General features: G+C 45.9%; 1 protein-coding gene across 1 annotated transcript; it reads right to left on the bottom strand.

Moving 5' to 3' along the window:
• Positions 1–15531: 15531 nt before the first annotated feature.
• On the bottom strand, positions 15532–68884 carry ASS1 (argininosuccinate synthase 1). The gene is made up of 15 exons (XM_058159316.1): positions 68311–68884; positions 66307–66419; positions 64039–64107; positions 63484–63672; positions 59538–59594; positions 56790–56864; positions 51341–51411; positions 51099–51129; positions 41013–41103; positions 36886–36970; positions 36024–36088; positions 32542–32673; positions 23886–24042; positions 17980–18045; positions 15532–15759 (listed from the first exon to the last, which is right to left on the bottom strand). The coding sequence occupies exons 2-15, from the start codon at positions 66412–66414 to the stop codon at positions 15708–15710; spliced, it is 1248 nt and encodes a 415-aa protein (XP_058015299.1). The 5' UTR covers positions 66415–66419; positions 68311–68884; the 3' UTR covers positions 15532–15707.
• Between the last annotated feature and the right edge of the window lie 2163 nt (positions 68885–71047).

The raw sequence follows: 71047 nt of genomic DNA, 5'->3' as shown, positions 1-71047 counted from the left end.
ATCGAGGTGCCGCACAGCTTTAACGCTGGGGGAGGATGGGGGGTGGGTGGCAGGGCCGTGGGGGGATTTAAAGTGATACCAGACGCATAATTCAACCCTTCTTCTGTTGCTAAGGCTCGGCTTACCTAAAGGGGCAGCCTGCCCTATTTTTATCTAAATGGCTCAATTACCTCCAAGTCCCACAGAGAAAATTACGATGGAGGGATTTATCGTTGTTGGTTTTTTTCCGTTCTTCTTTTCTCTCTCTCTCTCTCTCTCCATCTTGTCTCCGCTGTATGTAGTTTGTTTGGTTTCTGATTTTTTTTTCTTTTTTGGGTGATGGGGGTGGGGGTGGAAAAAACTCATCCCCCCACCCCCAAGAGGGGCAGCTATTATCATCCGCACCTCCATAACGGTCTGGTTTGGTTCTGCAACCCAACAAGACAGACACGGACTTCAGAGGATCATTAGAACTGCAGAAAAAATAATTGCTACCAACCTGCCTTCCATTGAGGACCTGTATACTGCACGAGTCAAAAAGAGGACTGAGAAAATATTTACAGATCCCTCACATCCAAGACATAAACTGTTTCAACTCCTACCCTCAAAATGACACTACAGAGCACTGCACACCAGAATAACTAGACACAAGGACAGTTTCTTCCCGAACGCCATCACTCTGCTAAACAAAGAATTCCCTCAACACTGTCAAACTATTTACCAAATCTGCACTACTATTAATCTTCTCATAGTTCCCATCACCAATCTCTTTCCACTTATGACTGTATGACTATAACTTGTTGCTGGCAATCCTTATGATTTATATTGATATATTGACCATCAATTGTGTTGTAAATGTTGTACCTTGATGAACGTGTCTTTTCTTTTATGTACACTGAGAGCATCTGCACCAAGACAAATTCCTTGTGTGTTCAATGACACTTGGCCAATAAAAAAATCTATTCTATTCTATTCTACAATACTACCAGAGAAGAAGCTATACAAGATTAGTTAACAACTCTTACTGCCTTTTTGGCAATGTTGTTACAGTGGGCTCTGGCACTTGGATCGTTTGAGATGAGTACTCCCAAAGTCCTTGACAGAGTGAGGGTCATCTACGAGGTCATGTCCACCCAGCTTGTATTTGGTGTTCTGATTTATTTTTTTACAATGCATAAGGCAGAGCATTTGCTGGTTGAGATTTGGAGTTGCCAATTTCTCTTCTCCGCACCTCATCCACGTTTCCTTCTCTGCCTTTTAAACCTCCTGTAATAGTAGCTTGTTTTGCTCTTCGCTCTTGCCTCAATGAGAAAATATCCCCCTTTTTTCCCCGCCGCCTTGCCTTCTTGATTTCCAAACCCTGCAATCGCTCCTTTTGCAAAGGGCGGCGGGAAGTATCTATTTTTCGGCATTTTGCTTTGCTTTATGTTTGTCATTCTTCCAATTACCGCGCCGGGGGGTTTTTTTGCTTGGACCAAGCTTGGGCCTGGCTATTGACGCCTCTCTTGGTCCTTGAGATCACGCAGGGAGAAATTAGTTATTTGTTTGGAGTTGCCTGCTGTAACTTAGCCCTCCACCCAAGGGTTTGTTTTGATTTAGCGACGGGGAGGGGGTGGAAAGACAAGCGGGCTCAAAGGGGGGGGCTGCTTTATAAATGTTGAACCCAAATAGCCATGGGGCCACATCAGAGCGAGAAAACACAGGCGGCGTTAAGAGAGAGAGAGAGATAAAACAAAAATACTCGCTGAAGAAAGGATATGTGCCAGGCAGTCCTCGACATATGACCACAGTTCAGCTCCGACTCTTCCCGTGCTAAGCAAGACAGCGAAAGAGTTTTAGCCCCAGGTTACGACCGTCCTTGACACCCTGGTTAAGGGAACCCCTGCAGTGGTTAAACTTAGCCACATGGTCATTCAGTGAATCCGGCGTCCCCGTCAACTTGACTGGCCAGAAGGTCGCAAAAGGGGATCACGCCACACACACACACAAGCGCACACACACCCGGGACACTGCAACCATCATAAATGCGAGTCAGTGGCCAAGCATCTGAATTTTGATTGCGTGACCACGGGGGGGGGGCTGCAATGGTCGTAAGTGTGAAAAATGGACATAAGTCACTTTTTTCAGTGTCATTGTAACTCTGAACAGTCACAGAATAGAAAAGAATTAAGAGAAGAGAAGAGAACATGGAATGGAACAGAACGGAATAGAATAGAATATGGAAAGAAGAGAAGAGAAGAGAAGAGAAGAGAAGAGAAGAGAAGAGAAGAGAAGAGAAGAGAAGAGAAGAGAAGAGTGGAACGGAACAGAACATGGAATGGAATGGAATGGAATGGAACAGAACAGGACAGAATAGAATAAAATAGAAAATAGAGTAGAGTACAGTAGAGCAGAGCAGAGCAGAATAGAATTAGAAATAATAGGAATAGAACAGAAATAGGAATAGGAATAGGAATAGGAATAGAATAGAATAGAGTAGAGTAGAAAATAGAGTAGAGTAGAGTAGAGTAGAGTAGAGTAGAGTAGAGTAGAGTAGAGTAGAGCAGAGTAGAATAGAATTAGAAATAATAGGAGTAGAGTAGAGTAGAGTAGAATGGAGTGGAGCGGAACGGAACGGAACGGAACGGAACGGAACGGAACAGAACAGAACAGAACAGAACAGAATAGAATAACAGAGTTGAATTAGAAATAATAGGAGTAGAGTAGAGTAAAGTGGAGTGGAGCGGAGCGGAACGGAACGGAACGGAACGGAACAGAACAGAACAGAACAGAATAGAATAACAGAGTTGAATTAGAAATAATAGGAGTAGAGTAGAGTAGAGTGGAGTGGAGCGGAGCAGAGCGGAGCGGAACAGAACGGAACAGAACAGAACAGAACAGAATAACAGAGTTGGAAGAGACCTTGAAGGTCTTCTAGTCCAACCCCCTGCCTAGGCAGGAAACCTTATACCATTTCAGACAAATGGCCATCCAATCTCATCTTAAAAACCTCTTCTTAAAAATGAACAAGGGCTACTACCCGTATTAGCTTTTCCTAAGTGCCAGAGGGGACCTTGGGCAGCCCACTTAAACGCCTCAAGCATCTTCAACCAATACCTTCCACTTTGAGCATCGTGCGATGCCCATTTAACGGTGCAAACCAGTGAAAAGATTACAGTGGCTCTCTAATCTTTTGGCAGTTCAATTTATGTTTCGGAGCAATTAGGGTTTTTCCTTCGGCCAACCCTTGTGGTGTAACTATTCTACACAAAGCACAGTTGGGTCCATATTAAAAAAAACAACACACACACATACAAAATATCCATCTGGACTCCCGTTCAACCAAAGCTCTTAAGAGCCGCGTCCTTTTCTTGGCTTTAAATGCAGCTCTCCACCTTGATGTGGGATTAACCGAATGTTGGGGCCGATCAACAGGTAGGAAGTGTTGATCTTTGGCTAGGATTAACATCTTAGCTACCGGATTTAAGCCGCTCTGATTTTGGGAAGATCAATTCTTTTTTGTTTGGGAGTCTCTATCGGGGAAGATATCACTCCAAAGCCTTTTAGATGATACGATCACAGCAAAGTGGACTTTGATCGGTCCAATAAACTAGATTAATCTGGGAGGGATAATGCTTAAAGAGCCGGGTCTTCAAAGACCAGCGAGTCTCTCAAATCAAAATAATCATGCAATAATGGGTTTGTTTTGCTACAATCCCCTGCTTCTATTCGGCAGACTTCCAAGCAAGCCGTGCAAATGTTCTACCATGTTTTCCCGAAAATAAGACCCTGTCTTATATTGTTTTGAACCCCAAAATAAGCGCTTGGCCTTATTTTCGGGGAGGTCTTATTATTTTGGGGCGTGTGGAGCAAGACGGGGCTCCTCTTACTGTCTTACCCGATTTCCAGCTCTGTCTCCCTAACCCTAACCAGAGGAAACGGTGGGGAGTGACTGTGCATGCATTTACATATTTTTTGGGGGGTGGGCTTATTATCAGGGGAGGTCTTATTTTTGGGGAAACCCGGTATATTCAGAAATGTCCCATTTATGGGCAGTTAAAACAACGCTCCATAATCTTATTTGGACTGTGATTCCTGTAGAGGAGGGGAGGGGAGGGGAGGGGAAGGGAGGGGAGGGGAGAAAAGAAGAGAAGAGAAGAGAAGAGAAGGGAAGGGAAGGGAAGGGAAGGGAAGGGAAGGGAAGAGAGTAAGGAATAGAATAGAATAGAATAGAATAGAATAGAATAGAATAGAATAGAATAGAATAGAATAGAATAGAATAGAATAGAATAGAATAAGGACTAGACTAGACTAGACTAGACTAGACTAGACTAGAATTTATGAATGGAATGGAATGGATTGGAATAGAAATAGAAATATGGAATGGAATGGAATAGAATAGAATAGAATAGAATAGAATAGAATAGAATAGAATAGAATAGAATAGAATAGAATAGAATTCTTTATTGGCCAGGTGTGATTGGACACACAAGGAATTTGTCTTGGGTGCATATGGTACTACTCCCTCCCCCCAAAAAAGAGGCGTTATTAGCTAGTTTTAGAAAATACACTTTTCCCAAAAGGTTTCCACAATTTTGGCCACTCCTGTATCTGAAAATCCCTTAGCCAGTTCATTTGAACTCGTCGAGCAATTCCAGTGGGCTATAGGCCAAAAGGAAGCCGAGACCCCAGAGAGGGGAAAAAATAAATAGTTTTTATTGAGAGTGCTCTAAGGGGCAGAATGAGAAAGAAAGAAAGAAAAGAAAGAAAGAAAGAAAGAAAAAGAAAGAAAGAAAGAAAGAAAGAAAGAAAGAAAGAAAGAAAGAAAGAAAGAAAGAAAGAAAGAAAGAAAGAAAGAAAGGGAATGGAGGCTCAGAAGCGAAGATTCCATCCTTGAAATTCACATGTTGCCCACTTGATGTAGGGAAAGAAAGAGAGAGAGGCGAAAAGCCGTTGACCGCTGGATGTTTTCTCCTAATGGAGTTCTAATGGAGTTCTAAAGTAGTGGCCATTCCATTGACAATTAACCAGAAGAGCACCGAGGTTAGAGGGCTCTGACAGATGGGCCTGTCCAGGCCCCCCGAACATAAAACCCTTTGATTCCGCCTGGGGGCTGAGTGGGGTGAACTTTTCTTCCTTTGGAAATGAGGGACAAGTAATCTCTCGGAGAATCAGTGTTAGGGAGGGGAAGGAAGGAAAAGGGAAGGGAAGGGAAGGGAAGGGAAGGGAAGGGAAGGAAGGAAGGAAGGAAGGAAGGAAGGAAGGAAGGAAGGAAGGAAATGGGAAGGAAAGAAGGAAAGAGAGAAGGAAATAGGAAGGAAGGAAGGAAGGAAGGAAGGAAGGAAGGAAGGAAGGAAGGAAGGAAGGAAAGAAGGCAGGAAGGAATGAAATGCAAATGAGGGAAGGAGTGGGCAGAAGGAAGGAGAGAAAAAAGGAGAGAAAGAAGAACGGAAATGGGAATGAGGGAGGGAAGGAAGGAAGGAAGGAAGGAAGGAAGGAAATGGGAAGGAAAGAAGGAGAGAAGGGAGGAAGGAAATGGGAAGAAAGGAAGGAAATGGGAAGGAGAGAAGGAAGGAGAGAAGGAAATAGGAAGGAAGGAAGGAAAGAAGGCAGGAAGGAATGAAATGCGAATGAGGGAAGGAGTGGGCAGAGGGAAGGAGAGAAAAAAGGAGAGAAAGAAGAACGGAAATGGGAAGGAAGGAAGGAAGGAAGGAAGGAAGGAAGGAAGGAAGGAAGGAAGGCACTAAGAAGAAGGGATTTTCTCCAAGCCAAACCCTCTAAGAAGACCATCTTCGACTACGGGAAAAGAAAAAAAAAACCCCGCTGCTTTCAAAAAGCACCAGAAGGCGAGACAAGAAACAACGGATGGAAACTAATCAAGGAGAGAAGCAACCTGGAACTGAGGAGAAACTTCCTAATAGGGAGGACAATTAACCAGTGGAACGGCTTGCCACTAGAAGTTGTGGGTGCTCCATCACTGGAGGTTTTTAAGAAGACAATGGACAGCCACCTTCTGAAATAGTGTAGGGTGTCTCCTGCTTGAGCAGGGGGTTGGACTAGAAGACCTCCAGGGTCCCTCCATTTCTTTTCTGATTGATTGATTGATTGATTGATTGATTGATGGCACTCAGTCCCCTTCCCCTCCATGTGGGGCCTGAGCGGGGTTTCGCTTGGTGGTTTTGATAATTTTTGCAAATCTCTGCAGGGCTGGCTCGTCCCCTTCCTCCCTCCCTCCCTCCCACCATCTGCCATGGCCTTCCCCCTTATCCAAGTATCCTCATTCCCATCCTCTTTTTCGCTGCACCCACACGCTCTCGCTCCCTCGATTTGGGGCTCAGGATTTACGGCCCCCGTCCTTAAAAACCACGTTATTAGCCCCATGTTGTTGAGCAGGGGTCAATGTGTCATGGCAGGGCCTCCATCGATTGGAGGAAGAAGTGGGGGGGGGAAAGAGAATATTTTGGCCCCGAAGCAAAAACAGCTTGGCCTCAAATGGTCTTTAGCATCCTTTGCCTGACCCGACTGTCTCTCAGTTTCTTAATGGAGAAAGAAAAAACTTGTTAAAACTTGGCTTCCCAGGTGAAAAAAACCCAACTGTGGGGCTGAACTGGCAACTTTCATGACAAGGCGGAGCTCCGGTTTCTTTTTGGTTCTGGCTAATCAATACAGTTCGTAAAATGCGGCAAAACTCACCTAACTATTATAAATCGAGAACTACCTGTAATTGGTTGGCCTTACCGCCTCGTAGGTTCATCCCCATCGTCCATGTTTCCATCTTCAGGGAGGGCCATTCCTAGATATATGAATTATTATTTGAACCGAGATTAGTAGCACATATTGATGATCCGTTGAGTGATAGGGCGTTAGAGGAACTGGAGCTCACCTGCGGAGTCTTGCAAGCAAAGTCAATGGGGGAGCCTGCGGGAAGTCGAAAGTCATTTCTATTCACGATCACGCTGTTTGTCCCTGTAGATAAATAGCTATTGACCAGGGTTGACCTTAGTTCGTCTTAGATTTGTCAAAATCCAACCCAGGAAGGCAAAGTACCGGCAGTCCTCAACTTACGACCGCGATTTAGCCCAAATTTTCTGTGGCTTGGTGAGATATTTGTTACGTGGGTTTTGACACCATTTTACGGACTTTCTTGGCCACAATGGTTGAATGTATCACTGCAGTTGTTAAAGCGAGCCCCGCGGTATGTTTCCCCGTCGATTTGACCTATCAGAAGGTCGCAAAAGGGGAAGCCCCAAGCCGCAACCGTCATAAACTTGAGTCGGTTTGCCAAGCGTATGAATTTTGACGATGTGACCCAGGAGATGCTGCAATGGTTGTAAGTCACCTTTTTCCCACAGCCCCGTTTAACTCCAAAATGGTCACTAAACGAACCGTCGTAAAGTCGAGGACTACCTGAAGTTGGGAAAGTGTGTGAAATCGACGGTTTGCGTCCTCTTCAACCGGTCGGGAAGACCCACTGTTCATTTGGAGCGATTTCTTTCTTCTTTTTTTCTTCTTCTTCTCCGAAACGCTTTCTGAGTTGTGCGAGCGCCTCGGTCACTCCCCCCTGTGTCTTTGTGTGTGTGTGTGTGTGTGTGTGTGGTTTTTTTTGCGCAGCTCTCTTTCCGCGCTCTTTGCTGGTGACTTCTGTCCTTGATATGCTCAGCCCGTGAATGAGATATTATTATAGCGCATAGAGAGAGCTATTAAATAGAAGAATCACCTACTTTCTCTGCCAAACAATGCCGGGGTTTTGTGGGTTTTTTTTGCTAATTCTCAGCAACGTTTGGATCCCATCTGGCTGGCACAGTGCGCTCCAATGTCTCCAGTCCATTATGCGGCTGCTTGCCTGTTTCAACCATTTTCCCCCCTCTTTGCTTTCTCTGCCTCCCCTCCTCGGCTTCCCATTCTTCTCCCGTTTAATAGGTTGAACATAGACTTGCTTAATCGAGTAATGTCAAATATGCACAAAACAGACCAATAAAAAAAAAAAAAACTAATGCATTTCCCTGCCTTTGTCCGCCTGTCTCTCAAGTGCCTAACATTTTCCACTGGAAAGCCCACTTAAAACACATCACCAACAATTCGGCACAAAACCGCTACTTGTTGGATCAATCCGGGAGTCTCGCTAACCCTGTTTTCTCCCCGGCGTCTTTTCTGATTTTTCGTTTGCCTTCCGAGACGCAACCAGGGTGGTGGTGGGGGATGATTAGCTCTCCCCCACAGGACCTTGAGGGATGGGGGGGGGCGGGTGCTGAGCGCAGGGAAGGATGGGTCCCCCTTGTTTTTAACTCTTGCCCGATTTACTGCAACAGCCTTGAGCTTAAATGGGCGTTTTTATTGAGGCAAAACAAAATATGGGCCCGGGGATGGGGGGAGGAATAACAGCGGTAAAAGGACTTTTGTGGCTACGAAAGAGCTGTCGATCGGAACGTATCTCAGAAGAGGATGACCCAGAGAACTATGGTCGTCCTCGACTTACAACGTAGTTTGGTCAAGGACTTCCCGTCCTTGTGAAAGTGCGTGAAACCAACGGGTAGCACCCTACTCGACTTGACGGGTCAGGAAGCACCATTGCTCTTTTATAGCTAAATTCTTTTTTTTCCTCCGAAACCCTTTCTGAGTCGTGCGGGCGACTCAATCACTTGTGTGTGTGTGTGTGTTGTGCAGGTCTCATTCCGTGCTCTTTGCTGGTCTTTTTCCACATTTCAGTCGCCATGTGAATGGCCCTGAGTCATGGGCTACCTGCGAACAGCCCCATGTTCTGTACGTAGAAGCCTTGGTGGAAAACCTCTGAATGGTTTAACCACACCGTAATGCGGTTGTTGTGGCCCGCCAGCGGATCTGGCAGCACATTTGGACAGTGAGGAGGTTGGGGAGGAACATGGGCCAGTCCTGGAGTCTGGGGAAGGCTCTGATGAGGGCTCTGCGCCGGAGGCAGAGAGGGGGCCAGGGCCGTCTGACAGTTATCAGCTGCCTTCGGAGTCAGACATCAGTGAGGCAGAAGAAGAACAGCTGGAGCCTGTTCCCAGTGTGCTCATGTGCACAGTTGCCAGACAAATGGAACAGCTAAAGAACAAGGGTCGACTTGGGAGTAAAGATCCAGGTAGACAATGAATGGTCCCTCCCAGAGGGAATAAAAGAGGAGCGAAAGTGGAGTGGAGTTTGCAATGAGACAATTAGTTCATTCTTGCCAAGTATTGCGGCGTCTGAAAGATATCAGCCTGGCCACTCTCCAAGCCTGATAAAGGTCAGTAATTGTGAGCTATTTTGAAAGATTGCGGGAGAGGAAAGACTTCGCTGGAGAGGAATTCACTGTGCATTAAATAAAAGGAGTTTATCGGGACGAGGACTCGGCTTCGTGCTGCTGGGGGAAGCCTAGATCAGAACACCAGTGATGGGTCTCCATCAAAGGAAAAACCACCAGGACTGTCCATCTCTCTGGGCCCACAGAGAGCTCCACAGGCTGACGACATGCGCTCTGAGCCGGCTCTCCCGTAACCCCAGAGGTCGACCCATTGACCTTCCCTCGTCACCTTTCCCCAAAACCGCCAAAGGGGGAAACAGAGGCCAGCAGCGACGGCTACGGTTACCCGAACCCAATAAAACTTTACCTGTCGGGTCAGGGGCCTCTCGGGATATTTAAGCCCATCCTCAATTAGGACTAGGGAGGGAGAGGGGGGGTCGGGCTGGAAAAAGCCCGGCCAGCCCCCACCCCCAACTGACCACGGCGCTTGAGTGACCAGATGCCATCAAGGGTGTCTTCTGTAGGGCCTCTCTCGGCCTGGCTTTCTTCGTGGGGAGGGACGGTCCCTCGGGACGGCCCCGGGCGATGGCCTCTCTGCCCTCGCTGGCTTGGGTTCCCCATCCTGCCTCTCCCTCAGGTGGTTTCCCAGGACAAGGGGAGAAGAAAAAAGAATAGCGGCTTTCAAACAGGCCCAGGGACCGCTTTGACAGGAGGCGATGTCAGCCAGGTCCTCCACAAAGCCATCTTGTTAAGGGATTTTTACAAAGGAGGATTTTGCCGACCGACCGACCGTTCCTAGAAGCTTCGGGCAAAACGGCCTCCATCCCCCTCTCCAAAATGACTAAATTCACAAACTGGCTTTGTGAGGGTCCTTTTTTTAAAAAAAAACCCTTCAGGGGCAGTTTTTATTTTTATTTTTTTATTTATTTTCCCTTTCCCCAACTGGAATAGATCTTTTTTTTTTTTTTCAGGCTAAAGTTATCCAAAGGGCCTCTCATGGGAGGGGAGTGGGAACCTAGAGGTCATCTATCCCAACCCCGGGGGTTGTACAGCAGCGGGAAAGCTAAGGCAGGGGTCTGATCCAGGGGTGAAATCTAGCAGGTTCTGACAGATTCTGGAGAAAAGAATAGATTCTGGTAGCGGAAATTTTGAGAAATTCAGAGAACTGGCAGATATCGCCTCTGGCTGGCCCCAGGAGTGGGGATGGAATGGGGATTTTGCAGTATCCTTCCGCCAGGAGTGGGGATGGAATGGGGATTTTGCAGTATCCTTCCGCCAGGAGTGGGGAGGGAATGGGGATTTTGCAGTATCTTTCCGCCAGGAGTGGGGGGGAATGGGGATTTTGCAGTATCCTTCCCCTGGAGTGGGGAGGGAATGGGGGTTTTGCAGTATCCTTCCCCCAGGAGCGGGGAGGGAATGGGGATTTTGCAGTATCCTTCCCCTGGAGTGGGGTGGGAATGGAGATTTTGTAGTATCCTTCCCCTGCCACCCCCACCAAGCCACGCCCACCAAGCCATGCCCACAGAACCGGTAGTAAAAAAAATTGGATTTCACCACTGGTCCGATTTCTTGAAAGAGAGGGCTTGGAGAAGCCCCAGCAGCAAGCCTCTCCCCTCCCTCTGGAGAAGGGGAGAAAATCTTAGAAAAGAACACCCCCCCTCCGGTCCCGGCACTGATTCGGGATCGTTTTAAGATGCGGCAAGGAGAAACTCCGAACGGCTTTTGAGCTGGTGAGTCCTCGGTTTACGCCCACCGTTTCCATGGCTTCAGCAAGGCGGTTGTTCAATGAGTCGCACCCAATGGCATGACTCCCCTCCTTTTTTGCGGGGAGCACGGTTGTCCAGTCACTAAGTGAACCAGGGGTCCCCCCATTGGCTCCGCTTGTCAGAACCTTTCCGGGAAAAAGGGGGGAAGCCCCTTTTCTCCGTTGCCGTTGCAACGCTGAACGGTCACTAAATGAACTGTCGCCTGTCAAGGACTGTCTGTAACGCGCCCGATTCGTCAGGGCGGCCTCGGCTCGTGGAATCTCTGCTTCTCCACTCTGGAGAAACAGGGGGAAAAAAAACCCAGGGGGAGAAAAATAAAAATTTTGAGCGAGCTTTTAAGAGGCCATGAGCTCGAGGTAAGAATCTTGGAGAGTTTCTTTTCTTTTTTTTCCCCCCCCCAAAGGAGTTTGGTCCCCCATGATGAAGATGTTGGAAGCCCACCTGCGGAGACCTTCTGCAGCTGAAGAAGATTAGCCTCTTCCACCAGACCAAAGCCATTAACTTCTGCCAATAGACTATCACTTCCGCTAGCAAAGCCAGGAGATGAGTTATCGATTGGAAATGACCCCGGTGGAGCCCCCCCCCTTTCTCTCCGCAGCCTGAGAAGAGTGCAGATCAGCCCAAAGGCGAGAGACCGACGGGACGGGGCCCAAACAGCTGCCTTGCACCCGGCGCTTCGTCGGCTTTAGGCCACCCTGCGGTGGGGCAGCCGGAAGGAATACGGACCGTTGCGTCAGGACCTTGAAATCCAGATATATGTCACTCTCTATACACTGTTTCTGTCGTCCCTTAAAATAGTCACCGAATCTGCAAGGGCCCGAGAATTGGTGTCTCCATTCGAGAATTGACAGTCCCGAGCTGAGCCTAAGTGCATCAACTAAGCAAACTTCCTCAAACCCCCCCGCACCCCGCAAGTAAGTTACCCAGACCTAAACTACATATCAAAGGATTAGGTCTGGGTAACTTATTTGGTGGGGGTTTGAGGAAGTTTGCTAAGTTTAGTTTATTATTATTGTTGTTGTTGTTGTTGTTACTACTATTATCTCTTTTATTCATTAAACATGAAACTCAGTCAACCAGACATTTAAAAATGCGTTGCAAATACCATTGACTGCTGCTTATGGTTGATACAGGTTGCTGCCCGCCTCCTAGGTATCAACCAAGTATCTCCGTAAAATATATTATATTATTATTATCTCTTTTATTCATTAAGCACAAAACTCAGTCAACTGATCATTGAAAAATGAATCACAATTACCATTGACTGGTGCTAATGGTTGATATGGGTTGCTGCCAGCCTCCTAGGTATCAACCGAGTATCTCCGTAAAATATATTATATTATTATCATCTCTTTTATTCATTAAGCACAAAACTCAGTCAACTGATCGTTTAAAAATGCATCACAAATACCATTGACTGGTGCTAATGGTTGATACGGGTTGCTGCCAGCCTCCTAGGTATTAACCAAGTATTGTCTTAAAATATACGATGTTCCGAGTAGCGCAGTTTTTTGCAGTTCCGCCGGTGTTGTTGCAGGAAGTTGCAATTTCTTGATGTGTTTTGTGAAATTCTTGGACATGGTACCAATAATAATAAAAACAACAACAACAGCAGCAGCAGCAACAACCCATATCAACCATTAGCACCAGTCAATGGTATTTGTGATATATTTTTGAATGTTCAGTTGACAGAGTTTCATGTTTAATAGAATAGAATAGAATAGAATTTTATTGGCCAAGTGTGATTGGACACACAAGGAATTTGTCTTGGTGCATATGCTCTCAGTGTACATAAAAGAAAAGATACGTTCATCAAGGTACAACATTTACAACACAATTGATGGTCAATATATCAATATAAATCATAAGGATTGCCAGCAACAAGTTATAGTCATACAGTCATAAGTGGAAAGAGATTGGTGATGGGAACTATGAAACGATTAATAGTAGTGCAGATTCAGTAAATAGTCTGACAGTGTTGAGGGAATTATTTGTTTAGCAGAGTGATGGCCTTTGGGAAAAAACTGTTCTTGTGTCTAGTTGTTCTGGTGTGCAGTGCTCTATAGCGTCGTTTTGAGGGTAGGAGTTGAAACAGATTATGTCCAGGATGCGAGGGATCTGCAAATATTTTCACGGCCCTCTTCTTGATTCGTGCAGTATACAGGTCCTCAATGGAAGGCAAGTTGGTAGCAATTATTTTTTCTGCAGTTCTAATTATCCTCTGAAGTCTGTGTTTTTCTTGTTGGGTTGCAGAACCGAACCAGACAGTTATAGAGGTGCAAATGACAGACTCAATAATTCCTCTGTAGAATTGGATCAGCAGCTCCTTGGGCAGTTTGAGCTTACTGAGTTGGCGCAGAAAGAACATTCTTTGTTGTCCTTTTTTAATGATGTTTTTGATGTTAGCTGTCCATTTGAGATCTTGCGATATGATAGAACCCAGAAATTGGTGAATAATGAATAAAGTAAATAATAATAGTTGTTGTTGTTGTTGTTGTTGTTGTTATTATTATTATTATTATTATTAGGCTTTGTTTATTTTATAAATAACTCAAGGCAGTGAACATACTGAATAGTCCTTCCTTCTGCTATTTTTCCCACAACAACCTTGTGAGGCGGGTTGGAATGAGAGAGAGGGGGGTAGGACTGGCCCAAAGTCACCCAGCTGGCTTTCATGTCTAAGGCGAGACTAGAACTCACTGTTGCCCAGTGATTGGCCCAAAGTCACTCAACTGGTTTTCATGCCTAAGGCAGGACTAGAATTCCCTGTCACCTGGTGATTGGCCCAAAGTCACCCCACCAAGTCCTGCTTGAAGGTATTTTGGATAATAGGTCGTCCTCTTCCTCTCTGGGACAGCCCCTCAAATATTGGAAGGCGATAGACGGAATAATAGAATTGGAAGGGACCTTGGAGGTCTTCTAGTCCAACCCCCCTGCCCAAGTATGAGACCCACCCCATTCCAGACAAATGGCTTCTCCTGTCTATTTTTGAAACCCTCCACAGTTGGAGCATCCACAACTTCCGGAGGGAAGCCGTTCCACTGATGAATTGTTCTCACTGTCGGGAAATTTCTCCTTTATTCTAGGTTGCTTCTCTCCTTTGCACAGTAACAGAGTTGGAAGGGACCTTGGAGGTCATCTAGCCCAACCCCCTGCTCAGGCAGGAGACCATCCATCCGTTGCTTCTTGTCCTGCCTTCATGTGCTTTGGAGAACAGGTTGAGACCTTCTCTTCTCTGTGACAGTGGCTTGATATCATTAAGTGTTAAATTGCAACCTATGACCATCATTTGTGTTGTAAATGTTGTACCTTGATGAAGGTATCTTTTCTTTTATGTACATTGAGAGCATATGCACCAAGGCAAATTCCTTGTGTGTCCAATCACACTTGGCCAATAAAGAATTCAATTCTATTCCATTCTATCATTTGTGTTGTAAATGTTGTACCTTGATGAAAGTATGTACACTTTTATGTACACTGAGAGCATATGCACCAAGACAGATTCCTTGTGTGTCCAATCACATTCCTTGTGTGTACAATAAAAATTCTATTCTATTCTATTCTATCATTTGTGTTGTAAATGTTGTACCTTGATGAAGGTATCTTTTCTTTTCTGTACACTGAGAGCATATGCACCAAGACAGATTCCTTGTGTGTCCAATCACACTTGGCCAATAAAAAATTCTATTTTACTAAGTTTCAAAAGCAACCGGTTCATCGGCTTGCAAACTCCCCAATGGATTTTGCTTGCCGTTCTCAAATACAAAATGCAGAACCAGATCAATGTAAACCGGAAGAAAAAAAAGAACCAAAAAATGATGGCCCACAAACTTTGAAAAACTAAAACAAGCTGGCAACCCACGGAATCTCTCGTAAACGGGATTTAAGTTGGCCTTCCCATCCAGTGATTTTCATCCTACCAAGCTGTGCAGGCAAAACAAAACAAAGCCCAAAAAAAATTTTTTTTCTTCTGTGCTTTGCTTCCTGGACCAGTTTCAAAACAAAACAAAACAAATATATAGCATTGGACACCAAGCATTTTAACATTTTTTCAGCGTTTTCTCCTTTTTCTCCTCTTTACCTTGAATTTAGATTTTTCAACACTGAATCCGCAGGGGGAGGTCAAAAACACTTGCAGCAAAATATCAACAAGAATGAGGACGACAACAAAAAAATCCGGATAAAAGGATTTCAGAAAAAAAAAAAAGAAAGAAAGAAACTTCACAGCAATTAAGCCAAAGACAAAGCAAGACTCCTAATGGTTGGTGATTAAAAGGAAAAATGCTATTTTTCCTCCCCCACCTCTTTGCTAAGCTTTTACAGGTAGAAAGAAGGCTCGGTTTGGGTGAAATCCAACTGCGGCGGTATTATGTGTTTTTTTTTTCTTTTACACACACAAAGTCGCCATTTCTGAGCAAAATACAAAGGTGTCCTTCAGGTGCCCCAGGAATTTAACAATGTGTGATGCGTGAGAAGATGGAACAGCCCCCCCCACCAAACAAAGTGAAGAGAGGACAAGTACAAAGGGTGCCGCTCATTTCTGAAATAACGATGGAAATATTTTAATAAGAAGGACTTGGTTTCGTAGGAAGAACTCTCTTGCTTTTCGACCGCTCGGGCAGTTGAGAAGCAAAAAACAAAACAAAACCACAGCTCGGGAAGGTGGATAACATTACCAGTTGTGGATGATGAGAGCTAGGAAGAAATTAGGGGAATTAGCTTTTCGGGCCTCTTGATTGCCATTAATTCTGAGCCAGCCTGACCTTGCTGGGGAGCCGATGATATTCTTTGAGCCTGCATGCCAACCGAAGGGAGGGAGGGAGAGAACGAGGGAGAAATATAATTATGAATTTACATGTAACGGCAGGAAGATTTCAGGCAATTATGCTGCGACGTGAAACAACAATAAACACTAAGGTGCATTTATTAAGAGGGGTTCCTTAAGAGTTCCTGCCTCTTTTTGTCTTTGACTGCCGGGTGCTAAACACATAATTGTTTTGTATTTGTCGGCCTTTTCTGTCTGTCTTTCCATCTATCCATTCTACAGCTATGTGTTCATCCATCTATTCATTCATTCTCTATCAATCTATTCATTCTGTATATCATCTATCTATCTATCTATCTATCTATCTATCTATCTATCTATCTATCTCTTTCTATCTATCCGTTTATCCATCTATCTATCTATCTATCTATCTATCTATCTATCTATCTATCTATCTATCTATCTATCTATCTATCTATCTATCTATCTAGCTATCTCTACCATCCATCCATATCTATCTTTCTATCCCATTCTATATTAATCTCATCCCTCACACACACATATCTATTCCATATCTTATAAATTCATTTATCTTTCTATCTATCCATCCAATTTATATGTATCTGTCAATCCACCTATGTATCAGTTCATCTATTCTATATACAGTATATATATACCAATCAATCTATCTATGTATCCATTCTATGGCTATCTATCAATCTGTCTCTCTCTCTCTCTCTTTCTCACACTATCTATCTATCTATCTATCTATCTATCTATCTATCTATCTATCTATCTATATCTTCTAACTGATCTATTTCTATCTATCCATCCATCCATTCTGTGGCTATCAATCCATATATCTATCTCATTCTGTCCATCCTATCCTATCCTATCCTATCCTATCCTATCCTATCCTATCCTATCTCTCCATCCATCCATCTTTCTCTAATCTCTAATCTCTCTCTATTTCTCTAATCTCCATCCATCCATCCCCATCCTCTCTCTCTTCCTCCCTCCCACAAAAGATCCGGAATTTAACGGAAGGGAATAAAATGCACTACATTAGCATCCAGAACAAAGACGTTAACAGGTTATGGAGGAACTCATTATGTAAATGTATCATTTTTCTAGGGGGGGGGGGGCAAATGGGTGATTTTGGGGGGCGGGGAGAGAGATGACAGGTAAGTAAAGACCTGGGGAAAAATGAATGATGGCAAACGGCGTTAAAATAGAAAATAGTTTTCTATTCTTAGGAATTCAGCAACTGACAGGTTCTCTTTGTGTTCTCTACCGTGCCTTGCACATAGAAAGCTAGCAATTCAGAGGGGAAAAAAGTCCAGCTGTATTTTCCTTCAAAACGTACGAGTTTTCATGCGCGAATTTCACCATTGGCGACAAGAGTCTGCCGCACCTTCGTTGCCTCAACCGGAAAGGAAGTTCCACACCAGGGGTATAATCTAAATTTCTTTCCTATCGGTTCCGTGGGCGTGGCTTGGTGGGCGTGGCTTGGCGGTTGGGGTGTCATGTGACTGGGTGGGCGGGGCTATGTGACTGGGGGATCAAAAGACTAACAACGTCCTGCTGGAGAAGGGTTGGACTAGATGACCTTCAGGTCCCTTCCAGCCCTGGATTATCCTCTGAAGCTGCGTCTAGTGCCAGGTTTGTAGTCCTTCCTTCCTCTTCTTTTTCCCCTCCCTCTCTCCCTCTTTCTTTCTTTCCTTCCTTCCTTCCTTCCTTCCTTCCTTCCTTCTCTCTCTCTCTCTCTCTTTCTTTCTTTCTTTCTTTCTTTCCTGTCTCTCTCTCTCTCTCTTTCTCTCTCAATCTATCAAACAAACCCCCACCTCTTATTTTTTGCCTAAACCCCCCATTTTTTGCCTAGCAGTCTTCAGCTTTTTTACCTTTTAAAAAATGCTTTTAAAAGGAAAAAAAAGCCTCTGACGATCACCTTTTTTTAAAAAAAAATCTCCATCCCATTATACTTCGGCCTCATTTAATTTCCTCCATCCATTGTAGCTGTCCCCAAATCGAATATGGAACCGAATATGGAATAACAGGGTTGGAAGGGACCTTGGAGGTCTTCTAGACCAACCCCCTGCCCGAGCAGAAGAGCCTATTCCATTCCAGACAAGTGGCTGCTCAGTTTCTTCTTAAAAGCCTCCAGTGATGGAGCACCCACAACTTCTGGAGGCAAGGAGTTCCACTGGTTAGTTAGCAGATGGGAGCCATTGTTGAGAGGGAATACAAACCTAAGGGAATTGATGTTGATGAATCCGGTGGCATCCGTAGGCTCGTAACTCCCTTGGATATCCATGCTGAATGAAAGGAAGAGAAAGGATGAGTCAGAACTGCAACATCAGGTTTAGAAAGACAGGCGAGGAGAGGGTGCGAGAGGAATGGAAGAAAGGGAAAAGGAGAGGAAGAAAGGATAAGGGAAAAGAGTAGGAGAGATTGTTAGAAAGGGGGGAAAGAGGGGAGGAGTGGGGGAAAGGAAGGGGAAGTAGGGAGGAGGAAGGAGAGGAGGAAAGAAGGAAATAGGAGAGGAGAGGATGGAGGGAAGGGAAAGAAAGAAGAAGGAGAAGGAGGTTTGTTGTAAAATGAGGGAAAAGAAAAGGTAGAAGAGCAACCTCGAATGTAATCAAAAATGCCTTTTCTTTAGAAAAAATACGTCTAGGTGTGATCAGTTATGAATAAGATGATGTACAATTTACAATAGGTGTATAAGAAACAAACAGACAAAATTCCAAAACAAAGAACTGCAATATCTGGGTTTAGAAAGAGACTCCACTCTTTCACTCCAGAGACCTCTGTGTAATATCTGAAGCAATCTTAAACCAAGGTTAGGGCAGAAGTAGGCAACCTCCATAGACTCCAGAGCAGGGGTCTCCAACCTTGGTCCCTTTAAGGCTTGTGGACTTCAACTCCCAGAGTCCCTCAGCCAGCAAAGCTGGCTGAGGAACTCTGGGAGTTGAAGTCCACAAGCCTTAAAGGGACCAAGGTTGGAGACCCCTGCTCCAGAGTACAGCTAATTCTCCATTTCGGATCACATTTTGGGAAAACGATCTCCACTGCTAAACAAGGCAGTTGCTAAGTAGCCTGATTTTATGACCTTTTTTTAGGGATGGGGGCACGGTTGTTAAGCAAGTCCCTGCAACCCTGAAGTGAATCACACAAAGGTTAAAAGGGAATCCATCGACTCGGCTTGTTGGAAACTGACTGGGATGGTCGCAGATTTGGGGTCACGTGACCCGAGGATGCGGCAACCGTTTCAACGCATGCCGGCTACCGTGTTGCCCGAATTTTGATCATGTGACCGTGGCGACGCTGAGATGGTCGTAAGTGTGAGGATAGGTCTAAATCACGTTTCCCCCCCCCCCCCCAGTGCTGTTGTAACTATGAATGGTGGCTGAATTTAATGAACGTTAAATGAAGGATTATCTGTCATTGGGGTGGCATAATATAATTTCCCCAGCCTGTTCTTATCCTCCTTTGCCAGTTTGCAGAAATTGGCTTTAACCAGGGTCTGGGCTGACCTGCAAATTTTAGAATATTTATTTATTTATTTATTTATTATTCACACTTTTATACCGCCCTATCTCCCTAGGGACTCAGGGCGGTTTACAGCATATAAAAACATATACATATACAGACTAAAACATTAATTTAAAAAACTTATTACATAGGCCGAATATTTAAAATAGAGATATAAATAATAAAACCCCATTTAAAACCAGATTTAAAATTTAAACATTTAAAAATTTAAAAATAGAATAGAATAGAATAGAATAGAATAGAATAGAATAACAGAGTTGGAAGGGACCTCGGAGGTCTTCTAGTCCAACCCGCTGCTTAGGCTTCAACCCCACTTCAGACAAACTTTCTCCCAGCTTTTTGGAACCTGCCCCACTGACTTTGTTCCTCCAAAGGTCACAAACAATCTGACCCCTGGCCACTGCAACCATCACAAATACAGGTCGGTGCCCAAGCGTCTGAATTTTAATCACACATCTGTAGGAATGCTGCAACGGCCATAAGTGTGAAAAACAATCAGGACTCACTTTGAACGGTCTCTGTCGTATGTCGAGAACTACACTGAATTAGGCAGGGAAGACTAAACATCCAGAAATTGGATCTGGAGATGGTCCAAAGCATGTGCCAATTCTGTCCGGCTCTCACAAACTGGTAGCGGCCACGTTGTGTGGCTCGGCGAACAGGTAGCAGCTCCGATGCAAGGCTCCGCCCACCCGCCTTGATGTCGTTACTTCCTGGTTTTAACCAGGAAGTAACCCATTTTTGACTCTCTGCGCATGGGCAGAAGGCTTTGCGCATGCGCAGAGGTTCGAAAATCAGACGTGATGGTGGCGGAGCGCGCACTTCCAAACCTGTAAGGAAGGTAAGTAGATTTTTCACCCCTGTTCCAAGGTAGAGTTTTGTCAACAGCTCCCTGCGAAGCAAGACTCCTGGTTCCTTGACAAAGCTACTTCTGTTTCTCTCCCCATCAAAGGCTCTCAACCTTCACCCGTGCAGAATCCACTCCTGGCACACAATCACCTAATTTAAAAGTGATGTCTTTCGACAACCTTTGACTTGAAAACTGTTAGCCTCAGAAAGACCCTTTTGTCGAGCAAAGCGGCCAGCCCATTAATTACGGGGCAATAAAAAACAGGCCGTATAATGTTCCATGCGCCCAAGGTCTCACACGCCACCTCTTTCTTTTCTTCTACCTCCGATTTCTTTCTCAAACTCCCCCCCCTCCCCAGATAAATTCTCCCTCCCCATTTTTCAAAGGACCAGAGTGGCCGGTGGGTTGACTTGGCTAAAGAGAGATTGTCTTCAAACCCTTAGCTCAATCCTGTAACAGATGTCCACGTTCTAATCAATTGGTGATCTCTTAACGATGGGCCCTTTTAAGAGAATGACAGAGTTGGAAGGGATCTCGGAGGTTTTCTAGTCCAACCCCCTGCTCAAGTCTGCTGGATGACTTTGAGCCAATCACCAGGAGATGATGAGTTCTAGTCCCACCTTAGCTATGAAAGGCAGCTGGATGACTTTGGGCCAATAACTAGGAGTTGGTGAGTTCTAGTCCTGCCTTAGGCATGAAAGCCAGCTGGATGACTTTGAGCCAATCACCAGGAGACGCTGAGTTCTTGCGCCTCCTTGGGCATGAAGGCTGGCTGGGTGATATTGAGCCAATCACTAGGAGATGGTGAGTTCTAGTCCTGCCTTACTCGGAAAAAGCAGGCTGGGTGATTTTGGGTCAATCACCAGGAGACGGTGAGTTCTAGTTCCACTTAGGCATGAAAGCCCGCTGGATGACTTTGAGCCAATCACCAGGAGACAGTGAGTTCTAGTCTCACCTTACTCAAAAAAAGCAGGCTCAGTGACTTTGGGCCAATCACCAGGAGACGGTGAGCTGCGGGGGAGATGACCAAATAAATTCCCGTCCTGCAAAAATTCAGAAGTGCCCTTCACACAACCGATTCTCTCGGGGTACAGAGGGTGGGTGTTGAGTCCGGCATTAAGCGTGCCCCAGAAATCCCGCACGCTAGTTCAACCCCAAATCGGATTGCAAATAAAACGGAACCTTCTTCCTCTTCTGCAAACCGCAAACCCTCATTTTTTTTGTTTTTGAAAGGGGAGAGGAAAAAGAAAAAATTAAAAAGAGAGAGAGAGAGAGAGGGAGAGTTTACAATGACTTTATCTCCCCCGAAGGGCTTTAGAAAAACCTCCGAGCTTTTATTTTTGCTCATCGAAGTGGTACTGACCTGCTCTGTAATTATGTTACTTTCTACCCACTGTGCAGAGACATTTCTCGCGCGTTACATCTCTTGTGGCACCCGCTCCAGTTCCCGTGATGCCGTCACTCAAACGCTTTTCAACCCAACAAAATCAGGAAGAAAAGAAAAATGGCTAACGACACAGTGAGAATAAATGTCCCTGGGTTTTTTTTTCTCCCCCCCCTCTCTCTCTCTCTCTCTCTCTCCTTTCTCCTTTGCGCTTTCTTCCTTCTCCCCACCCCGCGCGCTCTCTCCCTCCCTCCCTCTCTCTTTTTAACGTTATTCATTTAATTTCGCCGCGTGAGAATGCAAACGATAATGAAAGGTTGAGATGGAATTATTAGAAACCGCTGATTTGAAGGGGGAGGAAAGTAAGATCCAGAGGGGAGAGACATAATTTGACATTTACTCTGACTGATCTAAACTGATTTGGGTATATTTATGGCTTATAAAGCCATTTCGAAGGATTGAAAGGGGAAACGAAGAGAGAGAAATAAGAAAGAGAAGCAGACAGCACTCTGTGTGTGTGTGTGTGTATGTATGTATGTGTGTATATATGTGTGTGTGTGTGTGTGTGTGTATATACACACACACACAGGTCTTTGGTTGTTCGGGTTTTCTCCCGTGTAAAATTGGAAGTGTCTTGGCGACGTTTCGACGAAGTCTCATTCGTCATCTTCAGGCTTCAGCTTCGTGCTTCTGGGATATATATATATATATATATATATATATTTATATATATATATATATATATATATATATATATATATATATATATTTGTTTGTTTTCTGAGGTTTTCGGTGTTTGTATGTAGGTCTTTGGTTGTTCGGGTTTTCTCCGCGTAAAATTGGAAGTGTCTTGGCGGCGTTTGACGAAGTCTCATTCGTCATCTTCAGGCTTCAGCTTCGTGCTTCTGGGAGCAAAGCTGTAAACACCTAGCCTGAAGATGACGAATGAGACTTCATCGAAACGTCGCCAAGACACTTCCAATTTTACGCGGGAGAAAACCCGAATAACTAAAGACCTATATATATATTGCTCCCAGAAGCATGAAGCTGAAGCCTGAAGATGACGAATGAGACTTTGTCGAAACGTCGCCAAGACATTTCCAATTTTACACGGGAGAAAACCCGAACAACCAAAGACCTATATATATTGCTCCCAGAAGCACGAAGCTGAAGCCTGAAGATGACGAATGAGACTTCGTCGAAATGTTGCCAAGACATTTCCAATTTTACACGGGAGAAAACCCAATAACTAAAGACCTATATATATATATATATATATATATATATATAAAGACCTATATATATATAGGTCTTTGGTTGTTCGGGTTTTCTCCGCGTAAAATTGGAAGTGTCTTGGCGTTTCGAAGTCTCATTCGTCATCTTCAGGCTTCAACCGTGCTTCTGGGAGCAATCCCAGAAGATGACGAATGAGACTTCGTCGAAACGTCGCCAAGACACTTCCAATTTTACACGGGAGAAAACCCGAACAACCAAAGACCTATATATATATATATATATATATATATATATATATATAAAGGCTGAAAGCTTAATGATGAAAAATACTTTTCACCTTTAAACAAGACCTTTGCTTAATTGTGTAGTTTTTTTCCCCCCCCAGACCTCTTAAAACAACAGAGAAGAAAAAGCCGAAGTTAAGAATAAATAATGTGGAGGTGAAGATTTTTAGAGTTTTTAAATCTCAGGGGCATTTTTTAACCACAGTTGTGCAGAAAACTCAGGGCAAATTTTAAAAACATACTTCATTGTTCAACGTAGATTTAAACCATGGTGCTCTCTTCTATATAAGGTAAAGGTAAAAGAATCGAAAGGTCGGCAGCTCAGCGGTTCGAATCCCGAGCGCCGCGTAACGGGGTGAGCTCCCGTGACTTGTCCTGGCTTCTGCCAACCTAGCAGTTCGAAAGCACGTAAAAAAAAAATGCAAGTAGAAAAATAGGGACCACCTTTGGTGGGAAGGGAACAGCGTTCCGTGCGCCTTTGGCATTCAGTCATGCCGGCCAGATGACCATGGAGACGTCTTTGGACAGCGCTGGCTCTTCGGCTTAGAAACGGAGATGAGCACCGCCATCTAGAGTCGGGAACGACTAGCACATAGGTGCGAGGGGAACCAGAACCTTTAGCTTTATGCATAAGTATCTGTTCAACTCAAGGTCAAAGCTAAATTGGCACTAGATGAGGGTCAATGCAATTCAAGGGTGGCTGGGCTCTCTTGTGTCTGCGCCATGATTCCAAACTAATGACACATTTAACACCGCCCTCCACTTCAGTTCATCTCCTACAGATGACTTGTTGACATACGGTTCTCCAGAAGCTTTCATCAGTCTGGGAATTATACTTAAGGGACTTACCTTACAAGTTCCTGATTGTACAGGGATTGGCGCGATTCCCTTCCCAAAATGTAGACGTTACCCTTCAAGACAGAAAGCTGGACTTTTCCTTCCACCAGGTCTTGGGAATGGTCGATGCAACAGCGGATGAATTCGCCTTCGGGGCTGAACCAGAAGCCTGCCATAAAGACAGAGATAGCTCTGAGGAGTAGCTTAAGGTTTCGGAAGGTCAATCTTACCTGATTCGCTAGCCGTAGAACTCCAAATCCCATATTGGAATTGCAAAGAGAGCACACTCCTGTACATGGTCCACTTACAACCATTTGTTTAACCGCGATCCCAAGTTCACCACAACGCTGAAAAATTGACTTAGGACGGCGTCTTTACAGTGACGTGATGGTGACGTGGGGGGCTTTTTTTTTTTTAATTTACATTTATATCCCACTTAGGCAACCAACTCGCATTTATGACGGTTGCAGGATCCTGATGTCAAGTGATCTCAATTTCAGATCTTTCCAGCCAGCTTCCAACATGCGCAATCAATGAGGAAAGCTGGATTCATCCCTTTATTTATTTATTTTATTTTGCATTTATATCCCGCCCTTCTCCGAAGACTCAGGGCGGCTTACACTATGTTAGCAATAGTCTTCATCCTATTTGTTTATTTATATACAAAGTCAACTTATTGCCCCCAACAATCTGGGTCCTCATTTTACCTACCTTATAAAGGATGGAAGGCTGAGTCAACCTTGGGCCTGGTGGGACTAGAACCTGCAGTAATTGCAAGCAGCTGCTGTTAATAACAGACTGCATTAGTCTGTTGAGCCACCAGAAGTTTTCAAGAAGAGACTGGACTGCCATCTGTCAGAAATGGTGTAGGGTCTCCTGCTTGGGTGGGGTCCCTTCCAACTCTATTAATCTGAATCTGACTACCTGAAGCGATTCAGTTCTATCGATAAGGTTCAGAGGACCTCACCTCAAGGTCTCCAGAGCCAGGAGGATGATGAGGATGAGGATGATAATACATGTAACATTACCAAAGGCCATCTGGAGGAGACCATATAAAACCCAGGGAGCCGTCGTCTTGGGGGCAGATGGCGAAAGAGCAAACAAGAGCTTTCAGGTGTGCCTCACCTGGATTATCAAAAGACGACACAATGCAAAGGGGGAACATAGGACGGCCATTTCTAATCCCCTGGAGGAAGAGGAGGAAGGGAGGGGGAAACCATCCCTTTCAAAGGAGAACCTTCAAAGGGGACCCTCCCCCCCCCAATTCTCTCCCCAGTAATTAAGACGTAAATTAGAAACAGTGGCGCCTTTCTGCTTCAAACTGGCCTTCCTCTTTTTTCACTTCCTCCAAAAGCAGGCACGGAGTCTCTATCGCGCTGGGACATCTGAACCCATATGGTGGGGAATCTCCCCTTCCTCTCACTTCTCAAGTAACCTTGCCCCCCACCCCTGTTCAACGAACACCACCACCCCATCTCAATTTTCGCTGAACCACATAGGCCAAGCTTTGTTGCTTCTGCTGTGAGAGACACCAACGGAGGTCAGATACCCTATTACACCAGCCGATCCTCAAGTTTCAACCTCGTTCTTGGGAGATCTGGAGGATGGATAAGCCCGGGATTTTAATTGCTTCCTCTAGGGAAGGGATCTTCCAATCTTCGGGGCCGGGGACCGGTTAGGAATCTTGAAAGCGTCTTGTGGAAGCTGTCACCAAGGAGCTTTGACTTCTATGGTGGGTTTTTGGGGGCAGAGAGACAAAACCTATTCAGTGGATACACCAAGTTTTGAAGGCCTCTTATGTCATACAAGAAAGCTATCATAGGTTGTCGTTCAAAAGATGACGTTAGGAATCTTGAAAGCGTCTTGTGGAAGCTGTCACCAAGGAACTTCAACTTCTATGATGGTTTTTTTGGGGGACTGAGATACCAGGTCAAGTGGATACACCAAGTTTTAAAGGCATCATGTCGTACAAGAAACCTATCATAGGTTGTCGTTCAAGGGATGACGTTAGGAATCTTGAAAGCGTCTTGTGGAAGCTTGTTGCCAAGGAACTTCAACTTTTATGATGGTTTGTTTATTTTTTTGGACCGATATACCAGGCCAAGTGGATACATCAAGTTTTGAAGGCATCATATGTCATACAAGAAGGCCATCATAGGTTGTCAGGGATTAGAGAGCCAGCTTGGCCTAGTGGTTAAGGCAGCAGGCTACAAAACGTGAAGACCATGAGAGCTGGCTGGGGAATTCTAGGAGTTGAAAGCCCACAAGTCTTAAGGGGTTGCCAAAATTGGACACCCTTGATTTGGACTGTATGGGATGGAACAGAACTGCATTTTTCCTCATTAAGACTTCAGAAGATGAAATTTGCCATCGGAAGGATGGAAAATTGAAGATTGTTTTGGTGAGGTTCTTCCAAAGTCTTCCAGATCTTAATTCCAACTCTTCAACCTTTGAATCCGTAATTCTGTACATTCTCCCATTTATGCTGGGTTCATTTTGGGGTAGAAATGCGTACCTTTTCTGCATTCCCTAGCAAATTCTTTTGGGCGCAAGAGTAGAACTTGTTTTCCGTTTTAATTCAGAGAAGGAAGGGATTCTGTGCCTTGGCTAAATCCAATATTTATGGAGATGTTCACAAATGGCTGTTTCGGAATTGTCCGATGACCCATTTGTTAAGGAGCAGTTGAGATCTACTCAAGCTGAGAGATCTCTCGCTTTCATTTCCTATTTTGCCCTCTTTGAAATGTTCTCTCTAAGTCAACGGGATCCAACTCACGCTAGCTAGACTGATTTTGTAGACGGTGACTGAAGCAAAGTGATTTATATGCGCCATAATGGAAGAATTGATGAAATAGCCACAGTGGAGGGCTGGACTGTGAAAACGTCGGATTTGCAGAAATGGCAAAACTGACATGCTTGGTGTGAAGAAAGAAACACACAAACACACACACACTTTTCTGAAAGACTAACTAGAAGCCTTCTGGGGACTTTTTGCTGAAAGAAGAGAGGTCTGAAATTGTGGCTGGTGGACCCGAAGATGAAGAAATGAGGGGATGAAGATGCTACCTGGGTATCAGCCAAGAGGAGGAAAAGAAAATTAAAGAATTTAATTTTAAATTAAAATTAATTTAAATTTAATTTTGATTTTAAAATTTAATTTTAAATTTTTGCCTTCTCTCTTTCTTTTCTTCCCTCCTTCCTCCCTGATCCATCCATCCATCCATCCATCCTCCCTTCTTTCTTCTGATTCCTTTCTTTCTTTCCTCCTATCTCCCTCCCTCCCTCCTTTTTTCCTGCTGTTCCTCCCCCCTCCTTCCCTCTTATCTTTCTTTCCTTCTTTCCCTTCCTCTGCTCTCTTCGTTCCCTTCCTTGTTTTTTCCTCCTTCCTTTTCCCATCTCTTTTCTTCCTTCTGTCCTTCCTTCCTTTTCTCTTTCCTTCCTTGCTTGCTTTCTCCCTCCCTCCCTCTTCTCTCTTCCTCCCTACTTCTCATCTTTTCCCCTTCCTTCCTCCCTGATCCATCCATCCATCCAGTCTCCCTCCCTCCTTTCTTCCAATCCTTTCTTCCTTCCTCCTATCTCCTCCTCTTCTCTCTTCCTCCCTCCTCTTCTTTTTCCTTTATTCCTCCCTCCTTCCTTCCCTCTTACCTTTCTTTCTCTCCTTCTTTCCCTTCCTCCCTTCCTCTTCTCTCTTCCTTCCCTGCTTTTTCCCTCCTTCCCTTTTCCATCTCTTTCCTTCCTTCCCTTCCTTCCTTGCTTTCTCCCTCTTCTCTCTTCCTCCCTCCTTCTCATCTATTTTCTCCTCCCTCCCTCTTTCGATTGGTCTTTCTAAGGGGGCAAAGATCCCTAACAAACTACTACACCTTTCGGAAAAAGTTAGTCAATTGGGACCCTCTCTTTGTCTCTGCCTCCGTCCACCTCCCATCCCCACAACAACAACCCTCTCCGCTTTGCAACGACAACCCCCGGTGCCCCTCCTTGGAACTGAGAAGCGGGTGGCCACACCTGGCTTAAACCTGGTGCAGAGTGGGAGCCCGAACAAAACCGGAGAACTGCCTTCCCCACCGCGGGTTGGAAGGAGTCCTCGCAGGGGTACGAGGGAAATGACAGCCACTAATTGCCTTAAATCCAGAGACTAGTTACAGTAATTAGGTGTTTAAGGAAGGCAGGGATACAAAAACTTCGTCTCCAGCAGGTTTCCTCCGCTGAGTGGAACTCTCTTGTCATCGGCAATATTGTTATTTGGATTTTTTGGGGGGCGGTGGGGGCCGTTTTGTTTTGTATCTTTTGCAAGCTTTTCCTTCCAATGACACACACACACACAAACGTTGCAGGCTCGCCTGTTGTGTTAGTTACGACAGTCGATTTTCGAGAACGGCTAAAAAAGGCAGGGAGGAGCAGTTCAGGATTTGGCCTGGTTTTGAATGAAGCCATTTTAAGGAGAAGAGAATGCTCCCTGCGATATTCAGATGAACAGAGTTGGAAGGGACCTTGCAGGTCATCTAGTCCAACCCCCCACCCAAGCAGGAGACCCTACACCACTTCTGACAGATGGCAGTCAGAGTCTCTTCTGGAAAGCTTCCAGGAATGAAGCTTCTGCAACTTCTGAAGGCAACTTCTGTCCCATGGGTTGATAGTTCTCACTGTCAGAAAATGTCTTCTTATTTCCAGGTTGAATCTTCCTTGATCAGTTTCCATCCATTCTTCCTGGTCTGGCCTTCAGGTGTCTTGGAGAACAGCTTGACCCCCTTCCTCTCTGTGGCAGCCCCTCAAATATTGGAACATGAGCCTTTCTCCCACCAGACCTGCATTCCAGCCCAGCTCCATCCCCACTTCCTGGTCCTTGAGTCTTATTAAGGAATCTTTGATTCCTTAAAATCAAACTGGCTCTCGGCTCATCTGGTGGCCTGACGGGGCAGCAAGAGGAAGGGAAGAGCAACAGGAAGATAATAAAAATACAAGTCCAATGCAGGAGGCAGGCATGAGGCAGGCCACCAGGTTCTCCTATTCCTTTTCAAAGGAATAACTTTGGGATAGATTCCTGAGCAAACAGGTAGCCAAGGGACACGGGTCTAGGCAGAACATAGAATAATAGGGTTGGAAGGGACCTTAGAGGTCTTCTAGTCCAACCCCCTGGTTAAGCAGGAGACCCTCTATCATTCCAGACAAATCACTGTTCTGTCTTGGAGCACCCACAACTTCTGGTGGCAAGGAGTTCCACCGATTAATTGTTCTCACTGTCAGTAAATTTTCGTCTTAGTTCTAGGTTGCTTCTCTCCTTGATTAGTTTCCAGCCGTTGCATCTTCCCATGGTCACGTGATCAACTGACTCATGTTTATGACGGTTGCAATGTTGCCACTTTCTGACAAGCGTTTGAACGGTAAGCAACCGTGTTGCTAGCTTAACAACGGCCGTGATTCACTTAACAACCGCGCCACGGGACGGTTGTGAAACGGGGCAAAACTCCCTTAACAAATGTCGCACTTAACAATACAAATTTCGGGCTCAGTTGTGGCCATAAATTGAGGATTACCTGCACAGGGTTGAACAAATCTTCTATACTGCAACCTAATAGAAGGTCCTCATTCTTTGGGCCTGACAATATTCTAACTCAGTGTTAGCATTTATAATATGCTTTTAAAAAAAATAAAAAAAGAGGAAAGACCATTCGGGATCCGGCTGGGAAGAGAACCCCAAAGCCTATTTAAAATAAGCCTCCTTTCCAAATCTCTGTGCAAATAAGATCTTTCTCGTTGCTGTTTTCTTCCAGTTTTTGTTCTCTTCCCCCCTCCCCCCTCCCCGCAGTTTCCAAAACTGGCTGCAAGCCAAGAATGGTTCACCCTGCTGACCACACACCTGCTTGAAAATGCCAGGGGTAACAACCTCCTTGGCACTTGTATTGAAACACACAAGCCAGGATTTCAACGACCATTTTCATGCGTTGCCTCTAACAAAAACCACTCCGCTCTCTCGGCCCAAGATAGATTGCACAGTGCCACGGTGTGGGCTGACTCTACATAGCAAATTCCCGTCAGCAAGAAACGTAAGAGTGGATAATTAACAGCTACGCACCGGCCCCCAAATGGGTGGAGTGGGTGCTTAAAGCCACTCACAGCTAGACAATCTGATTTGTGAATTCTCCCCTCCAACGTATTTCCAGAAGCACGGCACTGGACAAAATGTTAGAAAACATAATTCAAGGTGTGCCTTTTTTTTTTTTTTTTAGTTTTGCTTAGTTGTTCAGTCTTCCTTCCTTCCTTCCTTCCTTCCTTCCTTCCTTCCTTCCTTCCTTCCTTCCTTCCTTCCTTTCTCTCTTTCTATAAAGGAGAATGTTTGTAACTCGGTTGTTTTCTTGCAAACATTTCATAACCCAACTAGGTAACATCATCATCTAGGAGGGAATGGAGTTTGCAAGGAGAGGAGGAGGAGGAGGAGGAGGAGGAGGAGGAGGAGGAGGAGGAGGAGGAGGAGGAGGAGGAGGAGGGGAACAACTGTGGGGTCTTTGGTGCTCTCTGAGCTTGGTGGTGTTGTTGCCAACATTTCATGACCCAACTAGGTAACATCATCAGTGCTGGGTGGGAATGGGGTTTGCAAGGAGAGGAGGAGGAGGAGGAGGAGGAGGAGGAGGAGGAGGAGGAGGAGGAGGAGGAGGAGGAGGAGGACTGTAGGGTCCTTGGTGCTTCCTGAACTTGGTGGTTTTCTGGCAGACATTTCATGACCCAACTAGGTAACATCATCAGTGCTAGTAGTAGGACTGATGATGTTACCTAGTTGGTAATGAAACATCTGCCAGAAAACCACCAAGCTCAAGGAGAGCAACAAGGACCCCTTGTAGAGGGTTTCCTTTTTGTCTTTTTCCTCCGCCCCCAGCCTCGAACAGTTTCCTAACTATTAAAGTATTAATCTTAATACAAGTTAGTACTAAAACTATTAAAACAGATCCCCCCGCCCATTATGTTTTTCGAAGATAAAATTATTTAGGTTTCTTTTTTCAAAATGGATAAGCTTTTGTGCAACGGTTATGTATGCTTATATTGTTCTTTAGGGTGTGTTGGTCCTGTGCGTGTGTGTGTGTGAGAGCTTGTGTGTTAGTTAAAAGTCCAGAACCTGTAAAGAATTAAAGCAAATAACTTCAAGGTGGGGAGGGGAGTGAAATCTGCCTAACAAACCAGTTTTACTTTACGGGAGTGCGAAGTGTTGGAGAAAAAGAGAATTTCAGCACCCTGGAGAGCTCCGGCATAAAGGAGGCATGGCCCCAGTTCAATCAACTCAGATCTACTTTGCTAGCAACGTTCTGGAAGTAATAAAAAAATTGCCACCTTATTAAAAGACCTTCCACTCTTCTTAAGCCAACATCCATCCAGATGTGGCTCCGATCCAGCTGCCTGTATCCCTCTCTTCTACAAAGGCCCCCTAGCACGGCTGGCAATTCAGCACCATGTTGAGAACTTCATCCTTTGAGGAAGGCAGCCGTGGCAAACCAAGTTCTGTATTGCCATTGGGGGGAAAATAGGCACACCAGGGAGTCTAGCTTAGTGCAAGGTTGTGCCTTAACATGCCAAAGAGGCCTCAGAAATATCCCCTTGGGCTGTAGAGTAAGTGGCGGGCAGTGGCTAGCATGGCTAGCCTTCCCGAGCTTTTAAAAACTCACGAAACAGAGCAGACAGAATTGGCACTGTTTCTCAGGAAGTTTTCTTCCAGAAAGCAATCAGAGAGAGGTCGCAATAACGTTGGCTTTTGCCCGTATGGTCAGAACATCAGAATTACAGAGCTGGAAGGGACCTTGGAGGTCTTCTAGTCCAACCCCCTGCTCAAGCAGGAGACCCTGTACCCATTCTAGACAGATGGTTGTCCAGTTTCTTCTTGGAAAAACCTCCAACGATGGAGCACTCATTGCGCCTGGCAAAGGCTCTGTTAATGTAGCACTACGATAAAGAATTCGATTATCTGGTTGTATTTCCTATCCGGTCCACCCGATAAGAAAATTATTTTGGCAAGCAGGAGGAAGGGCTGTAGACTAGGCAATGGGTAGATAAGAGGCAGTTGAGCATGGAGAAGGGAAAGGGATGTGGCAAAACTTCTCAGAAGGGACCCTCCCTAGTTTCTTGAGCTGTAAAGATGAGCGGGATGGAAAAGAGATACTTTCAGACTTAAAAGATTCTGTTACTATAACCTTACAATAGAGATAGAATTAGCAGTTGGGGTGTGCTTCTGGTGTGAACTATAGGTAGAGTTCACACACTCACAACTCACAACCGATCCCAAAATTTCCGAGGCTATGCGAGTTAAGTGAACTTTGCCCCACTTTACAACAGTCGTTCAGTGAAGGCACGGTTCTTCAGTGGATCCAGCTTCCCCGTTGACTTTGCTTGTCAGAAGGTCGCATAAGGGGATCACATGACACACACACACACGGGGACACTGCGACCGTCATAAATATGAGTCCGTTAACCAAGCATCCGCATTTGGATCACATGACCCAGGGGAATGCCCCAATGGTCGTCAATGCAAAAAAACAACAACCCTGCGTCACTTTTTGCCCGTGCCGTTGTAACTTTGAACAGTTCCTACAATGGAACGGTTGTACGTGGAGGAGCTCCCGGACTGCCGCAAGGCGGGACCGTTCGTCAGGAACGGAGGTCGGTCGGCCGACCCGACGTCGTTACGTACCGTTGTACACCAGCTCGGCGAACTTGGTGGCCAGTCCTCGCTTGATGTTCCGCACTTCGCGGTCGGCGGTGAAGGCCTCAAGGTCTAAATGAGTATGGTGGAGGATGGTTCCCGCCGGAGTCTCGTAGATACCTAGCCATTTCATCCGCGGACGAGAGCGGGAGTGGGGGGAGGAGGGTTGTGGGGTGGGGAGAGAGAAAGCCAGAGAGGGGAGAGAGAGAGAGAGAGAGGGGAAAAAAAAGGAAAGAAAGAGTGAGGCCTTAAAACTGTCACGAAATGACACGAAATAATGATCTGCTTGACAAGAAGGAAACGCCGTCGCTGCCTCTATTCAATCTCAGCTTGCCATAAAACGCAACTGTCATTACAATCCCGCTGGGGCCGAGACAGTCCACTCCGCACCTCGCGGAGAAAATTTCTAGATTCCTCTTTGGGAAGAAATGCTCCGACTAGGCGAAATGACAGGGTTGAGGAAGGCGATTTTCCCACCGATGGTCGCCCACCAATCTGGGCCTGAAAACCTATAATTAAACAACCACGCAGGGCAGGATCATGGGGGTCTCCGAGGGGAAAGAAAAGAAATTCCCTGTCATCTCTCTTCCTTCCACACACACACACACACCCCCCACACACACACACACACTCCCCTTAACTCTTCCAACAAACAAGAAAAGGGCTGGAAGACTCCATAAGCAGCAAGAATGGAAAACAGCCGAAGGGCTAAAGGAAAGGAACAGTTGCAAGTTGAGGGTGACCTATCTATAACTACATGGATTTTGTGTGTGTGTGTTTACTCTGTTCGATCGTGTTCTCATCGTAGGCTAAATAAATAATTTTCACCCCAAATGTGATCGCGTGAGAGCTGGGGGAAAGGTGCAGCCCTCAGAACTTTGAATCCGAGTTTATTACAACTACCTTTTTTTGGGGGGGGGGGTGATCGGTCGTAACTTCCAACAGTCGCTAAGCGAGGACTACCTGTATTCTTTGCCACCCTCTAAACAGCAATGAGAAACCTCAGAGGTGTTTCTTTTTTTTAAAAAAAAAAAGGACAGAGTGGCAAGATTTGCTCTGTTGGAAAATATATCTCTATTTCTATATCTATCTATCTCAAAATAAGAGAGAGAAAAAGAAGAGGAAAAAGATTATCTATCTATCTCTATCTCTATCTCTGCCTATCTACCTATTTATCTCTGTCCATCATCTATCATCTATCAATACAATTGAACGTGTCCAGAAATATTTTACAAGAAGAGTTCTCCATTCCTCTGAAAACAATAAAATACCTTATCCCACCAGACTTGAAATCCTAGGCTTAGAAAACTTGGAACTCCGTCGCCTTCGACAAGACCTAAGTTTAACTCACAGAATCATCTATTGTAATGTCCTTCCTGTCAAAGACTACTTCAGCTTTAAATGCAATAATACTAGAGCAACCAATAGATTTAAACTTAATGTTAACCGCTTTAATCTAGATTGCAGAAAATATGACTTCTGTAACAGAATCATCAGTGCTTGGAATACTTTACCTGACTCTGTGGTCTCTTCCCATAATCCTAAAAGCTTTAACCAAAAACTTTCTACTATTGACCTCACCCCATTCCTAAGAGGACCATAAGGGGCGTGCATAAGCGCACAAACGTGCCTACCGTTCCTGTCCTATTGTTTTTCTTTTCTTCTTCCTATATATGTTTATATGTTTATATACTATATAATCTTTTTGTATGATGTTGTGACAAAATAAATAAATAAATAAATAAATATCTAATCTATCTATCATCTATCTATCTATCTATCTATCTATCTATCTATCTATCTATCTATCTATCTATCTACCATCTATTTACAGTATCTATCTATCATCTATCAATCAATCAATCTTTCTATCTATATCTATCTATCTATCTATCTATCTATCTATCTATCATCTATCATCTATCAATCTATCAATCTATCTTTCTATCTAGAGTATCTCATCTATCTATCTATTTACCTACCTACCTACCTACCTCTCTATCTATCTCTCTATCTCTCTATCTTCCTCTGGTGATGTTAAAGTTAATTTAGACTGATAAAAAGCTGGTGCTTTAGAATCCAATCGGTGTCTAAGCATTCCTTCAGTTCTTCCTCTCCTTTACGCATCTCCAACTCCCCCCACCCTCACTCCCTACCAGTAATTTTACTCAGGAAAAATAAATGAAAATACAAGACATCTCTTTTTCCCATCTTCCTCCCTCTCTCTCTGTCTCTCTCTCTCAAATATTTTTGCTCGAACAGTGACAGGAAGCCCGAAGCTCAAAAAGATGGCAGTTCGGAAGCCAAAGTAGTATTTTGGAGATATATATATATATATATATATCCCTTCCCTTTTTCCCTTGACAGTCAAAGTGCAAATCACAGCCGGAGGAAAGCGGCAAATGATAGATGGCCTTTCATGTGTTACTATGCAAAAGGCAAGAGAAAAATGTCACTGCCACTTGGTGTGTCAACTGCATTTCTCGGTGTTTATAGTAAAAAAAAGACAGGGGGTATCAGGAGGCAAAGCTCAGTATATTTCCATCGGTCTGTAATTGCCGCTAGGAAAGATTGAAGTGAGAGAGAGAAAGAAGTGGACCGGGAATGGAGGAACTACACATATTCAGTTCCAGACAATGATGGCTACTTAAAATTGTCTAATTGGTAATGGGTCCACTTAACTCCCACTGAGATATTGCAATGATCTCGGCATGTCCATGGCCCGGTTTTAAAAATGAGCCGTCAAATTTAAAGACAGCCTGTTTGCCAGCCAGAGTATGCATTGGTTGGTTAAGGTTCCCATGAACCACAGACTATTAAAACCATTCCAGGTTAGGATGTTGTATGAACCCAAACTGTATGGTTAATCTATAGTTAATGTGTCCTACACAACCAGTGAGTCCCTTGGGCTGCAAGGTGAACAAACAAGTCAGTCCTAGAGGAGATCAATCCTGACTGCTCTTTAGAAGGCCAGATCCTGAAGAGGAAACTCAAATACTTTGGCCACCTAATGAGAAAGAAGGACTCCCTGGAGAAGAGCCCAATGCTGGGAATGATGGAGGGCAAAAGAAGAAGGGGACGGCAGAGAACAAGGTGGCTGGACGGAGTCACCGAAGCAGTAGATGTGAGCTTGAATAGACTCCAGAGGATGGTAGAGGACAGGAAGGCCTGGAGGAACGTTGTCTATGGGGTCCCGATGGGTCGGACACGACTTCGCAACTAACAACAACACAACCAGAACAAGAAATTGATTGATGAAGCTATAGATCGGGGGGTCTCCAAGCTTGGCAACTTTAAGACTTGTGGACTTCAACTCCTAGAATTCCCCAGGCAGCCTACCAGAAAGAATTCTGGGAGCTGAAGCCTTCAAAGTTGCCAAGTTTGGAAACCCTTGCTATAGATTATGTATTACGTAAATACAGCATTACAGCCAATGGAATTGTCCATAAAAGAAAACTGTTCTCTCTTACCTCTTGACTTCATCCCAATAAACCGATTCTCCACAATGTCGATACGTCCAACACCATGTTTGCCACTGAAGAGGAGAAGTAAACAAGAGATGTTGGTTATATATTTTTGGAGGGGCTGCATAACAAGGGAGCAACATACATGAGCCAAAACTCAAAGGAAGAATAGAATAACAGAATTGGAAGGGACCTTGGAGGTCTTCTAGTCCAACCCCCTGCCCAGGTAGGAAACCCTCCACCACTTCAGACAAATGGTTATCCAACATCTTCTTTAAAACTTCCAGTGTTGGAGCATTGGCAACTTCTGGTGGCAAGTTGTTCCGCTGGTCAATTGTTCCAACAGTCAGGAAATTTCTCCTTAGTTCTAAGTTGCTGCTCTCCTTGATGAGTTTCCACCCGTTGCTTCTTGTCCTGAATATGAATGTATACCGGTACAGGAGTGTTGCAAAGATGGGTATTGCGATGTAAAGTGAAGAAAAATGGTTACATAAAAAATATAATTGGAAAAAAAACCCAGGGATGTCCCCACAGGCCATTGCAAAAGGAGAAAGGTTTTCTGGCCGCTGCCAAAAATCAAAAGTGATTCTTCTCCGAGCGCTTTTCTTTAACAAGATTTATTAAAATGAAAGGACTTCCACGAATCCAAGCGACTGAGCTTTGTTTCGCTCTGGACTCCCCTGTATTCCTTTGATTTTTTTCCGCTACGTAACAAAGACTTGTTTTCAATTTTAATCTGATTACCAAGAAGGTTGCAGCGTTACATAACAGATTCCCCGAATATCAAATGGTCGAGGAACCAACTCTTGCGCTGTCGATCGGTCTAGCTCAATATTGCTCAGATTTGGGGAGGGGGAATAATACTCACGCAATTTCATTCAGGTAAATGAAGAGTTCCAGAGACGTATGGTAAATAGTGCCATCCTCCATATTTGTGACTTTTACGGGGACACCTGGCAGGACAGGAAGGGGACAAAACAAAACAAAACAAAAAAAACCTAGATTATTCTGGGATCCTTGGTGCTCTGCACTTGACTGTTTTCTTGCAGGCGTTTCATGACCCAGCTAGGTAACGTCATCAGTGCTGTAAGTACGGGGTTTGTTTATATATAGAAGCTTGCCCTACCACATAGGGGGTTTGCTTCCTATATAAACGGAGAGCAAACCCCAATCTCTTCTAGTACTGATGATGTTATCAAGTTGGGTCATAAGACATCTGGGAGAAAATATCCGCGCTCAGAGAGCACCAGGGACCCCACAATCTCTTTTCTCCTCCTCCTCCTCCTCATAATCCACTCCCTTCTATTAGTGATGGTGTACCCTACTGTGGTAATGAAACATCTGCAAGAAAATCACCAATCTCAGAGAGCACCAGGGACCCTACAGTTTAACCCTAAGCTGCAGAGACCCTCTTGTCTTGCAAACCTACATTAGCATGGCCCAAAGTGGGAGGGGGCAGCAGTCTGGCACACCGAGGGGGCACATTTCACTCATTTTCGGGAGGTGTCGGCAAGGCAGAGAACCCAGGCCCGGAATCTCCTTATTAATGTCAAGAGCGCCTCTTGAAAACCTCCCTCCGAAGCTGTTAAATAGACGTGACAGATATGAACTCCAAATAACTTCTCACAAAACTGTGGCTAAGCGGCTTTGCTCCAAAGGCATTTAAATAGATGTGGGGGGTGCACAGGGGAGAGGTGGGAGAGGGAGAGAGAGAGAGAGAAAAAGGGAAAGGAGACAGAAAGAGGGGGAGGAAGGGAGGGGGGGGGGAGAAAGAGAGTGAGTGAGACTGGGACAGAGAGAGAGAAAGAGAAAGAGAGGGAGAAAAAAAGAGAGAGACAGAGAAAAAAAGACAGGAAGAGACAGAGACGGAGAAAGAGAGAGAAAGAAAAAGAGAGAGGGAGAGGGAAAGAAAGAGAGGGAGAAAAAGAGAGAGAGAAAGAGAGAGAGAGAAAGAGGGAGAGACAGGGAGAGAGAGAAAGAAAGAGAGGGAGAGACAGAGAGAGAAAGAGAGGGAAAGACAGATGGAGAGAGAGAAAGAGAAAAGTAGAGGGGGAGAGAAAGAGATAGAGAAAGAGAGAGACAGAGAGAGAAAGAGAGAGAAGAAGAGGGAGAGACGGAGAGAGAGAGAGAGAAAGAAAGAAAGAAGGAGAGACGGGGAGATAGAGAGAAAGAAAGAGAGAGGGAGACAGAGAGAGAGAGAGAAAGAGGGAAAGACAGATGGAGAGAGAGAAAGAGTGAGAGAAAGAGAAAGAGAGGGGGAGAGACAGGGAGAAAAAGAGGGAGATACAGAGATGGAGAGAGAGAGAGAGAACTAGATAGGGAGAGAAAGAGAGAGAGAGAGGGAAAGAAAAAGTGAAAGAGAGAAGAAGACCCTGGTAGATTATAAAATTGGATAAATCTCCAGAGAAAAGAGAGTTTGGCGGGGGAGGGGACATGCATCAATATCCCCCACCCCACTTCCATCTACCCCCAACCCTATCCGTGGGGGCGTGTGGGGAGGGTGGGGTTGCAAAGAGAGATGGAAACGGTAGCAAACTCTCCGGCTAATTAAATTTCATGCTTGATCATTGTTTGGCCGAAGGAGCACCTTCTGTTCCACCAGTCGAGGGGGCCCTGGACCAGCTGAAAAGGGGGGTGGGGTCGGAGGAGGAGGAGGAGGAGGAGGAGGAGGAAGGGGGTCTCTCTCTCTCTCTCTCTCTCTCTCTCTCTCTCTCTCTCTCCCCACCCCACCCTGGACCTGCCACCCACAGCCCCTGTAATGGCTCGGCGGACAAATCCTATCTATGTTCCTAGTTATCCGCCTGCCAGGACTGAATAGGGCCCGTCTCCTGGGTCCCATTGTAACTTGGGGATGAGGGATGGCTCCATGAATTAATTATCACACCTTTCTCTTTTGGTGACATGCGGGGGGGGTGTAAAGGGGGGAAAAGAGGGGTACCCCGACAGGGAAGGAGGACGGTGGCCGCCCCCCCCAAAAAAAGAAAGACACGACCTCCACGCCGCCCCCCCACCTCCTCTCCCTTCTCAAGCAGGATGAAATGAGCAATAAATGTTATACGGAAACAAGGCCTGGATAGATGCTTCTGTTGGGCAGCTGGGAGGGGGGGGGGAACCTCCACAAAAGCCGAAGGAAAAGGAGCCCTTTTGCGGCTAATCTGTCTTCCATCTGCCCTCCTTATTTCCATAGAGGGCTTTTCTGGGGGCTAATCAGTCCTCAATAGCCGCTTTTCTAGTCCTCATGACAAATCCCGCTGCGTCTTGGGCGGAGGACCCCAAAAACCGGGATTTTTTTTTTAAAAAAAATTTAACTTTGCAAAGAAGGGAGGGAGGGAGACGAAAAGTGAGCTACCAGGCGTGAGAGTTTATCAATTGGGTTGTAAATGACGATTAAATAGAAGTGTCCCGTCCCCCACACCCAGACAGTAATGAGTCTTAAATCTCATTTGGATGGATGGATGGAGGGAGGGAGGGAGGGAGGGAGGGGTGCAGGGAGGGGGGGCGACCCTCCTTAGCTCATCTGCTTGGCTTGTGTGGAATTGCCAGCTTTCCTGGGGGCCACTTGATGCCGGCCGGCCGGGCCCGGGCGGAGAACTGGGGGTGGGGGCATTGTGTTCCAAAGCTGCTTATCCCTTTGAGAAGAGTTAATAATTAGATTAGGACTTCAAATAAATTAACTAAGAGGTGGAGTGAGACTGGAAAGCGCAGGCTAAAGAGAAAGAGACAGAAGTGCGGATACAAGTTCCTTAACCCCCCGAGATTGAATTGAGGTTGCGTCGTAAAAGCTGCCCCCCCAAAAAAAAACTTGGTTTGTGTTGTGCGCTAAATGACGCACACCCAGAAAGGAAGAAAAGTAATATAATTTAGAACTGCAGAGGTTCGTAAGGGATCGGATCGCCTGCCGACCAAGTTATATGTCTTTGATTCTCTAAATACCCATCGTCAACTATTCAAGAAAACCTCCCTAAGTTATCTTAGCCTCCCGAAGTTATAGAATAAAATAGAATAGAATTTTATTGGCCAAGTGTGATTGGACACACAAGGAATTTGTCTTGGTGCATATGCTCTCAGTGTACATAAAAGAAAAGATACGTTCATCAAGGTACAACATTTACAACACAATTGATGATCAATAGAATAGAATAGAATAGAATAGAATAGAATAGAATAGAATAGAATAGAATAGAATAGAATAGAATTTTATTGGCCAAGTGTGATTGGACACACAAGGAATTTGTCTTGGTGCATATGCTCTCAGTGTACATAAAAGAAAAGATACGTTCATCAAGGTACAACATTTACGACACATCTTAGCCTCCCTAAGTTATCTTAGGGGGGTGGAAAACGAAGACGCTGCTCTCGCCACCAATTAATCATTTATTTCCGACTTTATTGAGTGTGTCTGTAGCACTGGAAAGCATTAAAGGGGACAAACCTACATTCTTGGGGATGAACAGGTGGTGTTTTGAAGGCAGCCGAAGAAGGATTGAGCTGGGATTTTGGGTGGGAAAAATAGACATCAAAGCTCGTGCCTTGTTATCAATTTATTTGGGCTTTTTTTTTTAAAAAAAAAATAAATTATTAAATTTGTTGTAGTCCTCGACTTACGGCCACAGCTGAGCCCAACGTTTCTGCGAGACGGTTGTGAAGCAAGTTTCGCCCCATTTTAAGACCTTTCCTGCCACGGTGGTTAAGCGAACCGCGGCGGCGGTTACGTTAGTAAGGCGGTCGTTAAACGAATCTGGCTTTTCATTGGATTTGGCCGCTCAGGAGGTCGCCAAAGGGGATCACATGACACACACACCCCCGGGACACTGCAACCGTCATAAATACGAGTCAGTTGCCGAGAAACTGAATTTTGATTGCGTGACCACGGGGTCGTAAGTGTGAAAAACGGTCCTAAGCCACTTTTTCCAGGGCAGTCGTAAGTTCAAAACGGTCACTAAGTGAATGGTTGTAAGTCAAGGAGTACCCGTATTCTGGCAAGAATCTTCTTACCTTTCTTGAATTCAATTTCTAAGATATCGGGGCAATCTGGAGCTGTGCCAGGGTCTCTGGTCTTTTTGTAGATGGCAGAAGGAGGGTGATTCTAAAAGAGGAAAATCAAAGAAAAAAAATCAAATTATGGGGGTCCCCAAAACGACAGCCTGTCAGGCAGTCCTCGACCTACGACCGTCATGGACCCTGGAATCTCTGTTGTAAGTCATGACGGTTATAAGACAAGGCAGCCACGTGAGCAACCCAATTCTACAACCTTTTTTGGGCGGTGGGGAGCGATGGTAAAGTGAATTCATTCATTCCTCGCTTTTTCGGTCACTAAACCAACGGTTGTTAAGTCGAGGACTACCTGTAAAGCATTCTAATTGCAATAGCGACCTTCCCTGGGGTCCGTGACCGGCAATTATCTGAGATAGACTGCCTTGGCTTCCGGAGGCTCGACCGGTGCTTTTTTTCGCCGAACTAAACTCTCCCCGCCCCCCACCCCGTTCGAATCCCCATCTTTTCAGCTTCTCCCCCTTTTCCACCCCCACCCCCCAAACGGCCTTTAAGTTTGAGCCGAGCTGAGATTTAAAAAGAAAAGAAGAAGAACTCTGCGCCGAGTTTTGCCTCCTTTGCAAAAAGAAAAAAAAATGAAAAGTGGAGGGGGGGGGGACACGAAAGAGTCCGGGAACAAAGGGCTACTGCAAAATCAGTCCACTTATTTTCCCTTCAACTTGATCTCATCTCCTTCTTCAACGCCCCCCACAGCTGGAGACAGATAGCTCTCGAAGGAAAAGTCTGACCAGGAGTAGTGGAGGGGGGAGAGAAAAATGTGATTTTTTTTTTTTTTTTTTGATAAGGAGGAAAGAACGGGGAGAGAGAGAGAGAAATGGGGGTTCATTCTGCATTGACCGAAAAACTAATGACTATTCTTGACCTCAGCAGGTGATTCTGGAAACTGTCTTTTCGCGGCGGTGTCTGCGAGGTTAATACACCCGGGGAGGGGAGAAAATAGAAGAAGAAAAGGGGGGGGGCCAAAAAAAACACAACTCATTTTGAGAACACATCAACCTTTATGTATAAATATATTTGCTTCTCTCTTCCCCCTCCCCTGACCCCCGTTCTTTTTTTTTTCTGCCAGATTTTATAGTGCAGGGGTGCCAGATCCGAGAGGGTGTGTGTGTGGGGGGGGGATACCCTCCCCACTTCTGCTCCCAAAATTATGCCCATGCCTCAAAGGCTTTGGAGAAATTTCCACCTTTGGAGGCATGCAAGAGAAGGGAGAGCGGGGAGTGGGGGGGGGAGTTTAGAGTTAAGAGACCCATTTCTTTCCAAGTGGGGAGGGGGAGAAGAAGGGAAGGGGTGAGAAACACCCTCCCCCCCCCTCTCAAAAAAAAAAAAGTGAATGGCATCGTCTCATATTCAACTTAGGCCACTTGGTAAGGTGGGTAAGGGGACTTCTGCCCAAGCTGCGGAAGTCAGAACTTGAATCCGGCTGGAAAGTTACTTCTTTCTTCCGTCAAATGGTCACTGAACGAATGGTTGCAAGTCAAGGACTATACCTGTATGGTATTGCCCAGAACCAGCCATTATGGATTAGCTTTTCCTCAAGGGAGGGGGGGAGGGAGGGGGGGAAGGAAGGAAGGAAGGAAGGAAGGAAGGAAGGAAGGAAGGAAGGAAGGAAGGAAGGAAGGAAGGAAGGAAGGAAGGAAGGAAGGAAGATAATATGCTTAGGGAAGGAAGGAAGGAAGGAGGAGGAGAGAAGGAAGGGAGGGAGGGGGTGGGAAGAAAGGGAGGGAGGGAGGGAGGGAGGAAGGAAAGAAAGGAAGGAAGGAAGGAAGATAATATGCTTAGGGAAGGGGAAGGGAAGGGAAGGGAGGGAGAGGGAGGGAGGGGGGAAGGAAGGAAGGAAGGAAGGAAGGAAGGAAGGAAGGAAGGAAGGAAGGAAGGAAGGAAGGAAGGAAGGAAGGAAGGAAGGAAGGAAGGAAGACATCATTGCTACATCAGGAGCAACCATTGACTGGCCTGTAGAAAAAAAAAACCCCGAAAGCCGGACCTTCTTAGAGGAGGAAGGCATCCATCCAAGGCAAGCATGACCCAACATCTCTGTGCTTCCCCCTCCAACGATGATCGTCCGGCTGTCATCACGGAAGACGTCTCCCCTTAGAAAGCTTGCTGGCTGATGTCCAACTCCAGCATTTGCATCCCATCCAGCAGGCCCCAAGAACAGATGGGAGAAGGCAAGGAGGACCCAGTGGTGGGACAGCAACTTAATTATTTAAACCACGCAGATCAATTTCCCTCAACCGGGCTGAGAAGGTGCAACGTCCTTCAATAAACCCAGAAGGACGGTGTCCCTCCTGTTTCAACACCTGGTCTTTCCCCCCCCCCTCTCAAAAACGACAGACAAGAGGGGCCAAGGAAATTTGAGATTAGCTGAGGGGAGGGGAGCATTTGCTTCCAGCTTCTCCTAACTTCTCCTTGCATTGCAACGTGACGGATGCAAGTTGTTTCACGGCCCCATCACTGAATAACAGAATAACAGGGATGGAGGTCTTCTAATCCGACCCCGATTACGCAGGAAACCCTAGATCATTTTCAGACACAGGTTTGTCCAATCTCTTCTTAAAAACCTCCAGTGATGAGCACCCACAACTTCTGGAGGCAAGTTGTTCCAACGGTTAATTGTTCTCACCATCAGGAATAACGGAATAATGGAAGGGACCTTGGAGGTCTTCTAGTCCAACCATCTGCTCAAGCAGGAAACCCTATCACGTCCCAGACAAATCACTGTCCAGTCTCTTCTTTAAAACTTCCAGTGAGGGAGCACCCACAACTTCTGGTGGCGAGCAGTTCCACTGATTCATTGTTCTCACCGTCAGGAAATCCCTCCTTAGTTCTAGGTTGCTTCTCTCCTTGATGAGTTTCCACCCGTGGCTTCTTGCCCTGCCTTCAGGCGCTTGGGAGAATACGTCGACCCCCTCTTTTTGGGGGGCAGCCCCTCAAATATTGGAAGACTGCTATCATGTCTCCCCTAGTCCTTCTTTTCATTAAATCGACGGAACAGCCTGCCTCCTGGAGTGGTGGGTGCCCCATCACAGGAGGTCTTCAACAAAAGATCGGACAATCATTCGTCTGGGGTGATGTCTGGGCCTCTGGTGGCTCAGACTGTTAAGACAGTCTGTTATTAACAGCAGCTGCTTGCAATTACTGCAGGTTCAAGTCCCACCAGGCCCAAGGTTGACTCAGCCTTCCATCCTTTATAAGGTAGGTAAAATGAGGACCCAGATTGTTGGGGGCAATAAGTTGACTTTGTATATAAATATACAAATAGGATGAAGACTATTGGCCATAAATCAAAGATGGCCTGTATTGGGCCTCTGGTGGCTCAGACTGTTAAGACAGTCTGTTATTAACAGCAGCTGCTTGCAATTACTGCAAGTTCAAGTCCCACCAGGCCCAAGGTTGACTCAGCCTTCCATCCTTTATAAAGTAGGTAAAATGAGGACCCAGATTGTTGGGGGGGGCAATAAGTTGACTTTGTATATAATATACAAATGGATGAAGACTATTGCTTGACATAGTGTAAGCCGCCCTGAGTCTTCGGAGAAGGGCGGGATATAAATTCAAATTTAAAAAAAATGATGTGAGACCTTGAGCAAGGGGTTGGGCTAGAAGACCTCCAAGGTCCCTCCCAACGCTCTTGTTCTACGTTCCACCAAATACAAACTGTAACACGTCCAGCTGTATCATGGCTCCGTCCACCAAGCACCCTAAACCTTAAATGCAATTGGAACAGTGGCTCAACGCCCGTCAATCCACAAACGGTGGGCCAGAGCAAGCCGCAGCTCGGTCCGGTTTGTGAATCAGGCCTGTTGCTAAATGTCGCAATTGCCGTCGATTTCCATAGGAATCCACCCTCGGAGGCATTAGCCACGCCGAGTGAATCTACACAAAACGCGGACGTACAAATACAGAGATAAGATGCACCCATTCAGAAAATTAGAGACGGGAGGTTGCGCGACCTCATACAAACCAGAAGAGATTAGATTTTTTTTTTTGGTGGGGATACCTTTCTCATTTCTTTTTTTTTCTTTCTCCTTAAACTATATCTTTTATGTAAAAGAAAAAAGCGGGGGGGAGGGGGGAAAGACAGGGAAGTGCCTCCTGGCTGCTTCGTTGTTTAACAACACACAACACACACAAAAAATAATTTAACAACACACAAAAAAAATAATTGCTACCAACCTGCCTTCCATTGAGGACCTGTATACTGCACGAATCAAGAAGAGGGCCGTGAAAATATTTACAGACCCCTTCACATCCTAGACATAAACTGTTTCAACCCCTACCCTCAAAACGACGCTATAGAGCACTGCACACCAGAACAACTAGACACAAGAACAGTTTTTTCCCGAAGGCCATCACTCTGCTAAACAAATAATTCCCTCAACACTGTCAAACTATTCACTAAATCTGCACTACTATTAATCTTCTCATCGTTCCCATCACCAATCTCTTTCCACTTATGACTGTATGACTATAACTTGTTGCTGGCAATCCTTATGATTTATATTGATATATTGACCATCAATTGTGTTGTAAATGTTGTACCTTGATGAAGGTATCTTTTCTTTTATGTGCACTGAGAGCCTATGCACCAAAGACAAATTCCTTGTGTGTCCAATCACACTTGGCCAATAAAGAATTCTATTCTATTCTATTCTATTCTATTCTATTCTATTCTATTCTATTCTATTCTATTCTATTCTATTCTATTCTATTCTATTCTATTCACAAACACAGGTACCCTCAAAAAACTCCACCGAGGGAGGAGGAACGGGACGTCCAACTGCACGGACCACGGATTTCAAATGTTGCATCGTTTCGCTTTCGCTGCGGGGAAACAGCCCTGTTGCGAATTTAGGAATGCAGTTGGTCCTTGACATACAACGGTTCATTTTGCGACCGAGGTTACAATGGCACGGCGGGAAAGGGAGCGGTGGGCATTTTTCACACCTACGACCGTTGCCGACGTTCTCACCGATCAAAATGCAGATGCCTGGCAGGCTGACTCGGATTTATGACGGTTGCACCGACCCGGGGTTGTGTGATTTCCCTTTCGCGACAAGCGATTGGGTGGAGCCCGGATTCGCTTCACCAACCGTGATACTTATTTAACAACGGCAGCGTTTCATTAAAATGGGGGAGGGCAAAACTCACTTAACGGCTGTCTCGCTCAGCCGCTGAAATGTCAGGATCAGTTGTGGCCGTAAGTCAAGGACTAGCTGAAAGTTGGATGCTTTGGGACGGCCAGGAGTGAACAGAGAAAGAAAACTGAGGTGACGGGAGGTTAGAAAATACCTAACAGCAAAACCAGCTATGTCTGCAGGTGTCCCAACCAGCAGCCTGCTCAAATAACTTTTAAAATATAAAACTTATTTCTGTTGCTAACTCGGGGGTGGGGAGAGGGGGCTATTCTTTTCTTCCCCCCTCCCGCATAAAAGTGAATCCAAATGGTTTTCCAATCGGGTATCCATGCCTTCCATTTATCCCAGGCGACAGGGATTGCAAAATCATCTTTAAAAAGGGACGATGGAAGAAGGGGAGAGGAATGAGGGGGTGGGACTGGAGGGAAGAATAGGGGCCGAGGGGGGGGGGGAAATTGGAAGTAAATGGTCCATGAATTAAACTATGATGCACAGCTATCAATGCCGCAAATCGTTTATTCATCCAGGTTGATATTGTTGTAGCTGAGACTGAATGAAGCCTTTTCAGGCAGCCCAGATGAAGTTAAAGCAAGTAAATTTCTGTCTTTCTCGACATTAGCTGCCTCATTGCTCCTCAATCAGGCCTCACAGAGGCAGAAAATAGCTCAACCATCTGTTTTCAAATCCCTCGACTGGCAGGACTCTCGTGGGGAGGGAGGGCGCGGCGAGGGAGAGATTTGGCGGGGGGGACGACCTGGGGCAGCCGAGAAGCAGTTTTCCCACCTTGGGAGAAGTCCGGGGAGGGGGACATGGCCGGTGGGGGGACAAAATTGCAGGGAAAGGGCCTTTTCAAAGGGGATGGGAAGGATGGATGGAAGGAAGGAAGGAAGGAAGGAAGGAAGGAAGGAAGGAAGGAAGGAAGGAAGGAAGGAAGGAAGGAAGGAAGGAAGAGAGGGAGGAGGAAGGAAGGTAGAGAGAAGGAAGGAAGGAGAGAGGGGTAGAGAGAAGGAAGGAAGGACAGAAGGAGTAGAGAAGAAGGAAGGAGAGAGGGGTAGAGAAGGAAGGAGAGAGGAAGGAAGGAAGAAGGAAGGAAGGAAGGAAGGAGGAGGAGGAAGGAAGGAGAGGAGAGAGAAGGAAGGAAGGAAGGAGAGGGGTAGAGAGAAGGAAGGAGAGAGGAGGAGTAGAGAAGAAAGGAAGAAGGAGTAGAGAGAGGAGGGAGGGCTAGAGGAAGAGATGGGAAGAAGAGTAAGGAAGGAAGGAAGGAAGGAAGGAAGGAGAGGGGTAGAGAAGGAAGGAAGGAAGGAGAGAGGGGTAGAGAGAAGGAAGGAAGGAAGGAGAGAGGGGTAAAGAGAAGGAAGGAAGGAAGGAGAGAGGAAGTAGAGAGAAGAAAGGAAGAAGGAGTAGAGAGAAGGGAGGGAGGGCTAGAGGAAAGAGATGGGAAGAAGAGTAAGGAAGGAAGGAAGGAAGGAAGAGAGAGAGGGGTAGAGAGAAGGAAGGAAGGAAGGAGAGAGAGAGAAGGAAGAAGGAGAGAGGAGGAGTAGAGAAAGAAAGGAAGAAGGAGTAGAGAAGGGAGGAGGAGGGCTAGAGGAAAGAGATGGGAAAAGGAAGGAAGGAAGGAAGGAAGGAAGGAAGGAAGGAGAGGGGTAGAGAGAAGGAAGGAAGGAGAGAGGGAGTAGAGAGAAGGAAGGAGAGAGAGAGGAGGAGTAGAAAAGAAAGGAAGAAGGAGTAGAGAGAAGGGAGGGAGGGAGGGCTAGAGGAAAGAGATGGGAAAAGGAAGGAAGGAAGGAAGGAAGGAAGGAAGGAAGGAAGGAAGGAGAGAGGGGTAGAGAGAAGGAAGGAAGGAAGGAGAGAGGAGAGAGAAGGAAGGAAGGAGAGAGGGGGTAGAGAGAAGGAAGGAAGGACAGAAGGAGTAGAGAGAAGGGAGGGAGGGAGGGCTAGAGGAAAGAGATGGGAAGAAGAGGAAGGAAGGAAGGAAGGAAGAAGGAAGGAAGGAAGGAGAGAGAGAGAGAAGGAAGGAAGGAGAGAGGGGTAGAGAAGGAAGGAAGGAAGGAGAGGGGTAGAGAGAGGAAGGAAGGAAGGAGAGGAGTAGAGAAGAAAGGAAGAAGGAGTAGAGAGAGGAGGGAGGGCTAGAGGAAAGAGATGGGAAGAAGAGTAAGGAAGGAAGGAAGGAAGGAAGGAAGGAGAGGGGTAGAGAGAAGGAAGGAAGGAGAGGGGTAGAGAGAAGGAAGGAAGGAAGGAGAGGGGTAAAGAGAAGGAAGGAAGGAAGGAGAGAGGAGAGAGAGAGAAAGAAGGAAGGAGAGAGAGGAGTAGAGAAAGAAAGGAAGAAGGAGAGAGAAGGGAGGGAGGGAGGGCTAGAGGAAAGAGATGGGAAAAGGAAGGAAGGAAGGAAGGAAGAAGGAAGGAAGGAAGGAAGGAAGGAAGGAGAGAGGGGGTAGAGAGAAGGAAGGAAGGAAGGAAGGAAGGAAGGAGAGAGGGGGTAGAGAGAAGGAAGGAAGGAAGGAGTAGAGAGAAGGTGGGGAGGAAGGGCTAGAGGAAGGAGATGAGAAGAAGAAGAAGCAAGGAAGCAAAGAAGGGAGGGAGGAAGAAGAAGATGAGAGCAGTAATGAAGGAGATTTGAAGAGAAAGGGAGGGAGGGAGGGAGGGAGGAAGGAAGGATATGGAGAAAGAACAGGTCAATACAGCCTCATATCTAATATCATTTCTGGACGAAGAAGGATATTGGACCAAGAATATTCTCCACGCACTTATCCTACCACCAAATACTTTTGACTGAGAAGAAGACCACTGCCCTGGGACCTCCAAGTCGAGAGCATCTCCTTCTGGGATACCAGACCTTACCCTTTGGAGACCAAACTGTCCAAAGAAGCCAGCTCAGTTGGCCACCAGGAGTTTGGAACGTTTCAACCAGAGGACCCGAATTGAGGTACCATCAAAGTCAAAGTCAATTTATGGATTTATGGACCAGGAGACCAACTCCGTCTCAGAATTTCCTTGGGTGACTTTGGGCCCATCCATCTCTCCCAAGGAAGGCACCAAGAGGAGGAAAAGTTTCCTTGAGTTCGCTTGCTTCTCCTGACCTGTCTGTCTCCCCCGCAACCTCGGCGTCTGATTGTCTAATTAGCGTTGATGGATGGTTTAAGTAGCTCTCCTGGCAGAGTGACTCCATTGGAGCATGAAGCGGAAGGAGAAAGAGAGAGACACACACACACAACCAGCAGGCAACACAACCCTTCTGTCCCATTAAGACGTCACAAAAAGCAACACCCAGTTGGCACACAATGAGAAAAGGACTTCCGTTCTGCCCAAGAAAACCTGGATGCCTTCACACAACCGGCTGACCAAATTAACCCAGGTTCTGCATTGAAGCAATGGATCCAATTCTGCGCTCGCCAGAAGGAACACAGTCAAGGAAAAAGTTGACCAAGGGTTAAATTCTGGATAGATATTCTTCATTCTACTAACTTGACTTTGAGACGGGTTTTCATAGTTTTGGAGGCCCACCTTCTTTGGGCTCCAGATCTACAAGGACAATAATCATTGACCACGGGAATGGATTTTCCACACTCTAGTCTTCGATACTAGGGGGGAAAAAAATCTAATTTTGCCCCAAATTTGGTTTGAATACCAGCTGTTCCTTGCAACCTCTGAAGAAGTTTCTTACAGACTCACATTTATGACGGCTGTAGCAACCTGGAGCCATGCAATCCCCTTTGGTGACCTTCTGACACAATGGGGAAGCCGATTCCCTTAACAACCGTGTTACTAATTTAACCAGGGCAGGGATTCGCTTAACGACTGTGGCAAGAAAGGCCGTAAAATGGGGCAAAACTCATTTCACAAAGGTCACACTTAGCAACGTAGGTTTTGGGCTAATTGTGGTTGTAGGGTTGGTTCTGCAACCCAAGACAGACACGGACTTCAGAGGATCATTAGAACTGCGGAAAAAACAATGGCTACCAACCTGCCTTCCATGGAGGACCTGTATACTGCACGAGTCAAAAAGAGGGCCGTGAAAATATTTACAGACCCCTCGCATCCCGGACAGAAACTGTTCCAACTCCTACCCTCAAAAAAGACACTATAGAGCACTGCACACAACTGGACACAAGAACAATTTCTTCTCGAACGCCATCACTCTGCTAAACAAATAATTCCCTCAACACTTTCAAACTATTCACTAAGTCTGCACTACTATTAATCTTCTCATCGTTCCCATCACCCATCTCCTCCCACTTATGACTGTATGACTGTAACTTTTTTGCTTGTATCCTTACAATTTATATTGACTGTTTCCCTATGACTATCATTAAGTGTTGTACCTTATCATTCTTGATGAAGGTATCTTTTCTTTTATGTACACTGAGAGCATATGCACCAAAGACAAATTCCTTGTGTGTCCAATCACACTTGGCCAATAAAAAATTCTATTCTATTCTATTCTATTCTATTCTATTCTATTCTATTCTATTCTATTCTATTCTATTCTTTTGATTCTTAACGAATGTATATTGTCTTTTTATGTACACTGAGAGCATATGCACCAAAGACAAATTCCTTGTGTGTCCAATCACACTTGGCCAATAAAAAATTCTATTCTATTCTATTCTAAGTTGAGAACTACCTTTGTTGATTATTAGCAAGATGACTTTTAACAATGATGTTTTGTTACCCCAACTTAAGCTGTTGATTTATCTTCACTAATATTGTCGTTTTCGGTTGGGTTAGTTAGGCTCACACCAAAGTCAACTTCTGGTTTGCCGTCTCACAGAATGCGAGATTGAGCTACTGGGGTTTATTTATTAAACCATGGTTAAGGCAACCCTGGGGCGGGAGAATATGATGGGCCTGGAGAAGATCCCCAGCTATTTCTCCAAGCCACCTATGGTCCTCTTACCTTAGGGTTCTCCAAAATGCCACCTTCATAGCTTCGGAGGATGAAGATCCAAGCAGAAAGAAGAAGGCGAAGAAAAAAGACCAACATATAATAGAGTCGTTAGCATAATGAGGAAACTTGATGGTGGGAGTGGAGCAGAGCATTCTCAGCTGGAAAAGTCTCAATGGCAGCTAACTCTCCCACCAATAAATTAAACGTGGGGGGAGGGTCTCAATCGTACAGGTGATCTCCCTGCCCCTCACCTGATATGCATAAGGTTTTCATCCATACTCCAAGGATTGGATGGGGTAACCGGAACTGGAATCCCATGATCCTGAAACGACACGGAAGGATTTAATGAAATTTAATGAGAAGAAGGACTAGGGTTGACATGATAGCGGTCTTGCAATATTTGAGGACTGCCACAAAGAAGAGGGGGTCAACCTATTGGAAGTACCTGAAGGAAGGAAAGAAGGGAGGAGGAGGAGGAGGAGGAGGAAGAAGAAAAAGAAGAAGAGGAGGAGGAGGGGAGGAGGAAGAAGAGTGAGAGGAGATGGAGGAGGAAGAAGAAGAGGAGGAGGAAGAAGAAGAGGAGGAGGAGGAAGAAGAGGAGGAAGAGGAGGAAGAAGAAGAGGAGGAGGAGGAAGAGGAGGAGGGGAGAAGGAGGAGGAAGAAGAAGAAGAAGAAGAGAAGGAGGACGAGAAGGAGAAGGAGAAGGAGGAGAAGAAGATCATCATCTCCCTGTATTTTTGGTTCCATCTCTGCCCACTTCCGTGAAGCACCTGCATTGGCAATCCTTTCCACACCCATCTTGCCTTCTCTTCCCCTTCCTTCCTCCCCTCCCCTCCCCTCCCCCCTCCCATACGGAGACAGTCATAAACCCAAGATCTCTTACAAGGTCACTCCACCAGTCAATTAGCTGGAGATGTTTCTCCAAGTGAAATGGTCTGTGAAACAAAACTTAAGCACCGGGCAGAGAAATTAGCAGGAGTAGCAGCAATAACACCGGGCTAAGCTTGTCAAGCAAGGGACACAGCAGGACGATTCTCCCAGATTTGCTAAAGGAAAGCCAAGCACTTCAAGGGTTCCGTCCAGGTTTCATTTTCCGGTTACCCTGTTCAAGCTGTCCTTCATTCAGCCTTGCCCCGGCTACAAAACTTTCACAACTTGGGCAAATCTCCTTCCTTGAAGGTACTGTTGTGGGTCAGTATGACTGTGGCCTTTTGTCACAGTAGCCTTGGCACGCACTGGGGAGCCATCCGTGCTCCATGGTGCCCCGAAGGGGAGGGGATACCCTTCTCACTTCCACGGCCAAGTTGCTCTTCTTTTCGTTACTCCGTTAGCTTTGAAGAGCTTATTGGTCAATTAAAGTTCTTCTTTGTTTTCTCCTGAATGGGCTACCCTGAGCTATGCAGGCTGGCAGACTGGGGAGGCCAACCCGCCTTTCGTGGGGACCCCCGCCACTTCCCTGGGCCCACCCTAGAGACTACACGTACACGCAACAAACTCCGTTGGAAACGTACTACAAAGTTCCTTCTGGTTTGTAGAAGGAGGCCTTCTTCTCACCGGGTGTAGCTCACACCTGGACCACTTGAAGATGGATGGGTGGGCTTCGACTCCCAGAATCCACCAGCCAGTCTGCTTTAAGAGGGGTGGGCTTCGACTCCCAGAATTCCCCAGCCAGCAGGCTTTAAGATGGCTGGACTTCAACTCCCAGAATCCCCCAGCTAGCAGGCTTTAAGAGGGGTGGGCTTTGACTCCCAGAATCCCCCAGCCAGCAGGCTTTAAGAGGGGTGGACTTCAACTCCCAGAATCCCCCAGCCAGCAGGCTTTAGGAGGGGTGGACTTCAACTCCCAGAATGCCCCAGCTAGCGGGCTTTAAGAGGGGTGGACTTCAACTCCCAGAATCCCCCAGCCAGCAGGCTTTAGGAGGGGTGGGCTTTGACTCCCAGAATCCCCCAGCCAGCAGGCTTTAGGAGGGGTGGGCTTCGACTCCCAGAATTCCCCAGCCAGCAGGCTTTAAGATGGCTGGACTTCGACTCCCAGAATCCCCCAGCCAGCAGGCTTTAAGAGGGGTGGACTTCGACTCCCAGAATCCACCAGCCAGTCTGCTTTAAGAGGAGTGGACTTCCACTCCCAGAATCCCCCAGCCAGCATGCTTTAAGAGGGGTGGGCTTCGACTCCCAGAATTCCCCAGCCAGCAGGCTTTACGAGGTGTGGACTCTTAGAATTCCCAGCATGCCATTTTCAAGTTGCCCATGATTGAGGCATTCTTACTTATATGATTAGAGATCGCAACTGCAGAATTCTCACGCCACTCCTGAGGATTATCTGTGTAAAGTTGGCAGGAAATTCTTATGACTAAGTCAACAGGCAAGGATGGAAGCATATTAATTGCAAGAAAGAAACCAGAAGAGGAGGAGGAGGAGGAGGAAGAGGAAGAGGAGGAGGAGGAGGAGGAGGAGAAGAAGAAGAAGAAGAAGAAGAAGAAGAAGAAGAAGAAGAAGAAGAAGAAGAAGAAGAAGAAGAAGAAGAAGAAGAAGAAGAGGAGGAGGAGGAGGAGGAGGAGGAAGAGGAAGTTGTGTCCACATTTAAGACGTTCTCCTGCTCTCTAGGCCATTGGAGAAAACAAAGTAAAAAAAATAAAATAATACAATACAATACAATAGGGTGGGAAAATGTACATCTGGGGTCCAGTTGGCTCTGATCCTTGAGAGAACAATTCTGCTTGCAACTGTTGTAAGTTGCAACTCAACGCCTGCACACACAAGGTTGGGGAAACCAGGGTTGAAAGAAAGAGAGAGAGAGAGAAATAATCCCTGCAAAATTTTCAGGTGCTCCTTAGAATCCGGGAACAATATTTGGCCACTGAATGGAGGGTCGACCGTGTGTGTTTTTTTCCCATTAAGTGGCCCCCCTCTCACCCTCCCTTCCTCCCTCTCACACAAACACAAGCATTGAAAAGTCCCCCCAAAAGTCGCCTTAATTGCTTCACTCCTTCCTTAAACCTTTTGCAGCAAAGACAGGGAGAACCAGGAATAAAAGAAGTGGGGGGGAGGAAAGACGGAAAGAAAGAAAGAAAGAAAACCGGACCACGCTCAGTTTTCCATATAATACGCGCCCTAATTAAAAACACGCGTACGCCCCTGTCTTAACAACTCGCCTACTTGACAATTTGTTTGGCAACATATGGGGGACCCTTGTAAATTTCCCCTCGAGGCAATAAATAACAGATGGCAGGAAAAATAAAGAGGCGGGGTGGGGGGGGGCAGAGACCAGCAACCCTGAAATACACGTGTTTTTCAAGTTCACAGTGGCCGGATGGGCATGTTTGCAAATGTTTTGCAAACGCAAAATAAATATATAAAAAACCAAAAAGCTGCCGGCTGTCTTTTTGTTTTTCCTCCTGTGCCCAGCTTTCAATTTCGGGACCTTGGAAATCATTTACTCTGCTTTAGATAGCAAGGGGGGTGGGTGGAATACAGATAGATAGAAAGATAGAGAGATACATGGGACTTCAAGCAATTTTCTGGTTTGTACACAAAACGGTTCTTTTCTTTTTGATTGATTGAACACAGTTGTCAAACGTTCGTGGAGAAGAAAAGAGCCCCTGGTGAGGTAGTGATGCAAAACTCCTCATCTGCTTTATTGTGACTTGTCCTGGGGAGGAGGAGGAGGAAAAGAAGGGAAGGAGGGAGGGAGGGAGGGAGGAAGGGAAGGAAGGAAAGGGAGGAGGAGGAAAAGAAGGGAGGGAGGAAGGATGGAAGGACGATAGGAAGGAAGGGAAGGAGGGGGAGATAAGGAAGGGTGGAAGGGAAAGAGGGAGGAAAGGAAGGAAGGGAGGGAGGAGGAGGAAAAGAAGGGAGGGAGAAAAGAAGGGAGTGAAGAAAGGAAGGAAGGAAGGAAGGAAGGAAGGAAGAAGGAAGGAAAGGAAGGTGGAGGAAAGGAAGGGTGGAAGGGAGAGAGGGAGGAAGGGAAGGAAGGAAGGGGAGGGGGAGAAAAAGGAAGGAAGGAGGGAAGGAAAAAGGGGTGTTTATTGTACCTTTGAACATTTGCTAAATGGCCAGTCGAAAGGCGAGGACTACTTGGAAAACCAACCATCAAATGCAAAGAACGATTCTAGGAAATAATTAGGATGCGGGGGCGAAGGCTGTGATGGCTACCAGCTTGTGGTCCAGGAAGAAAAGCTGGAACCAGGAAGCGGGGTGGGGGGAAGAAAGGATGAAAAGTTCGGTACCTGAGCATACTCCATGAGGTCGCTCCGTCCTCGAAGCGGTATAAAATTCGGGCATTCTCCAGGGCGCAATGATCTGCAGATACCGTGGAAATGAAGTTTGTTAGGCACTGACCGAAAACCGGTTTGGTGGCAGCAGGGGAGGCATCAGACACAACCGAGAAACTATCAGCTCTACTCTTTAAGGGTTATGACTGGTTTTGAATATTGGGGTGGAGGAGGAGCAAACATTGAAAGATGGTGAAGTCAGGCAAAGAGGATCAAAGGGAGGAGGAGGGAGAGAGGAGGAAGGAGGGAGGAGGAGGAGGAGGAGGAAGGAAGGAAGGAAGGAAGGAAGGAAGGAAGGAAGGAAGGAAGGAAGGAAGGAAGGAAGGAAGGATGCTGAAGGGAGGAGGAAGGAAGGAAAGATGGTGAAGTCAGGCAAAGAAGAAGGAGGGAGGAGGAGGAGGAAGGAAGGAAGGAAGAAGGGATGCTGAAATCAAGAAAGGAAAGAAGGATGCTGAAGGGAGGGAGGAAGGAAGGATTGAAAGATGGTGAAGTCAGGCAAAGAGGATCAAAGGGAGGAGGAGGAGGAGGAGGAGGAGGGAGGAGGAAGGAAGGAAGGAAGGAAGGAAGGAAGGAAGGAAGGAAGGAAGGAAGGAAGGATGCTGAAGTCCAGGAAGGATGCTGAAGAGAGGAGGAAGGAAGGAAGGAAGGATTGAAAGATGGTGAAGTCAGGCAAAGAAGATCAAAGGGAGGAGGAGGAGGGTGGGAGGGTGGGAGGAGGAAGGAAGGAAGGATGCTGAAGTCAAGAAAGGAAGGAAGGATGCTGAAGAGAGGGAGGAAGGAAGGAAGGAAGGAAGGATTGAAAGATGGTGAAGTCAGGCAAAGAAGATCAAAGGGAGGGAGGGAGGGAGGCAGGGTGGGAGGGAGGAAGGAACGAAAGGATGCTGAAGTCAAGAAAGGAAGGAAGGATTGAAAGATGGTGAAGTCAGGCAAAGAAGAAGGGAGGAGGAAGGATGGAAGGACGATAGGAAGGAAGGAAGGAGGAGGGAGGAGGAGATAAGGAAGGGTGGAAGGGAAAGAGGGAGGAAGGAAGGAAGGAAGGAGGAGGAGGAAAAGAAGGAGGGAGAAAAGAAGGAGTGAAGAAAGGAAGGAAGGAAGGAAGGAAGGAAGGAAGAAGGAAGGAAAGGGAGGTGGAGGAAAGGAAGGGTGGAAGGGAGAGAGGGAGGAAGGGAAGGAAGGAAGGGGAGGAGGAGGAAAAGGAAGGAAGGAAGGAAGGAAAAAGGGGTGTTTATTGTACCTTTGAACAATTGCTAAATGGCCAGTCGTAAGGCAAGGACTACTTGGAAAACCAACCATCAAATGCAAAGAACGATTCTAGGAAATAATTAGGATGCCGGGGCGAAGGCTGTGATGGCTACCAGCTTGTGGTCCAGGAAGAAAAGCTGGAACCAGGAAGCGGGGTGGGGGGAAGAAAGGATGAAAAGTTCGGGTACCTGAGCATACTCCATGAGGTCGCTCCGTCCTCGGAAGCGGGTATAAAATTCGGGCATTCTCCAGGGCGCAATGATCTGCAGATACCGTGGAAATGAAGTTTGTTAGGGCACTGACCGAAAACCGGTTTGGTGGCAGCAGGGGAGGCATCAGACACAACCGAGAAACTATCAGCTCTACTCTTTAAGGGTTATGACTGGTTTTGAATATTGGGGTGGAGGAGGGAGCAAACATTGAAAGATGGTGAAGTCAGGCAAAGAGGATCAAAGGGAGGGGAGGAGGGAGAGAGGGAGGGAAGGAGGGAGGGAGGGAGGAAGGAAGGAAGGAAGGAAGGAAGGAAGGAAGGAAGGAAGGAAGGAAGGAAGGAAGGAAGGAAGGATGCTGAAGGGAGGGAGGAAGGAAGGGTTGAAAGATGGTGAAGTCAGGCAAAGAGGATCAAAGGGAGGGAGGGAGGGAGGAAGGAAGGAAGGAAGGGATGCTGAAATCAAGAAAGGAAAGAAGGATGCTGAAGGGAGGGAGGAAGGAAGGGTTGAAAGATGGTGAAGTCAGGCAAAGAGGATCAAAGGGAGGGAGGGAGGGAGAGAGGGAGGGAAGGAGGGAGGGAGGAAGGAAGGAAGGAAGGAAGGAAGGAAGGAAGGAAGGAAGGAAGGAAAGGATGCTGAAGTCCAGGAAGGATGCTGAAGAGAGGGAGGAAGGAAGGAAGGAAGGATTGAAAGATGGTGAAGTCAGGCAAAGAAGATCAAAGGGAGGGAGGGAGGGAGGGAGGGTGGGAGGGAGGAAGGAAGGAAAGGATGCTGAAGTCAAGAAAGGAAGGAAGGATGCTGAAGGAGGGAGGAAGGAAGGAAGGAAGGAAGGATTGAAAGATGGTGAAGTCAGGCAAAGAAGATCAAAGGAGGGAGGAGGGAGGGAGGGAGAGGGAGGAAGGAAGGAAAGGATGCTGAAGTCAAGAAAGGAAGGAAGGATGCTGAAGGGAGGAAGGAAGGAAGGAAGGATTGAAAGATGGTGAAGTCAGGCAAAGAAGAAGGGAGGGAGGGAGGGAGGACTGAAAGTGTAGATTGCAATGACTTTTTTTATTAATTATAGTATTATTATGAATTAGTACTAGACACCTGATGACCTCCAGGGTAATAGTTTCAGAGATATTCCTGACCAGGTTCCTGAAAAACCTTCAACCATGGTAGAGCTTCTTATGCACTGGAAAAATTCTTTAAAATTTAGAGACTGGGCAGCCCCTTGTCTGGAACGGCATAGGGTCTCCTGCTCGAACAGGGGGTCGGACTAGAAGACCTCCAAGGTCTCTTCCGACTCTATCATTCTATATATTCCCAGACGTTCAGAGGTTTTTCTGCCTTAAAAACAGCCCTGGCTGAACTGTCAGGCACAGTCCAACACAGGAAAGGCTTTGATGACCTTTTGGACGAGGTCATAAAATGCTCTCCCATCCTTTCGAGGTCATAAAACGCTTTGTAAAATTTGCCCCAAAGGTCGATCCCTCTGGTCCCAAAGATTTTTGGGTACATTCTGTAAGTTAGTCCATTTGAAGTACCTTAGCGCCAAAAGTTTTCGCCCGGTTAAAGGTTACAGACATGAGAGTTTTAGAAGTCCATGCAGAGATCGTATTCAGCCGGTTCGGGTCGGTTCAAGCAAACCGGTAGTAGCGATCTGCTGCCCCGGCGCTATGCCTTCCTATTTAGCCACTTTTTCGAAACTTGCACATGCATGGGAGCCACGCACGCGAGCAAAGCGGTAGGTAAATTATTTGAACCCTACCTCTGAGTACGTGGCTTAATTAATCCGCATTTATATTCTATTTCCGTGATGCCGAACCGATGGCACGCGGGCACGACAGCCATCATTGCCAGCTCAGCTCCTGCCGGCCAGCTGATCTTTGGATCTCTGCCGTGCCTGCGCAGTGGGGCTGGATGTATGGGGGGGACGCATGCACGGGGGGCGGAGCGCATGCACCGGAGGGGGGTGCAGGTTGGGGCAGGAGGCCTTCCAGGCCCAAAACAGGGAGGCCGTGCACACATAGGTGGAGCCATGCGCTGGGTGTGTGTGTGCTCGCATTGCAATTTGAGGGTTTGGGCACACCTGCGTGCATTTGCGCATTGCACCACAAAGGTTAACTCTCCCTGTTCTATTTCTTCGCATGTTCCGCCTTGTTCTACATCATCTTCCCGAGCTGCAGTGATCGGAGTTTGACCGAAGCTCATCAAAACACCGGCAGAAATTCCAAACGGAGGCTCAAACCTCATCCAGTTCCGTCCAAGGAATTAAAAATAATTCGATTTGAATCCATTTTAAAAAATAAAATAAAATAGCCACCGGTAGCGAACAAGCGATCAAAAGGACACCTTCACCTTTTGCCTAAGTGGCTGTGATGTTTTAATTGACATTTTCTGGGTCAATTAAAGCCGGAGCGTTTCAGTTTCCACTGAATTTTTGCCCTGGGCAGGATGGGGGGGGAAAAAAAAACACCCCCAATCCCATCTTGCAAAAGGTTTTGGAATCACCTTTGTTTGGAGAGATTAAAGTGGAGTTTTAAAAGTCCTAGTGATGGCTTTTGGCTTTGAAATGCTCCCTGCTTAATCCAAACACCAATTCCAGAAAAAAAGGGGAGAATAAACTTTTAAATTTGAGGATGTGTTGAGTATAACCTGAGCTGCCAGTCGGATGGGGAGGTTTGGTGGGCCCGCAGGGGCCTGAAACAACATTGTGTGTTGTAGTGTAGCACAAAACACGAGCCTTACCTTGATCTGAGGGGAGAGCGCGTAGTAGGCGAGCTCAAAACGAATCTGATCGTTGCCCTAAAAAAAAGGGGGGGGGATTAAAAAGGAATTCAGCAAAAAGTGCAAATCGTTTTGGCCAGACGGAAATTTTGGTTTGCGATTGCTTTCGTTGGGGGACCTCTCCGCCGTTTCCCCACCACCCCGCTGGGATCACCTGGTTGCCTCCCATCCAACCAATACAGGGGGAAAAAAAAGGAACTGACCACCTGATTCCTCGTAGTTACGGCTGCCAACCGGAGGTGAAGTGATCAGAATTTGAGCTCTTGGCAACCGGGAAGTGGGTTCGGGACTACCTGGGTGTGCTCTACATTTTAACCCCGTTGAGACACATTTTAGGAAGAGTTGGGTTCTAATCCTACCTGACAAGGAAACTTTGAGGTGGCCTTGGGGATTCCTTTGAAACTGACACACAGCTCCGGATTTGCGTGTGTGTTTGTGTGTGTGTGTTTCAGATGCGGGAGGGAAGGTGGGTATTATCAGTCCAGACAAGCTGAAAAATATTTCTGATAGAAACTAGCAACAGATTCTGAAGTGGAATCCTAGAGCTGCAAGGGATCTTGGAGGTCTTCTAGTCCAACCCCCTGCTTCAGCAGGAGCCCCTATACCATCCTGATCAAATGGCTGCCTCCAATCTCTTCTTAAGAGCCTCCAGCGATGGAACACTCACAACTTCTGGTGGCAAGCTGTTCCACCGATTAATTGTCCTCACTGTTCGGAAATTTCTCCTTAGTTCTAGGTTGCTTCTTCCTCCTTTGTTAGTTGCTTCTCGTCTCGCTTTTTTGGTGCTTTGGAGAATAGGTTGACCCCCCCCCCTACTTTTTTTTTTGTAGGAGCCCCTCAAATATTGGAAGATGCTATCATGTCACCCCTGGTCCTTCTTTGCATCAAACTAGACATACCCAATTCCTGCAACCGTTCTTCATATGTTTTAGCCTCCAGTCCCCTAATCTTCTTTGTGGCTCTTCTCTGCACTCTTTCCAGAATCTCCACATGTTTTTTATAATGTGGTGACCGGAACTCAATGCGGCTTAACAACACTTTTCCTTGTGTTGTTAAATTCATGTGACCGTTGAGAGCAACCGAGATGATGGTGGCTTGCAGGAGACTCCAAGAGGCGGCGACGGAAGACTCTGGAGGACAACATCTAACCCAACTTCCTTCTCCCATCTTCTTCTCGGCCATGGAGCCTCACACAGATGGTGCCCGGAGCATTTAAGAAATTGGCAGTGCGGATGAGGGACCAGGAAGCTTTGGGAGTTCGGATTACGGGGAGGGGGCGATTGCCTCTCAACCCATTTGCCTGCAAGCCAAGCTTACTTGAATGGAAAAATGTTTCAAAGGGCCTCTCGCTTTCTGAAGCTCAGCCGAGAGAACATTTCTGAGAAGGAAAAAGGGGCATTTTAGTACGTTTAAGGCCACACCGAGCCGAGTTGAATTCAACTCAGCACGGCCTTAAACGTACTGAAAAATGCCTTTTGCTGCTAGGAAATATTGAGAAATATTGGACTAGAGCTGACCTCAGCTAGAGTCCATTTTTGGCTTAAGACTAGACTGTATCTTAACATTTAACATTAATTTAAATTAAATTAAATTAAATTAATGCGTGCAAAAGCGCACAAACGTGCCTACCGTTCCTGTCCTATTGTTTTTCTTTTCTTCTTCCTATATGCATATATGCTTATACCTCCTTATATTTACTCATATATGTATATATTATATAATCTTTTTGTATGATACCTATATATATTGTTATGACAAAATAAATAAAGAAATAAAATAAATAAAGAAATAAATTAAACATATGCTGACCGTCTCCTGGTGATTGGCCCAAAGTTACCACCTGGTTTTCATACCTAAGGCGGGACTAGAACTCACCATCTCCTGGTGATTGGCCCAAAGTCACCCAGCCAGCTTTCATCATCTAAACTTGGACTAGAACTCACCGTCTCCTGGTGATTGGCCCAAGGTCACCCAGCCAGGTTTCATTCCTAAGGCAGGACTAGAATTCACCGTTTTCTGATGATTGGCCCAAAGTTACCACCTGGTTTTCATGCCTAAGGTGGGACTAGAACTCACCGTCTCCTGGTGATTGGCTCAAAGTCACCCAGTTGGTTTTTATACCTAAAGTGAGACTAGAACTCCCAATCTCTTGCTATCAATTCATGAGGTTGGGGTAAAAAATAATAATAAAGAGAATCTTGTACCAAACTCCCCCCAGAGTTCCCAAACCTCACATGGCAACTGTACAGGAGCAAAATCAGCCCTTCCCACCACCTCTTTTCTTTTTAGAAAGCCTGATTCTGCAATCTTTCTCTGCCCTTTCTGGGCTATTTCCATTCTGCTAAAGCAGCACAATTTTGAATCCAAGCAGATTAAATGGAGCAAAAGGCATCTTGATAAAAGCTAAGTCTTTGCTGCCCTCTTGTGGGAAGATGTGTGCAATACACTTTTTGAAAGTCTGTGTAAATTTACAAACGGCTTTGTTTTTAATTAGAATTGTAGAATAAGATTTTTTTTAAAAAAAATCCAAGGAAAAGGAATACTAAAAAAAAAGAAAATAGAAAAATAAATAATATATAGAATTATGACTTCTGCCAGTCGCTCCATTGAGTAATTGCCAGGCATCAAGAGAACTTAAATATTTGTTGCTAATAAGGAATTTGTCCTTTTCTGTCTCCTTCCTTCCTTCCTTCCTTCCTTCCTTCCTTCCTTCCTTCCTTCCTTCTTTTTCTTTCTTTCTTCCTTTCTTTCTTTCTTTCTTCCCTCCCATCCCCTTCCCTCTCCTCCCCTTCCCTTAGTTCGTTCATTCGTTCCTTCCTTCCCTCTTCTCTTCTTCCCTTCCTTCCTTCCCTCTCCTCCCCTTCCCTTCGTGTCTCCTTCCTTCCTTCCTTCCTTCCTTCCTTCCTTCCTTCCTTCCTTCCTTCCTTCCTTCGCAATTCAACCCTGTGCAGTTAAGCTACTCTAGAAAAACCCTGTCTAGCTAAACTCAGTTTAGCTAATTTTTAACAAGCGCTAGCTATCCAGTTTTATTTTTCTTTGAATTATTCAGAATTACCCAGAGGGACAAAATCCAAGAAGATGACTCCCCAAGACCTTGGCTGAATTTGTTCAAGCCAGAAACTCAAATTTGTGTCTCACACAAATTTTGGTTCTAGCTTCCTAGAAACGTAAATAGACCTTCTCCCCCCTCGGTCCAGATTCCAGTATGGTTTTGTCCTTTGGATGTCACTGAAGTAAAGTCCACTGAGAAGATGAAGAGGGGAACAATTTAAAACATCACCAATTAAGGAGAATATTTTGTAGCTCTGGGTTAGAATGAGGAGTGCTTGGAGCTCTCTGAGATTGGTGGTTTACTTGCCGACGTTTCATGACCCAACTAGATAATTTCATCAGTGCTAGACCTCGCATTCCTCCTCCTCCTCCTTACACCCACTCCCTTCTAGCACTGATGATGTTACCTAGTTTGACTCATGAAACGTCTGCAAAGATCACCAAGGATCCCTCTCCTTCTCCTTCTCCTTCTTCTCCTTCTCCTTCTCCTTCTCTTCTCCTTCTCCTTCTCCTTCTCCTTCTCCTTCTCCTTCTCTTCTCCTTCTCCTTTTCCTTCTCCTCCTCCTTACACCCACTCCCTTCTAGCACTGATGATGTTAATTAGTTTGACTCATGAAACGTCTGCAAGAAAACAACCAAGCTCAAAGATCACCAAGGATCCCTCTCCTTCTCCTTCTCCTTCTCCTTCTCCTTCTCTTCTCCTTCTCCTTCTCCTTCTCCTCCTTCTTACACCCCACTCCCTTCTAGCACTGGTGATGTTTGAGTCATGAAATGTCTGCAAGAAATCAGCCAAGTTCAGAGAGCACCAAGGAGCACCAAGGAGCCCTCATTAAAGCATAACCCTGGTTCATCTCACCTTGCCTGTAGCTCCATGAGAAACGAATTGGGCCTCCTCTCTCAAGGCGATTTCCATCTGCTTCTGGGCGATACACGGCCGGGCCAAAGACGTGCCGAGGAGATAGCGGTCTTCATAGAGAGCCCCAGCTTGGACCGCTGGCCAAATAAACTCCTCTACAAATTCTCTGCGGAGGTCTTCAATGTAAACCTGAAATACAGATGATAATAACGGGGTATGGAAGGGACCTTGGAGGTCGTCTAGTCCAACCCCTGGCTCAAGCAGGAGACCCTATCCCAGGGGTTGGCAACCTTAAACACTCAAAGAGCCACCAAGGTCCTAACCGGAAGCCCTCCCATTCAATTCTGGAGCCGAACAGAAGTCCGGTTCCCCCATCATAGAGTCTCCTCTTAGCGCAGTGTCCTTTTTCCTCTACGTGCCCTAATGGAAAGCCCTAACAATTGTGGAGCCGACCGGCGACAGGGAGCTGCAGCAGAGGGATGAGAGAGCCATATGCGGCTCCAGAGCCGCAGGTTGCTGACCCCTGCCCTGTCCCATCCCATTCCTATCACTCACCTTTGTGGCACCCAAAGAAAGAGCTTTCATTCTTGCCTTTTCAAAGTCTTCCTCTTGTCCAATGTTGGCCTGGAAAATATTTAACGGGGGGAAAAAATAGAAAATAACTTCTAGATTAAGGAAATCTGATTTTTTTTTGTATGTTTTTAAGGGCAGTAAAGATAAAGGTTCCCTTCGCACATATGTGCTAGTAGTTCCCGACTCTAGGGGGCGGTGCTCGCCTCCGTTTCAAAGCCCAAGAGCCAGCGCTGTCCGAAGACGTCTCCGTGGTCATGTGGCCGGCATGACTCAACGCCAAAGGCGCACGGAATGCTTTTCCCTTCCCACCAAAGGCGGTCCCTATTTTTCTACTTGCATTTTTTACCTGCTTTCGAACTGCTAGGTTGGCAGAAGCTGGGACAAGTCATGGGAGCTCACTCCGTTGTACGGCACTGGGGATTCGAACTGCTGAACTGCCGACTTTTGGGTCGACAAGCTCAGCGTCTTAGCCACTGAGCCACGACGTCCCTTTTAAGGGGAAAAAGGCACCAAATCCTTAATTGTATAAAGGCGTCTCATTATCCCCCTTTGGAGGGTATCTTAGAATATCCTGGAACAGGGGACTGCTAAATTCTGGAAGGGCAGCAGAGCCATTTCCCGTCTCTGAAGGGTAAAAATTAAGAGAAGAGATTAAGGGAAGGAGAAGAGTGAAGAGGAGAAAGGGAAGGGAAGAGGGAGGAAAAGCGAGAGAAGGAAGGAAGGAAGGAAAGAAGTAAAAAGAGGGAAGGAGGGAAGGAAGGAAGGAAGGAAGGAAGGAAGGAAGGAAGGAAGGAAGGAAGGAAGGAAGGAAGGAAGATGGGAGAGAGGAAGGGAGATGGAAAGAGGGAGGGTGTAAAGAAGGAATGGAGATGGGAGGAGGAAGGAAGAATGGAGATGGGAGGGAGGAGGAAGGAAGGAAGATGGAAGAGAGGAGGAGGGAGGAAGATGGGAGAGAGGAAGGAAGGAATGGAGAGAGGAGGGAGAGAGGAAGGAATGGAAATGAGAGGGAGGGAGGGAGGGAGGGAGGGAGGGAGGAAGGAAGATTGGAGAGAAGAGGGAGAGAGGAAAATGGAGAGAGGGAGGGAGTAAGAAGGAATGGAGATGGGAGGGAGGGAGGGAGGAATGGAGGTGGGAGGGAGGGAGGAAGGAAGGAAGGAAGAAAGGAAGGAGGGAGGGAGGGAGGGAGGGAAGGAAGGAAGAAAGGAAGGAAGGAGGGAGGGAAGGAAGGAAGGAAGGAAGAGAGGGAGGGAGGAAGAGAGGGAGGGAGGGAGGGAGGAAGGAGTAAAGGGAGATTGGAGGGAGATACCTGGCTCTTCATATAAGCCTCCTCCCTCTAGCTTTCTCTGCAGTTCCTAAGGAGAAAATACTGGAATCCCTGGAAGGGCACCCAGAGGCCATCTAGCCCCACGCATTCTTCTGAAGCCATTTCCCTGCTGAAGCGAGGCTCTTTGAGGGCCTCCAGCTGAGCCATTTAAACAATATTGCTGCAAGGGAGGAAGGGGCTGCATTCCTTCTCGCATGGCAATAAAAATAAGTCCAAATAAGAAGAAACGAAAGTCCAAAGGGGTAAAAGTTCTCCGCTCACAAAAGCAGGACTCATCACAAGACAGCCTGGACCTTGTCTTGATAAATAAGGTGACTTTTTTTGGGGGGGGATGATTCTTCATTCTTGAAATTCTTTTGAAATCTCGTGGCTTGCAACTTCTTTTAATCACGGATATTTATTCTCAGCTCCTGGATTTCTGTATGTGTCTTTTCCTTTAAAAAGTCCCAAGTCTTTAAAATGAAATTTATATTTAATCAAAGGCTACTTTTGCTCCCCCAGTGAACTGGCGGCCGGATTGGATATCAGATCCCATCATTCACAGCCCTGCTGCTAGCTAGTTAAGGGCCAACCGATCACGTTTGACCCCCTGGAAGGCAAGGCTGACATTGAGATTCCTCCTTCCTTCCAGTTTGTGGCTGATGGTTCTCCTCTTAACTGAGACAAGACGGACACCGGTTGAATTTCTATCTGGAGGTCCCTTGCAACTTTAACCATCAAGCCGTTGCCGTATCTCTTGGCAACTTTAAGAGGAGTGGACTTCAACTCCCAGAATGCCCCATCCAGCATGCTGGGAAATTTTGGAAGTTGAAATCCACCCGTCTTAAAGCTGGCTGGCTGGGGAATTCTGGGAGTTGAAGCCCATCCCTCTTAAAGTTGCTAAATTTGAGTAACGCTGATTTGGAGTCCTTGAAAAGTTTTCTCACCAGGTAAGCGATGACATCATAACCTTGTTCTTTCAGCCAAACCAGGATGCAGGAGGTATCCAAACCGCCACTGTACGCCAGAACCACAAGGCCTTTGGACTGAGACATTGAGTCTACAATAATCATAATAATACTTTATTATAATAATAATAATAATAAGTATATTGAGCTTATACGTCACCCGAAGGACAATTCAAGAAAAACCCCCATGAGATTAACAGGCAGAGTCTGGGTATCTTCAAAAGACCCCCAAACCCAGCTGCTTTTTTTCCAGGCTAAAAAAAAAAAGAGCTGATAGAACTGGATTTGCTTAACGCCCTTGTGATTCACTTAACAACCAGTTTGCTTAGCAACGGAAACCCTGGTTCCAATTGCGGACATGAATCAAGGACAACCACAGAATAACTTCTCCAGGCATTCTGAACGCTCGTGAAGCCGCTGCAACAGCCCTATCAGAAAGACGGGAGGACCAAACGTTGGCACCAACGTAGACCTTGAGCCCGCGGAACTCACCGCCACAAGATTCGACCTGAGCATTGATGGTCCTGGCTCAAACTTCATTCACAGCCTCAGGAATGGGCTCCCTCCTTCTAATACAACTTCCAGAGCCCTTCATCCTCCCAGGGACTGATGGGAGTCCGGATTCATCAACCTGTGTACGCTGTATAATCTCCAGCCTGCCCCTCCCCCAAATGCTGTTAATCTGCAAATACAGGTAATCCTCTACTTACGACCACAACAGAGCCCAAAATTTCCATTCCTAAGCGATAAGAGTTGTTAAGTGAATTTCCCCCCATTTTAACAGAATGAAAGAGTTGGAAGGGACCTTGGAGGTCTTCTAGTCCAGCCCCCTGCTTAGGCAGGAAACCCTACACCACTTCAGACAAATGGTGATCCAACCTCTTCTTTAAAAACCTCCCGTGTTGGAGCACCCACAACTTCTGGTGGCAAGCTGTTCCACTGATTAATGGTTGTCACGGTCAGGAAATTTCTCCTTAGTTCTAGGTTGCTTGATAAGTTCCCATCTGTTGCTTCTTGTCCTGCCTTCAGGTGCTTAAACTTTGATTTGATAGAATCGATTGAAGAGATGGATTCTATTATACAGCCTGACCCAATTTAGGGTGGGGGGAAATGCATTATTTTTTCCATAGAGGTTTTTTCAATAAAAGGATGTCCAGCTTGGCACAGAGTAGAGCTGGCAGATCTGGGGCACCATTGGCACCATCCAAAATAAAGATTTGTCCACTGCCTCCTTTAAACAACCCCAGTTTGTACTTTCAGTTCCCCTTGTACAAAAGAGCAATTTATTTATTTATTCCGGGCAAGGAGCCGGCTGCGTATCTCCTGTTTAAAACTCGGGGCACAGGGAATTTTCAGCTTTTCCTTTTGGTTCTGCCCCGTTTCGATCTCTTTCAAATCGCCAAAAAAACTTTTATTTCAACAGGTGCAGAAAAGGAGAAAAGCGAAGGGAAGGAAAAAGGAAATAAAAAAAGAGGGAAGAGAGAGAAAAAAATAGGGGAAAACTATTACGAAGTGAGGAAGAGCAAAGAAAAAGAAAAAGAAAGAAAGAAAGAAAGAAAGAAAGAAAGAAAGAAAGAAAGAAAGAAAGAAAGAAAGAAAGATTGAAAAAGAGGAACAAATATACCAAATAATGGTTTCTGATATTCTTCACAATTATATTTCATCTCTCTCTTTCCGAAGTTATGTCAGAATACTCTTCTTTTTCTAATCTATCTCAAAAAAGATATAAAGAGTCCGTTTCTGACCTTCTTTTCATTCGTCGTGCATGCGTTTATATTTTATCCTCTCTCTCTTTAGAGCGTGGCTTCCTTCTTCTCATCCTTTCCTCTTTTTAATCGTCAACCCCCCCCCCACAAAACCAGACGTTCCTTCTTTCTCCCCAATCCTCTTTAAAACTCTTCCAAACTTCTTTAGAAGTTTGGTTGCAACTCTTCAAAACTTTGTTAAAAGGTTTCCCACTCTCTTTCTTGCAATGCCACTTACCGTTGTCACCTGTGCAAAGACCAGAAGAAAAATCAGCTGCAGATTAAAGCCAGGGGTCTCCCCACCAAATCTCCCAGCTTCCGAGCCATCCCAGAATATATACCCCTCTCCAATTATTCAAATGGAGGAGGAGCCAGGATGGGCACAGTCCAACCTCAGCAAGGACCCCTTTCTCTAGTCACCATCCTGGCTGGGTGTTTTTTTGAGTTATTCAAACCTCGCCAATAGTTTTGGGGCCAAATTAAGCCAGTTGAACGACCGCCAAGGGAGAGAGGTGGGAGGGGAAACCCCTGCCCTAGTTATTATTTTAACTCTTGCACCATCGGGCACAGCAGCCAGGTAGGCAGAAGAATTTGGCAACTGTCTTGACAGATCTACAACTCGTGACCCGCCGGGGAGAGATAAGGTTTCATTGCAACAGACCGGGTCACCTGCCCGAGGGGAAAAGCTCTGAGCATATTGGACATTCTTTTTTTCCAGATCTGTCAGACATCCGGTCCATATTCCAAGTTTTTCTGTGCTGGAATTTGGCCACCGTTGGGTCATAAAGTTGAGTCCAACCGGAATACTTGATGCTTAAATAAACTGAGCAACTCATTTACCCTTTGGGTCTGGAGGCAGAGTGTATGGTGAACAATTGAGGGAACTGGGTATTGCTAGTCTAACTAAGAGAAGGAGTAAGGGAGACACGATAACTGTCTTCCAATATTTGAGGGGCTGCCCCAAAGAAGGGGGGGGTCAAGTTCAATCCAGTGGTGGGATTCAAATAATTTAACAACTGGCTCTCTGCCCTAATGATTTCGTCTAACAACCAGTTCACCAAACTGCTCAGAAAGTTAACAACCGGTTCTCCCGAAGTGGTGCGAACTGGCTGAATCCCACCACTGGGTCCACCTATTCTCCAAAGCACCAGAAGGCAGGACAAGAAGCAACGGATGGAAACTCATCAAGGAGAGAAGCAACCTAGAACTAAGGAGGAATTTCCTGACAGTGAGAACAATTAACCGGTGGAACTCCTTGCCTCCAGAAGTTGCGGACGCTCCATCACTGGAGGTTTTTAAGAAAAGACTGGACAGTCACCTGTCTGAAATGGTATAGGCCATTTACTTGAGCAGGGGGTTGGACTAGAAGACCTCCAAGGTCCCTTCCAACTCTGATATTCTATTCTGGACAAGAAGTATTGGCTGGAAGACTATGAAAGAGAGGTCCAACCAGGAACTAAGGAGAAATGTCCTGACGGTGAGAACAATTAAACAGTGGAACAATTTTTTATTATTTGCATTTATATCCCGCCCTTCTCCAAAGACTCAGGGCGGCTTACACTGTGTCAAGCAATAGTCTTCATCCATTTGTATATTATATACAAAGTCAACTTATTGCCCCCCCAACAATCTGGGTCCTCATTTTACCTACCTTATAAAGGATGGAAGGTTGAGTCAACCTTCGGCCTGGTGGGACTTAAACCTGCAATAATTGCAAGCAGCTGCTGTTAATAACAGACTGTCTTAGCAGTCTGAGCCACCAGAGGCCCTAAATTGCCTCCAGAAGTTATGGGTGCTCCATCACTAGAGGTTTTCAAGAAGAGATTGGACAGCCATTTGTCTGGAATGGTATAAAGTTGGACTAGAAGACCTCCAAGGTCCCTTCCAAGGGTCTGCTCTACACTCCCTAGTCCTTGATTTATGACCACAGTTGAGTGCAGAATTTCATCCTTTGCTAAAGGATGCCGTCACTAAGCAAGTCATCGTGCTGGAACCGTACCCAATTTTACAACAGTTTTTTATAGTCCGGTTGTTAAGCAAAATCATGCAATTGTTCAATGAATTGTGCAGTCTTTAAGGGAAATTCAGCTCCCCACGTGGGAATTTTGGCTTGTCAGAAGCTGGAAAATTGATGTTCACATGATCAATCATGATCAATGCAAGCTAGTTGCCGACTGTCCAAATAGTAATTCTGGGACCTCGGTGTGTTGGTGTGTGATAGTCATAAGTTTAAGGTCATCAGTCAATTTTTTTCAGCTTCGTCATATGTTTGAACGGTCATTAAATGAACTGTTGAAACTTGAGGATTACCTGCCAGCTGTAAAAGCTTTAATCAGCATAGGGAAAGACATCAAACAGACATGGATATATATGGAAATGGACATTTGATTTCAAATCAATACCAGGATCAGGCCTCTGCATTCAATACAGTCCCCAATTCTCCGGATTAAATCTCCACTACACAAAGCAGCCAATAGAATTCAGTATTTTCTCCATGGTGGGGTGAAATATCCAAGTATATACACCAGAGGGCAGTATGGTTCAATACATTTCCCCGTTCTCCACTTTTAAATCTGTTAGTACCTACCTCAGCCACTGGAGGGCAGCATCTGGTATGCCCCGGAGCAGTCTTTCTCAATCTTAGCCACTTTAAGATGTATGGACTTCAACTCCCAGAATTCCTAGCTGGGGAATTCCGGGGGGGGGAGGGGGAGTCTAGACATCTTAAAACGTGTCCGAGTGGGGGATTCTGGGACTTGAAGTCCACATGCCTTAAAGTGTGTTGGCTGGGGAATTCTGGGAGTTAAAGTTGCAAAGTTGAGAAACGCTGCCCTAGAAACGTCCCTTTTTATTTGTATCCATTTCATGTACGGATAATCATGTTTATCTATTATCTTATATATGCTTGACAAATAAAATAAATAAATAATAAAAATAAATGCACTATTTTACCGATGGACCCTGCAATTACATGT

This window comes from Ahaetulla prasina, chromosome 16 (assembly GCF_028640845.1).
Source record: "Ahaetulla prasina isolate Xishuangbanna chromosome 16, ASM2864084v1, whole genome shotgun sequence".
NCBI classification, from domain to species: Eukaryota; Metazoa; Chordata; class Lepidosauria; order Squamata; family Colubridae; genus Ahaetulla; species Ahaetulla prasina.
The sequence above is the reverse complement of the archived record's forward strand: the minus strand, read 5'-3'. Positions and strand labels throughout refer to the sequence as shown.

Excerpts from the sequence above, each read along its gene's own strand:
- ASS1 (XM_058159316.1), bottom strand. The coding sequence starts at position 66,414 with ATGTCTCAGTCCAAAGGCCTTGTGGTTCTGGCGTACAGTGGCGGTTTG. Across the intron at positions 59,595-63,483 it reads CTCATGGAGCTACAGGCAAG|GGCAACGATCAGATTCGTTT; the intron begins GTGAGATGAACC and ends CCTTTTTTTTAG. Across the intron at positions 41,104-51,098 it reads GCATTTTGGAGAACCCTAAG|AATCACCCTCCTTCTGCCAT; the intron begins GTAAGAGGACCA and ends TTCCTCTTTTAG.